The sequence below is a fragment of the Onychomys torridus genome, chromosome 16, assembly GCF_903995425.1.
Source record: "Onychomys torridus chromosome 16, mOncTor1.1, whole genome shotgun sequence".
NCBI classification, from domain to species: Eukaryota; Metazoa; Chordata; class Mammalia; order Rodentia; family Cricetidae; genus Onychomys; species Onychomys torridus.
Window position 1 is genome coordinate 64,294,287 of NC_050458.1, and position 70,996 is coordinate 64,365,282.

A 70,996-nucleotide genomic window follows, 5' to 3' on the forward strand; every position below is an offset into this window, starting at 1 on the left:
GCCTAATAAGTGATCTGGAGGTTTAAGAAAGAGCCCTTGTTTCACACTACAAGATGATGGTAGGCATGATGGTCTGTGCCTTTTTTTTTTTTTTTTTTTTTTTTTTTTTTTTTTTGAGACAGGGTTTCCTAGCTGTCCTGGAACTCGATTTGTAGACCAGGCTGGCCTCGAACTCACAGAGATCCACCTGCCTCTGCCTCCCAAGTGCTGGGATTACAGTTGTGTACCACCATGCCCGGCTCAGCCTGTGCCTTTGATCCCAGGCCTGGGGAGGCAGGTGGATCAGGAGGATCATTGTGAGTTAAAGGCTAGCCCTGTCTCCATATCCAGTTCCAGGTCAGCTAGGGTCCTGAGGAACAACACCCTAAATTGACCTCTGACCTCTACACGCATGCACCTATATACACATGAGCACATACAGATATATATATATATATATATATATAATCTTGGTTACTTGAATCAAGAAAATAAGAGTAATATGTAAAACCAAACATGATTCACAAGGTAAAAAATCAGGCCAGTGGTGGTGGTGCATGCTTTTAATCCCAGAGCGTGGGAGGCAGAGACAGGTAGATCTCTGAGTTCCAGGTCAGCCTGGTCTACGGAATGAGGCCCTGTCTAAAAAGAAAAGAAAAAATCAGTGAATGGGAATTCATCAAAATGAAGCAATTTTACTTTGAGAAAAACTCCATTAAGTGGATAAAAAGATAAAGCTTCGCCAGGCGGTGGTGGCGCATGCCTGTAATCCCAGCACTCGGGAGGCAGAGGCAGCCTCTATGAGTGGATCTCTGTGAGCCTTGACCCTGTAAACAGTTTCTCATGCTTGAGCATCAAGCGCTTTACCAGCTAAGCCGTCCCCTCATCCCCTATAACTGCTCTTTTGTGTTTTTTTTTTTTTTTCCTCTTCAAATACAACATATTTTGAGCTTTCGATAGTGGACATGTATTAGTTTATAGTGAAAAACCCAGAAGCTCACCCTAAGCTATGGCAAAGAAAATGTTAGGGACCATGTCTCTGGAATCCTCAGCCTCCCTCTCTGATTCTTAGAGAAAATGTCGGTGGATTTTTCTCAATGTTGTTTGAGCCTCCCTGGGTCTCCAGTAAGAGTTCCCTCTCCTGGCCTCCATGGCTCCTGAACACAAGTAGTACACATAACTTACACACTCAAGAAGGCAAGCACACACTTTGTACAGTGTGACAAAGGGGACAGAGGAAATGATATCCAGGAAAGGACAGTGGTCTACCAAGGAGAGAGGCCTGCTGTAAGGCCACCTCTCCTCTCTCCTCCCTCCCTTCTTTCTCTGTTTCCTGTTTTGTTGTTTTATTGATTGGTGTGTGTATGGGGGAGCTTGCTTTGTAATCCTGCTTAGCCTGGAACTTACTGTGTCACCCAGGCTGGCCTTGAACTCATGATCTTTCTGTTTCAGTTTCCAGTTATGAGAATTACATGCAGGAGCCACCACACCCAGCTGTATTTATGTAATTTTTAAACTTCCCTTTAGAATATATTGTATTATGTAAGTTATATCATCATTCAGTATAGAAACATTAATAAATCCTTTAGTAAAAATTATAAATTCCAGGGGCTGGAGAGATAACTCAACAGTGAAGAGCACTGGCTGCCCTTCCAGGGTCCTGAGTTCAATTCCCAGCATGGCTCACAACCATCTATAATAGGATCTGATGCCCTCTTCTGGCACACAGGTATACGTGCAGAACACTCATACATAAAATATAAATAAAAACTTTTTAAAAAATTATAAATTCAGTATAGAAAATTTAGTAGGTAGTATGCAGAAAAGACCTAGTCTTACCTACTTTCTGCAGATAACCATAAATATGTGTGTGTGTAGAAGTGTGTACATAGGTGTGTATGCATGCATATGGAGATTAGAAGTTGCCCTCAGCTCTTGTTTCCCAAGTGCTGCCTATGTGGAGGACCTACTCCCACTTTTACCCCAGGGTACTCTTGAGGAGGGAGAAGTGGGAAATATTTAGATAGAAGGATAGAGGGGAGAGAGACAGAAACACAGGATAGCTTGGGAGGGTCTGGATCCTTATCCACTGGCCCAGAGCTTTATTCAAAAGGGTTTTTTATAACAATGCCAAGGGGCAAGGCAAAAGACCTCTTCCTTGCTAGATACAACCAAGTGTAGACCCTTCCAAACCCGTGGTCCGTGGTCCACCCAGGCCAGTGGTCCAATCATTCTCTTATGCAGCTCTGCTGGTAAAGAAAGCTCAGATCTCACTAGGAACCTTGGTGGACTTCCACATGCCTATCTTGATAATTTTTAAAATTGTTTTATGTGTAGGGATGTTTTGCCTATATGTATGTCTATGTACCACATGCATTCCTGGTATCTGTATCTGTGGAAGTCATAGAGGGTACCAAATCCCCTGGGACTGGAGTTACAGACCAATGTGAGCTACCCTGTGGGAGCTGGAATTGCAACCAGGTCCTCTGGAAGAGCAGCCAGTGTTCTTAACCACGGATCCACCTCTCCAGCCATTGTCTTCTTTGCCTTTTAAGACAAGGTTTCTCACTAGCCTGGAACTCACTGATCACCAGTGATCTTCAGAGTCCACGTGTCTCTTCCTCCCCAGCACTGGACTCACAAGCCTGCAGCCACCGTGTCTTTTTAATGTGGGTTCAGGTCCTCTTGCCAGCACTTTACTGACAGAGCTCTCTCCAGCCCCCATGATTAACATTTTAATGTGTATCCCTCTAGGATCCCCTCTATTTGTAAGCAAATATAAAGTGTATATTCAATAAACATTAGACAAATAAAGCCTTTAGTATTATTCAAATACAACTGTGGCCATATTCTCCTTTGAAGGCAGCACCAAAGAAAGACTATTTCAAGGGTTTCATGTGGGTGTACGTGCTAGAACATCTTTGAGGACATAAACCAATCAGCTGATAGGATAGCCTTCATCTGGCTATGTTTAATGTTTCTTGCTGCTGAGACTGGGCTTTGCATGTCTTGGTGGAATTATGTTTTATTGAGTTTTGTTTTTCCAGTGCTAGAGATTGAACCCAGAGATGTGTGATGTGTGTGTGTGTGTGTGTGTGTGTGTGTGTGTGTGTTAGACAAGCACTCCCCCACTAAGCTATGCTCCCAGGCCTTGATTCTCTGAAAGAAGAGCTCATCACGTAGCTCACATGGAACTCGCGGTCCTCCTGCTGGTGTGCCAGGAATGACACACCAGTGTGCATGGCACATTCCCAGCAGTTACCTTGTAAGGAGACTTGTGTCTTTTCCAGCACATAGATCAGAAGGCACATGGCATCAACTTGTGCCATCATTTGTCATGTTAACTTAGATTCATGATTATGGAAGAATCTAGTTGCTGTCATGTTACAATTTTCTATTTTGTAATAAAAAACTAATCCGTGGAAAGAGTTTATTTGTGAACCCAAAATAAATATTAATTATTAGTGAATGCAAAGCCACAGTGAGGCACTTCACTCCACCAGGATGGCTGAGGCAGTCAGAAGCTGCCAGGATGTTGGAGAAATCAGAATACCGTGTGGGTAGGACTCTAAAGTGATCCTGCCATTTTGGAAGCATGTAATATTTTTTAGCATTTCTTCAAAAGGTTAAACACAGAAACATTTGACCCTGAGCAGAGGAAGCCCTGAGAGTGTGAAGTTCTGAGTGAATGTATGCTGTTGACATGAGCCAGCCATGCCATGAACCCTAGCCTCAGAATCATGGCAAATTAGCAACCCCACCACCACCCCACCAGGGCTGAGGTTCAGAGGGAAACAGCAAGGCAGACATTGACAGTGTGTGCAGAGAAAGTCCTCGGGAGCTTTCTCCCCAGGTCCTGGAGACTCCTACTGAGATCAACTTAACTGTCTCCTTGATCCAGCTGTGTACCGTAAACCCCACTCTTCGTTCAGCTTACACAATAACACCACCTAAACACACTGAGCTTCTAGGGTGCTGAGGTTTCCACCGGATTGCACCTTTCTGTCTGGTAAGTGTCTGTCATTCCTTCTTTCCCTTGCTGCCCCCGTCAGGCCCATCCCTGGAACCATGCAAGGATGCAATGTTTGACCCAGCAAAGTCTATTTCTAGGTTTATGTATTTGTATTGGTACTTTTTTTTTTTTTTTTTTTTTTGGTTTTCCGAGACAGGGTTTCTCTGTGTAGCTTTGCGCCTTTCATGGAACTCACTTGGTAGCCCAGGCTGGCCTCGAACTCAGAGATCCGCCTGGCTCTGCCTCCAGAGTGCTGGGATTAAAGGTGTGCATCACCACCACCCAGCTGTATTTGTATTTTTATCTTACATGTATTGGTGAAATTATTAAGGCCACTCCACGTAGTTAAAAGGGAAGTTTATTTTGTGGGGTAACTTACAAATGAAGGGATAGGTTGCAGGGTCTGGGAAAGGTATGGCGTAGTCCGGCGGTGTTCTCTGAGAACTTTGCTTGGTGAGCAACCTCCTCTTGATCCTCGGTCTTCTGCTCCCTCCTCTGCCCCGCCTTGTGGGCGTGATCATTACCGAAGCCTCAATGGGGGTTGGAACTTCCAGGCCAATGCTGGGATGGCTATCCACAACATACCTGTATGGGTATTTTGCCTGCATGTGTATATCTGTGACCACTTACATGCTTGGTACCCACCGAGGCCTGAAGATGTCGTTGATTTCCCTGGAACAGATAGATGCGAACCACCAAGTGGATATTGGGAATTGAACCATGGTCCTCTGGAAGTGCAGCCAGTGCTCTTAACCCCTGAGCCATCTCCCCAGTCCCACCCCAACATATTTCTAAAGGGAAAGAAAATATGCCCACATAAAAAAATGTACAAGAATATCCATAGCAATATTATTACATATAGAAAAAAGTAACAACAACCTAAATGTCTCTCAGTTGATTTATAAAACATGGTAGATTCATACAGAATATTTTATGAAACATTCAAACTAAGTAAATTTCTAGATGGGCACGTAGCTCACTTGGTGGAGTTTCTTCTTAGCATTCAAGATGCCCCAGGTCAGTCCTTAGTGCTGCGTAAGACTGGATGTGTCGGCAACACCTGTGACCAAACACTTAAGAGATGGGCACAGGAGGATCCACAACTCCAGGTAATCCTTAGCGATCTGGTGAGTTCACCAACAGCCTGGGCTAGTGAGACGCTGTCTAAAAAAAAAAAAAAAAAAAAAAAAAAGGAAGGAAGGAAGAAAGGGAAGGAAGGAAGAAAGAAAGAAAGGAAGTCTTTGAAGGCAGAAAATAAATTAGTGGCTGCAGTGGTTGGGGAGCATGATGGAGGGATGGGGTGCTCACTGCAATGAGCATGTTGGGGAGCATGATGGAGGGATGGGGTGCTCACTGCAATGAGCATGTTGGGGAGCATGATGGAGGGATGGGGTGCTCACTGCAATGAGCATGTTGGGGAGCATGATGGAGGGATGGGGTGCTCACTATAATGAGAATAGGAGCAAAAACTCTCAAAACTAGGTAGTGATGGTTGTGTCACTTTTTGGATACAGGGATGAACACTGACCGAGCGTGTTAAATGAGTGATATATCCATTTGTGAATTGTTTACCCACAGAGCTGTTTAAACAAAAGAAAGCAGTGCAGGTCTGTGATGGGAGCTCTCAGGAGGCAGAGGTCTGTGATGGGAGCTCTCAGGAGGCAGAGGTCTGTGATGGGAGCTCTCAGGAGGCAGAGGTCTGTGATGGGAGCTCTCAGGAGGCAGAGGTCTGTGATGGGAGCTCTCAGGAGGCAGAGGTCTGTGATGGGAGCTCTCAGGAGGCAGAGGTGGGAGGAGCATGCGTGGGAGGCCAATGGGGGAATGAGATCCTGTCTCAAAAAACAAACAAACAAACCAAGATAACAAAGACCGGAACCACAGTTCTGCAGTAGAGTGCTCTCTGGCTCCATCCCTGGCACCACAGGAAGAAAAACAAGTCTCTGTCAAAGTCTGACGGAAAAGTTTTTACATCCATTGATGATTCTTGGCCAAGTTAGTCATAACTGTGATGCTTTGATCTTTGCAATGTGATACTTTTCTAATTATTTTCTTCCTTCTAAATTATTAGTTGGAGGGAGCAAGAAGATGGCTCAGTGGTTAAGAGCACTGTCTGCTCTGCCAAAGGACCCAGGTTCAATTCCCAGCACCTACATGGCAGCTCACGACTGTAACTCCAGTTCCAGGGGATCGGATGACCTCACACAGACATACATGCAGACAAAACACCAATGCACATGAAATAAATTAAAAAAAAAACTTTAATAAAAGAATATATATTATTAGTTGGCATTTTATTATAAGGAAGAGTTACAAAAATATTTTTTCATTAAAATGGGACTATACATATTACTTTGTAATTTTTTTTTTTTTTTACTTTGTAATTTTTTAAAAAAGATTTATTTGGGCTGGAGAAGAGATGGCTCAGAGGTTAAGAGCACCAACTGCTCTTCCAGAGGTCCTGAATTCAATTCCCAGCACCCACATGGTGGCTCACAACCATCTATAATGAGATCTGGTGCCCTCTTCTGTATACATAATAAATAAATAAATCTAAAAAAAAAAAAAATCTTCCTTCAAAAAAAAAAAAAAGATTTACTTATTATGTATACAATGTTCTGTTTGCATGTATCCCTGCAGGCCAGAAGAGGGCGCCAGATCTCATTACAGATGGTTGTGAGCCACCCTGTGGGTGCTGGGAATTGAACTCAGGACCTCAGGAAGAACAGCCGGTGTTCTTAACCTCTGAGCCATCTCTCCAGCCGTGTAATTTTTTTTTTTTATTATTTTTATTTTATGTGTATGTTTTGCTTGAATGTATGCTTCTGCACCACTTCGGTGCCTGGTGCTCACAGAGGCCAGAAGAGGGTGGCAGGTCTCTTGGTTTTTGAGTTACAGACAATTGTGAGCCACCATGTAGGTGCTGGGAATTGAACCTGGGTCATCTGGAAGAGCAGCCAATGTCCTAACCACTGAACCATCTCTCCCTTGTAATTTGCTTTTCAGTTGAACATCGTTCAGCATTGTGAGTCTGCACTTGGCCCTAATCACTGACAAAATGTCTGATGTGAGCATGTGAGAGGAGAGAAGAGTTATTCTGGCGTCAGAGGTTTCGGTCCATTTCAGGAAGGGCTGGCAGAGGACAGCTCCCACCACGGGGCCGGGAAGCAGAGAGAAATTGCCTGCTCTAGCTGGATGCTTCCTCCCCACTCCTTCTTCTGTCCAGGCCCCCAGACGATGGGATGACACCACCCACACTTAGTGTGGGTTTCCTGAGATTAATCTCACCTGGAACACTTCACAGCCCTTCAGATGAGTCTTTACTAAACTCCTGGGTACTCTCTATCCAAAGCTGTCAATCAAAGTTAACCATTATGAGTCTATCCCATCAACTTGACACCAAAATGTATTTCTTTAAACAGCAACATCCCATTGTGACCTCACAAAGGCGCGAGTCTATCTCACAGTACAAAATGCATTTAGCCCATCTCCAAGAATCCTCATAGTCTTGAAAGCTGCATCACTCTCCAAGAATCCAAGGATCATGTCTCTTGAGACTTAAGGCAAACTCTCTTAGCTATAGACCACTGTAAAATCAGAAAGAAAATATATATGTAGTCAAAAGTTTTCTCCAGTCCCACCCGACCCCACAGTCCCTCAGCTGCTTATAAAATAATCACTCAGAGGCTTAATATTATTTACAAACTGTATGGCCTGTGGCAGGCTTCTTGCTAGCTAGCTCTTTAATCTTAAATTAACCCATTTCTATTAATCTGTTTTGCCATGTGTTCTGTGTCTTTACTGGTCTGCTGGCTCCTTGGGTGGCAGGTTGGCATTTCTTCAGACTCTGCCTTTCTCTTTCCTGTCTCTCTCCTTGGATTTCCCTCATGCCTCTAAGGTGCTTTGCCATAGGCAAAGCAGCTTTATTTATTAACCAATGGGACCACATATATTCACAGCGTACAGAAAGACAACTACCAGCCCTTCCCCTTTTCTATCTAATCAAAAAAGGTTTTAACTTTAATATATATAAATATTATTCTATATTATTAGTTTTATAATATAATATAAATAAATGAATATAATATATAAAATAAAATAAAAATATATGTAACAAACAGTTATCAAGCAAGAATTACAATTACAATATTTAGTCTATTTGTATTTGGCAAAATTAAAGATATTCTATCTATCCTATATTTATGAAACTAAGGTTTCATATGTACTTTCAAAATCTGTGGCACAGTGTACATATTTCTATTGGGAAAAGGATGAACAGAATGGCAAGGAAGACGTCCTGTGTTACTGATATTTTCTGCTTGCTTCCTAGGATCTCTGTTGCAGCTTAGGCTCCACCCTCTCAGCAGAAGGCTCCACCCTCTCACCAGAAAGCCCCACCCTCTCACCAGAAGGCCCCGCCCTCTCAGCATAAGGCCCCGCCCTCTCAGCTGAAGGCTCCACCCTCTCAGCAGGAAGCTCCACCCTCTAAGCAGAGCTTCTCCATTCCATCCTTGAACTGTAGTTGGTGAGGTTGGGTCAATTTCAGTGATGAGCCCAAGATGTCTTTCCTATTTTCCCAATGTAAAAATACTTAGTTTCTTTTTAAAGGCCTCAACCTCTTCAGCCATCATACATTTCTTTGGTACCAACTTTACACCTCTCTTTTCCTTTCATTGGGTTTTTGCTCAAATGGGTTGCTGCCTCCCTTTGCTCTTTATGGAACAAAGCAGGTTCAAATTGCTAATGCAGCAGGCTTCCTTCCTCCAGTGGCACATTCCTTTCCTGGTTTCTCAGAGGCTGCAGCCTTCCCCTCTCTGCTTCCTGACATGTGCAGGTACATTTCCTTTCCTGCTGCTTGCAGGCATCCTGCCTACAGGCCCCTTCCCTGCTGCCTCCTGCTCTGATCTGGCTCCTCTGCCGCCACTGCCGGCACTTCCACTTCATTCACCAGAGGTTGTGATTTCTGGCCTGGCGAAGAATGGTGTCCTGTTGTAGTCTTTGCATACAGGTCTGGCTTTAGTGTGATTCTCAGGTTTTCAGTAATTCTTCTTCAGGACTCTCTGGTGAATCTTCTTGGGCGGGACTTCGAGGCTCCTTGGACCTCTGGGCTTTTCAAGATTCTGCTAAGGTCTGTGTCTGTCATTGTGTACTCAAGAAAGTTATAGTTACACTTGAGGAAAGCAGCTTTGCACCAAATGCCAACAACTCATCTAACTTCTGGAAAGCACCTCCTGTCCAAATGCAGGATGTCCCACATGCCCACAGGCAGTAAGTTTCAGAATGTCCAGTTTGCTCACGTTAAGCAGAAGAACACCAGGGATGCTTCTGGAGGCCTTGATGATCCCACTACCTTCATTGTAGATGATGCAAAGTTGCCTGCGCTGGACATGATGTCAGCTTCTCCATCCTTGCCAGCTCTCATTGGCAGAGACATGGACCTTGATGATGTCATCCCAGGCCTCCTTGGTCTTCTTGTAACTTTCAACTTTATTTCCAACCATGGAAGGTGGTTCAGGAACTTCCTCAACACGATGATCTTTAACCATCACCAAAGCTAGGGAGGTTGAGGCAGCCAGGGTAGAGAGGGAATATCATTCTGGGGTTGTGTTCACTCTGTGGAGCCAATGATGTTAGGTTAGTGCAAACATGTGGCCTCATTTCCAAAGGCACCCTGGCCAGAACGGTGGGTCCCATCACCTCAAACTCTGGGAATTTGAACCACGGCTCTGCCAGTACTATCCTGGTCTTGATGACCTGCCAATTCATTGATGGCACAGGGCTGTCGTTTTTTGCACAAATTGGTGTGAACAAAGTTTATGCTATCTGGTGAAATGGGAGCCTTAAACACAGCTGGCAAAGTGACATTTTTGACAGGTGATTCCCCCTGGTCACATGGCATGGCAGGGAGAGGAGAAGACTATGCCCCACACTTCATTTTTTAAAAGATTTCTTCATTTATTATTTTATGTGTCTGTGTGAGTGTCTGAGTGTATGTGTGTGCACTGTGTGTGTGCGGGAGCCTGTGGAAGTCAGAAGAGGGTGTCAGATCCCCTGGAACTGGAGTCATAGGTGGCTGTGAGCAACTGCAGGTCCTCGGCAAGAGCAGCAAGTTCTCTTAACGACTGAGCCTTCTCTCCAGCCCCTATACATACTTCTTTTCTGGAAACACTGCAAGTTTTAAAAAACTCTTTCCCTTTCCTTTTTGCTCATAATTCTCAGTACTGTAAACTTGACTAAAAAGCAATGAGTAATATCAAAGCCACAGCCGAGTGTTGGGTTCCCTCGAAATTTCCCCCACCGTAACCTTTTAATTCAGCCTCTCTCAAAGTCTTAGGGAATGGACAAAATATTGACAAGTTCATTGCCAGAATGTAACAGGCATGGTCTATGGTCTAAATTCCCAACAGTTCTAATTTCTCATGTCCATAGTCTTTTCTGTCTACATTCTTGTCAGCATTCTGGTCTTTCGAGCTCCCAGGGTCACTCAGTAAGCCCCAGTAGAGCATCCTAAGCTTTTTTAGCCTGGTTAAACTTCACTAAATCCCTCCTGCAAAATAACCAGAAAGGCTTAGGATCCATATGGCTGTGCCGTCATAGACATGGTCTTGCTGCCACTATTGATTTTCAGTGTCAGACTTTTTGTGGCAAAGTCTCTGACATCACAGTTCAAGCTGAGAAGGCTGTATTTGACTTACTTATTTTTTGACTCACTTATTTGACTCACTGCTTCGGTGGCCTTGCCCCATGGTTAGCTCGTTCCATTTCTGTGAGCCCGAGTCGAGGCTGAATGTCATGGTGGGAGCACATCAGAGAGCATCCCACTTTGTGGCAGGCAGAAAGCAGAGAGAAAATGGAAGAGTTGGGGCAAGATCTAGCCCTGGGGCTCAGAATGCTGTCATGGGGCTTAAGGAGCGATCCTGGGAGCCCCAAAGACTAGAACGCTGACAGGGGTGTAGATGGCAAAGACCACGGATGTGAGAAACTCAACTCTGTTGGGAATTAGACAAGAGGCCATTCCTGTTACATTCTAGCAGTGTTCCCTTAAGTGCCTTCTTCCTGCATCCAGGCCTGGCCTCAAAGCTCCTGTGCACCTCAAAATGTAGCACCAACACAGGAACCTGTGGGAGGCATTTCATATTCAAACTATAGAGCACTGTGTAAATGTTGACCTGTTTCATAATTTTTTGTGGCTGATAAATATTTAATAGAATGCACACTACAGTTTGTTGAGCAGCCCTTTATTATTTAATATTTGCTTGTCCCAACTTTTACTCCTATGAACAATATTCCTGCGAACAACCCTGCTCCTCCTTGGAAATTATTTATTTAGGATAAACATCTATGCTGTGGGATGTCTTTTGGTATGCTGTGAATATGTGTTACTCAGATTGGTTGATAAATACAGCTGCACTGGCCTATGGTAGGGCAGGATAAAGTTAGGTGGGGCATCCAAGCTAATAACAAGAGATTGGAGTCTAGGGAGATGCCAGCAGCTGCCGAAGGAGCAACAAGATGCCAGCAGACCAGTAATGCCATGGTCACATGACAACATATAGATTAATAGGAATGGGGATTGAATTAAGTTGAAAGAGCTAGTTAATATAAGCTGACCCAGAGGCCATACAGTTTGTAAATAATATAAGCCTCTGTGTGTTTACTTGGGACCAAGCAGCTACAGGATACAGGTGGGAGAGATTCATCCTGACCGCAGGGGACCAAGGCAGGACCAGAGAAACTTCCAACTACACATCTAGAAATGTGATTTCTAGTCAGAGAATTAATTGTCTTTCAGAGGTTTTTCTCAAACACTGATCTGACTTGGTTACTCCTCTACTTACCCACTTTTCATGTGCCTCCTGCCAGCAGAGTTGAGGCAGGTTCTCCATAACATGTCTCTTCTGTGGGCCTAGGTCTTCACTCCCCACTCCCTTCCATATCCCATGTGTTCCAACTACACTAGGCAGCTAGCCATTCCCATGTGTGTGTGTGTGTGTGTGTGTGTGTGTGTGTGTGAGAGAGGGGGGGGGGGCATGCACATGAATCTGCAGATAACATGCACATATATAGGCCAAAGCAGGATATAGGACAGCATCCTCTCTATCAGTGGTTCTCAACCTTCCTAACTTTGCAACCCTTTAATACAGTTCCTCATGTGGTGACCCCCAACCACAAAAATTATTTTCTTTGCTGCTTCATAACTGTGATTTTGCTACCGTTATGAATTGTAATGTAAATAGCTGATATGCAGGATATCTGATATGTGACTCCCAAAGGGAGTCGTGACCCACAGGTTGAGAACCAGTGCTCTGTCTCTTTCTACCCTATTACCTTGAGACAAGATCTCTCACTGAACTGGAAGCTTACCGTCTCTGCTAGGGTGGCCAGCCAGTGAGCTCTCAGAGTCTACCTGTCTCCACCCCCAGTTCTGGTGTTTCAGGCCTGCACAACCATGTATGTACTGCATGGTTTGCTGGGGGCAGATATATATCTCACAACCAATCGGAGCAGTGCCGTTTACCTCAAAGCCATGGTGACTTGCTTGAGAGAAAGCTTATGAACCATGGAGGGCCGGTCAGAGTTTGCTTAGAGCTACTGCTAAAATCCATGGGCCGGAGAACTCTGGAGACTCACACATATCACTTCCAGCACATTCCATTGAGCAAAGAATTTGGAGCCATTGTTTTAAATGCCCCAGTTTAGCCTCCAGCTCAGCGAAATACACTCATCCCCCACCAAGACCTCCCCAGATCCCATTCCATTACAGCACAGCCTCAGGCCTGAGGTCTAGAACTACATCTAAATCAGCTCTCCTCCGGGTTGGTTTGAGAGAGATTGCTCTCAGTCTGAACTAGGAAGACACATTTTCGTGTCCCTCACATGCCACCCCACACAGCATATGATTTTGGGGACCTGCTGCCTGGCAAATGACTTCAGACTTAGTGGCCCCAAACCATGCTGTTGTAGGAATATAGCAGAATCACCGTATGGGGTAGATATCAGAATGAACAGCTGGTTTTTTTAGAAGTACTTTGACCTTGAAGAATCCCTGTGGAAAACAGTGATTGTTTTTCAGAAGGGGCTTTGCAGCCATTTCATGACTTTGCTCTGTAACACACCTGAGGCTCTTGTATTATTGTGTGTTGCACATGATACATAACAAAGGACGAGAGTCATGGAGGCATGTGATGCTCTCCTTCAGTAAGACATGTGAATTAAGATTAGGGACCTTGGTATGAGGAAATGCTTTGTATAACTTTCAATAAATAAACATTTGTACGGCTGTTTGGGGTTCAGTCCATCAGAAGAGGCTGGATCTTCCTGCTGCCACATAGGCCTTAAAATTTCAACTTGGAGTGTCTTCTTTCTTCAACCAACCTGCGCTACACGGTGCACCCCGACACCATGCCGTTTATCTGTGCTCATAGGGTCTGTGGGTTAGGAATTTGGACAGGACATAGATTTGTCCACGTGCCGGACATCTTGGACCTCAGCCCGGAAGACTCAAATGCCTGAGGCCAGAAGCAGCTGAAGTTAGAGTGCCCACTTCCAAACTGGCTTCTTCCTCCTGTGGCTGCCACCTTGGTGGGCATGGCAGGAAGGCTGAGCTGCCGCTCCTGGGAGAGTACCTGCCCATGGTCTCTCCAGCATGGTAGCCCAGGGCACTTGGACTACTTACATAATGGCTCGAGAGAGAAGAGGCAGCCAATAAAAGGCTCTAGAGGTGTTATGGCAAGGGGCAGCAAGGGCTGGCTGCTTTTGGAGGGTTTTCCCCCAGAAAAGAGAATGGAGAGAACTGGGGATGTGGGCTGGGAAGAAAGGGTCTTGACTATCTGTGGGGTGTGGGAGGGCAGAGTCCAGGAGTCAGCAAGCAGGGTTTCTGGGAATAGGCATATTTAAGATGGATAGTATATGTGAGCTGGGTCAGGCTGAGAGACTTGTCCAGCCTTACTGGCAATGGGAATGAAGTCTCTCTCAGCCATAGGGGCAGGAGTGGAGTCAGCAGCTGCCTCTAGAGGGAGTGGATAGTATAGCGGGCTGACAGTGGTCCACCTGGATATGTCCTAGTCCTAAGCCCCCATTTGTGTGCATGGGACTTCATGGAAACTGGATCTTTTTCTAGAAGGAGGATCTGGTACTGAGCCCATCATCCTCATGTGCAGCAGGCTACAGTATAGGTCCAGGCAGGAAAGAGTCCTTGGGATGAAGCAGGCAGAGACTGGAAGACGGTGGTAAAGATAACTTGCATTTGTCAGCGCCGCCCAAGGGCTCGAGCCTGCCTCAGGCCTCCACAACTGGGGTGGAACAGACTATTTCTGTCGTCTTAAGCTACCCAGTTCATGACCGTTTGTTATAGCAACCCCAGGAAACTAATGAAGACAGCCAGGGGATGAGATGAGGAGGCTGGAGGCTGTGGTGGCTGGGAGAAGCCCAAGAGTCCAGTGTTCCCTCTCCCCAGCTTAGACGGCTCCGTCCCTCCCTCCCCACCCATTCCTGCTCCATCAGAGGCCTGAGTCAGAGGTCTCCAGGTCCCCTATACTCTATCTCAGCACTGGTTCTTTCTAGGGTTCCATTAATGAACATGTACAGGCCAGACAGGGTGCTACATGCATATAATCTCAGCTCAGGGAAATAAGACTGTGAGTACAGGCCAGCCTGGGCTACACGGTGAGACTCTTGTCTCAAACAGAACAATCAAAAAACAGGAAGGAAGGAACAGAGGGAGGGAAGAAGATAAAGGAAGGAAGGAGAGAAGAAGGAAGAGAGGGAGGAGTTTCCTCAGGACTTGAGGCTATGTGGTCTCAAGCTGTTGTGTGTCCTCTGCTTCTTCGAGGCCATGGCATGCTTTGTACGCACGGGCTGCCTAATGCAAGCTACTAATGTTCGCTTCACCATCCCTGACTCCGCTACCACTTCTTTCCTGGCCCCAGATGGTTTTTCGAGACAGGGTTTCTTTGTGTAGTTTTGGTGCCTGTCGTGGAACTCACTCTGTAGACCAGGCTGGCCTTGAACTCACAGGGATCTGCCTGGCTCTGCCTCCCGAGTGCTGGGATTAAAAAAGCGTGCCACCGCCGTCCAGCCCCCAGATGAATTTTTATTGGATACTATTCCCCCTCCAGTGTGATCATGTCCCCTCCCACATACCTGGAAACACCATGACCAAAAGCAAGTTGTGGAGGCCAGGCTTTATTCAGCTTACACTTCCACATCACTGTACATCATCTAAGGAAGTCAGGGTAGGACTCAAATGGGGCAGGAGCTGATGCAGAGGCTGTGGAGGGGTGCTTACTGGCTTGCTCAGCCTGCTTTCCAGAACCCAGGACCACCAGTGCAGGGATGGCACCACTCACAAGGCCTGGGCCCTTCCCCATCAACCATTAATTAAGAAACTGGAAAAAAAAAAAAAGAAAAGAAAAGAAAAGAAAAATGGGGTTGGGGATTTAGCTCAGTGGTAGAACACTTGCCTAACAAGGCCCTGGGTTCGATCCTCTCAGCTCAAAAAAAAAAAAAAAAAAAAAAAAAGGAAAAAAAAGAAAGAGACTGCCCTAGAGGCTTGCCTACAGCCCGACCTTAGAGAGGCATTTTCTCCACCGAGGTTCCTCCTCTCTGGCTTTAATTTATGTCAAGTTGACATAAAACTATTTATCGCTTGGCCAGGCGGCGGCAGGGCACACCTTTAATCCCAGCACTGGGGACACAGAGCCTGGTCTACAGAGTGAGATCCAGGACAGGCACCAAAACTACACAGAGAAACCCTGTCCTCAAAAAACCAAAAACCAAAACCAAAAACCAAAACAAACAAAACAACTCCCCCCCAAAACCCAAAACCCCAAAACCAACCAAACAAAAACCCCCACAAACAAAACAAAACAAAAAACAAAAACAAACTATCCGTCACTCATGGGAACCTTTTGACAGATCATTAGCTGGTTTGTCTTCTGATGCCACTCCCAGTTGGTAATTTGTTCGTAAAGCTTGGGCTGGACCCTGAAACTTTTGCTTCTATTTCCTCTTATGTAAAATAAAAGGGTTGATGTAGATCTCCCCCCCATCCCCCTACCCCCCCTCTCAAACGGAGCTTCTGCCCATGTGCTGTAAGCTGTGTGGCTCTGGGGTACACAAAACAACGCCCCCCCCCACCAGCTCGAGTTTTATAGGTTCAAAGCTGCGGCTTTGGGGGATGCCTGGATACTCCACTTACAGGAAACACTTTTGCTCAAAACAAGGAAGGCTCCTCTACCAGAAGTGCCCGGATCTCACAGACCAGGCAAGTTTGGGTCTGTCTGCAGAAGGCTCTCAGGAAAGGGTGCACTGAGCAGGAGGACCCCTCCTCACCTTTCCCCTTGAAATTAAAGATGGGAATTATAGCGAGCTTCTGCATGAAAGCTACATTCCACTGCTGAGTGACACTTCACACACTCTACAAAAGCCGGTTGAGGCCACAAGCAAACAGTTCAGGTGTCTTAGTAAATGCTTTTATTCTCATTTCCAATCAGTCACACGTCCTGAGCAGGTGAAGTCAGAGAAGGGTACACGGAGGGGGGGCTGGGGAGCCCGTGGGGACTGAGGCCAAAAGGGCAGCAGTGTCTGGGTGTGTGGCAAACAGATCTCTGTCCTCTGACACTTGGAGGAAAAACTCGCCGCTATCACCAGGGATGGATTCTTTCTCTGAAAAGCCAGACTCTGCTTTTCCTCTAACAGCCAGAAGGGGGCAGCAAGGTTCTTGTGGAAAATTCCCAACTTGCTACCCCATCTCAACCTTTTGGAATAGGGTGCTTGAGGGACCCTGACTCCCACAGGAGAAAGGGTATGGAATGGAAGAACCAAGATTCTTAATCTTGTGGCTTCCTCGGGCTCTACCGAAAGAGCTGTACACGGACCCAGGAGTTGGTGTGGGGAGTGAGGGATTTAATGTGACTCCCTCCTGGGACCTCCTCGTCTGTCACCATACCTCAGAGGACTTTGTGCCTCTCATCACAGATAGGTTCCTGGCTCCCTCTAACCTTATGAAATTCAACCTACCCCGCCATAGGTCCGGCCCCACCCAAGCTAAAAATGTGAGGCCAGTGGGAGTCCTTCCTCCTTCCGCACCTGCCCAGCTTCGGTTTCTTATAATCCCACATTCTTCATAATCCTGCATTCTTGTTCCTGCCCTTCCTCCTGCCAAGACCCACCCAGGTGTTCCTGGGCCTCTTCACTGCTCCATCAAGGGTCGACACCAAGGCTTTCTCTGGCCCCACTGCCCGTTCAGCGGCGGGCTGGATGGCAGGCCTCCCCACCTCCACAGCCATCTTTGAGATCCCTGTGACTGGTGCTCGGGTCACATTATTTATGGTTGAGGGCTTGCCCCTCCCCCCAAATTTTTTGGAACTTCGCCTTGGAAAAATTTCTCAATCCTCAGTCTCTGCATTATCCCAGAAGAGGAGGACTTGGACAAGTGGATTCTGGGAAACTGGCCAGTGTGAGGGTGGCAGGTCAGTGTGGGAGGGGCTTTAAACCTTTCTAGAACTGAAGCCAGAGATTAGGAGAGGCACTCCAGGTGAGGAACTAGAGGAGGAAATCAGTGGAAGTGTCTTGGTGCCTCTCCCTGCCCCACATTGGCACTAGTTGGGGACAAAACATAAGTCTGTGGGCAGCCAGGCCAGATCAGAAGCCAGGAATCCTGCCTCCCAGCTGACTTCCGGGGAGTGAAAACCTCAGTTCAGCATCTTGGAGTGCCAGGCTGGGTGACATGGGGGATGGGGGATGGATAACAAACCCCTAGAGATGCCAGGGCTTGACCACCCACATCTCCGGGCTCCACAAGTCTCAAATCCAGCCCTGACTCACACTGGAGGGATCCCTGAATGAAGCAGCTGAGGGCTGACCCCCAGGTTTGCTAGATGACAATGACAATGGACTTATCACCAAGCCTTTCTGAGCCATTGCCTCTGCAACGGGGCTATGCTGATCACTGTCGCAGGACTCCATTTCTGGCCTGCAGCAGTGGGCTCCTTTGGACCAAGACTCACCCCAACTGCCCCCACAGACCACGCCCCTCCGGTTCTTGCTTATTTCCCTTCTCAGATATCCAAATGCCTCTGCACTGGTTCTTGAAGGCTGCAAGTAGGAAGGGGCAGGGCAGGAATGGATAAGCTACCTGGTCCCCTTTCCTGGGGACAGACAGAGCCCCTACAGCCACAGAGCCTCCTAGCCTCCACCCGGTAACTTTCCACGGGCCTACAGCTGGCCATGTGTATATGTGGGCTGCATGCTGCCCCAGGTGTGGCCCCCTGGTCCCCCCTCCAGCAGGCACTCAGCCAGGGCAGGGTGGCTGACGCACACACTCAGCCTGAGATCCCAGCCTCCTGGAGGCCGATAAGGAGCTCTGGCCTCAGCACATGGGACAGGCTCAAGGGACTGGCCCTGGCCATGACCATTAGCTGGGCAGCTTCCAAATTACAGAGATGTGGAGATAAGGGCCAAGGGTCCAGGGACTCTGGGCTGAGTGGCCAGGGAGGCTGGGGGAAGGGACATGGGTGCCTCAACTTCCAGGGCCCTCAGGAGGCCTGGCTGGAGATAAGACAGGATGTAGCAGAAGATGGGAAAGACTTAGGAAATAGGTGTGGAAGGCTGGAGTAGAGGCCAGCCCCTGGTAAGGGCTGGTCCAGCAACTAGAATGGCTTCCACCAGGCTCTCCCCCCTCACTTCCCCCTCAGGCCTGTGGGAACAGTACAGGGTGGGAAGAAAGATGGGTTGTCAGTCCTGCATCCCCACATGCCTCCCAGTGGATGCAGTGTGATGGATTGCCCCTCTCCAGTCCTCCTAGACAGCTCTCTTGCCATCCCCTGCCTGGGAGTTCAGGACAGGTCCACACTTAGGCACCCCCCTCATCCTATGACACAGAAGGGTAAACTGAGGCAAGTAATGGAAGCATTCCACTCCTTTCATATTGTCCAGGACCCTAGAACAAGCTCCTGGTCCTAACAGCTGAGAGAGGAACAGCCTGGGACAGCTTTGCCCCCGACAGCGCAGTGCCCTGTCCCCATGTCCCAGACATTTCCCTCAGCCTTTTTCCTTACAAATTGTGGTTGCTCAACCTGAAAGAGAAAGTGAAACCCCGAAAGACTCAGTGGGGTCACAGTCTCAGCCAGGTTTTCTGGGGTCTCCTTCCCATCTCTGAGGGGCTTCCTCCTACTCATTCCCCGGGTCTGCAAATCCAGAAGTGCCCTCTGCCTTGACTGTCCCATTTGGAAGATGTAATTGGGTGCCGGGGCACCACGGGGGGATGCTGTGGCCTCAGGTCTGTAGGGCCCCAAGGATGGCATATGTACAAGCCGCAGAGGGCAAGGTGGGGGCTGGCTGCAGCGCGTTTATGTCTGGTTTGCAGGAGCACAGAGAGGGTCACAGGACAGGGAAGGGATATTCTCCGGAGGAAGGCAGGGATAGGGAGGGCTCCTCATTCCCGACTGGTGCCAAAAAGCTGCAGGAGGAAGGTGAAGATATAGATAATGTCTAAATAAATGTTGAGGGCGCCAAAAATATACTCCTCGGGACTCAGTGAGTGGCGGCGGTTCCCCATGAGCAGCTGAGTGTCAAGAGCCAGGAACTGGAAGAGAAGAAAGAGCAAGAAGTCAGACTTCCAGTCAGGGTGGACACTAAGGGGCTGAGCTGCTGGCTTTATTTCCTGGTGGGCTAGTGACTGTCCTGCTACAGCCCAGAGGTCAGAATTTTCCCAACACCTCCCACCCTTAATGATATCCAGCACCTATTTACTGAGCATTTATTTTGTTCCAACAGGGGTACAGCGGAGAGTTAGGGTCCCTGCCCTCTGAAGCTAAAGTCTGGGAGTGTGTGTGTGTGTGTGTGTGTGTGTGTGTGTGTGTGTGTAGTGAGATGAGAGTAATACAAATCGCTTTCTGGCAGTGCTGAGGGTTAACTTGGAATCATCTGTCCTGGGTGAGCTTGGCAGCTTAGGCGGGCTTCCTGAAGCAGGGAGCTTTCTAGTCCAGACGATCTTCATGTTATCCCAGGCCCTGCTCCACATTTGAGGGTAAATGCCCACTTCAGGTAGTCCAGGAGCTTTACAGACATCAGCTCCTTCCAGGAGAATTGCTATCACTAGAGGAAACTGAGGCCAGAGATGTTAACTATTGATTTAAATTTACTCATGTGGGGAAATGGTGAACTCGGTATTTGAGCAGGCTGGCTCCAGGTAGCACCCACATACCTAACCATTCCACTCTGTTGCTCTCCACAGCATCCAGGATTATTGTATCTCCTGTCTTTCCAGCGGAACCTTCTGGGCCTAACCGATGACTGTACACAGATTGCCTTAGCCACAGCTCCCTCTGTCTGCAAGCACCCCTGCCAACCTTTCCCATTGTCCACAGAGACTCCGCCCCCCTCCCTCAGAGCTTTCCTCTGGGTTCAATCTTGGCAGCAGAAACCCCTTGCAAGCAGCCTATGACATCAGGCAGGTAGGGACATCTTTTGGAGGATAGAGGCCTCAAAGTCTCCCAGTGTCTGAAAGGGGAAGAACCGACCCCCCACAGACTGAGATTTCTTTAGATTCATGCATGTTCTGTTCTCTTTCATCAGGTGTATGTGGAAGGCCTGTGTTCCTGGGTTCCTCACACACCATCACACACACACACACACACACACACACACACACACACACACACACGCACACACACGCACGCACAGAGTAACAAATGCATGCCAGGGACGAAGAGTTAGAAACCATAGGGACACGAATCTGTGTGCTTTGGCGAGACTCACTGCTTAATGGGGTGGGGGAGAGCTTCCAGATAGTTACGGGAAAGCCGGGTCCTTGCTATAATTAGGGCTGTGGAGTAAGAGCTTTTGCTTGTTCAAGAGGAAGGTGTCCTAGGAGGGACATGTTACCTGGGGTGTGAAGAAGCTGGGCTTTGGCTAGACTGGGCAGACTTTAGAGACCTGCTGTGAACAGTGAGGAATTAGGTGCATGGGAGCATTGTGGGGAGGGAGGTGACAGAGGGGTTGTTACCTGACCTTGAAGCGGCTGCTTGCCCACAGGATGTCCCAACCCCTTTCCTGCACCCCATCCAAGAACCCCTCCACTCCCACGACCCAGACTCCTGGGAGTTGTTTTAGATGTAGGCCATAGGGAACCAACCCTGGGAGGTACATCTGGCACTGCCCTCCATGCTGATGCCACAAAACACAGGGGCCAGAGACTCCAACAGGGAACAAATCCAGCACACGGTACACAAGGTGGGTCACCCTTGAAGGTGTAGCGGAGGAGGGTGGTTCTGAGCTCAGTCTTGAGTGCTCCCTGACTTGGAAACTCTGTCCTGCCACTCACGCAGTCAGGAGAATGAGCAAGATGCCTCCTCTTGGCCTGTGAGCCCCTAGCTGTGAAGGGAGATGAGGGCGCTTGCCTCACCAGGCCGTTGTGAGACTGTGATAACCATACTGTGTGTGAGACACCGGGGCCACAGCCTGCGCCTAATGAATGGTAGCTGCTACTGGGTCTCTTCTGCTGCAACTGTGGGAGCAGCGTCCTCCCAAGAATAGGCAGACACAGCTAATGAGACTCAGGTGGCTCCCACATCACATCGGGGAGGCAGAGAGATTCTGAGGGGAATCCGCACAGCTTTAACAGAAGGAAAATGGGAGCCGTGGTAAGGGTTGGGGGGACCCTGTGTGCAAGGATCAGGCCCCCCAAGCGAGCACAGCAGCATTAAGGGCAGCCCCTCCCCACAACCCCCAGACACAGACTGAAGCTGGCAGGCTGGGGTTTGAGTCCTTTGCTCCGTGTTTCGGGAGTCAACTTAGCCGTGTGACCTCAGCGCCCTCATTGTACAAAACAGGATGGCCAGGAGGGCCACGCCGCCCCTGACTGCAGAGGCGTTGGCCACCATTATTCTTCACTATCGTTTCACTCTGTTCTACTTGGCAGAAGGAAATTTGGCTTCCCAAGTGAAATTTCCTCGGCAAAGAGAACAAGCAAGCGGGGGAGTCGGGTGAGGGAGCTCACATGCTGCAGGCAGGCTGTTTAGCAGGCTCGGCTGCCCGGCAGAAGTTAATAAATCGCTGAGTTGGCTTATCAATCAACAGCGCTTGGTTGATTTCCCAGAGCCTGGTCACCCCTGGGTGAGCTCATGAAATAGAATCTTTCAACCTAGAAGGCTTGGACCTGATCAGGTTTGGGGGTGCCCTTCCAAGGAACACCCACCCAGGGGCCTCCCGGGACAGGTGTGGGTGTGGGATGACTGACCGCTGCTCCTGCACTTGGCCCCTAGTTCTGGATGCTCACCCCAATGGTGCTAGCTGGGGTGACCTGTCCCGAAGGGGTTGCCGTCCACTGCTGCAGCCTCGTGCCAGAGAGCCAGTTGGGAGCTTTTTACTTCTTTGTGTTCACTCAGATTTACTGAGCACCTACTGTGTTCCAGGGAACTTGTCCTCAAAGAACTGGCAGTTAAATGAGGACAACAAACATCCTCAGAACTCCGTTATAAAGCCAGCAAGACCGCTCGGCACATAAGGGCCCTTGCTATTAAGCCTGGTGGCCTGAATTTGAGCTCTAGAACCCACACGGTGGAGAGAAGTGACTTCTGTAAGTTGCCCCCTAATCTCCACACACACACACACATTGTGGTATGCACTTGCTCAAGCACAGATACAAACAAATGTAAAATGATTTTTAAAATTCCATTGTAAGTCTGCATTACGAGGTGGGGAAAGCATCGCCCTGGTAACTGAGCCAACAGCAGGTTACTTTGTTTACAGTTAACACACTAGTTGCAAACTAAGGTCAACTGTTGACACCTGGAAAGGTAACGCCAGTCAAGTTAGAGGCCAGCTGAACACAGGACTCTGCGGGAAGGGGTGGCATGGGGTCAGAGGCAGTGCAGGGCTAGACTATGAATAATGTATGTCGAGTGTGTGACAGTCCTTGTACATGCTAAAATGTTAGCTCAACTCACTGTCCCATGTGCACTGGCATGTGGGCACCGTCACTCTGTAGCCTATGAGGCCAGGGGTCTTAGAGAGGAATGTAGCTTGCTGATGGCCGCTTCTCTAGTGCTGGAACCTGACCCTCACCCCTGTTCTGGTGGAGCTGGGGCAGAGTAGGCTTATGTGTGTGGATCCTGGGCTAGTCCCCCACTCAGCAGGGCCGCATCTACACCAGCGGTTCTCAACCTTCCTGACGCTGTGACCCTTTAAGACAGTTCCTCATGTTGCGATGACCCTCAACCATAAAGTTATTTTCATTGCTACTTCATAACTGTAATTTTGCTTAATGTATTTCTGTTAATGAATCATAATATAAATATCTGATCTGCAGCCCCTGTGAAAGGATTGTTCAACCTTCCCAAAGGGGTCATGACCCACAGACTGAGAAACATTGATCTACACAGACGCTAGCCTGACCCTGCTACACTGGGAATTAAGCTTACATCTGTTGTTTGTCCCTCCCTCAAACACGGCTCACGCATCATGGTGAGGCCATCAGCAGACAAGGGATGAATATAAAAAGCTGGGGCTGCAATGTGTTGAACCAGCATAAAAAGGAACTCGTGGCCCAGGTCTCCCCTACAGAAATGGCAGCGCAGGGCAGGAGTGGGGAGCCCTGGGCCCTCCTTGCAGGACGGGTTGTAACAGAGCTTTACTGGAAACCACCCAGTCTGTTGACAGGGGCCAGTTAACGAAACTGACGCAGTACTGAGGCGGAAACGTCTCTGATATCTGCTACCATGAGAAGAAAGCAAGCCACAGAAAAGTCCTTATCACATGTGTGACCCAAAAGCCTACAAACAAGCATGTCTATAGAACAGTCTAGAAAGAGAGCAACTGCCCTTCATGGTCACCTCTGGGGAAGGTAAGGAGTGTGGCCAAAATGTATGTTTCATTCATATTTAAGACTTTCAAAAGTTGAAACCCAGGAGCAGATGTATTCCTATATTGTGAAGTATGACTTATATACAGGATTAAAATAGCACAAGATGAGCTTGTGACTGTTTTTAAATATGTAAGCCTCTGTGACAAATGCCACATTACTGTCCTCATCATTGGTTGACGGGACTGAAACACAGAGTATAACCAACTTGCCCTCATCACACAGCCAAGAGGATAGCTCAAGTCTGCTGATCCCCAATGCCAGGAGAAGCAATGTGGACTGCATGCATGCTGGTGTGTGTATGTGCATGTGTGTGCAAATGTGCGCGTGCGTATGGTATAAGAATAACATAAGAAGAGATGCAGACATCACCTTTGCTCAGAGATACACAGGCTTCCTAGCTGGATGGTGCAGAAAACTGAGCCCCTCTGGTGCTCTGTCCCCTCCTTTAGAAGTAGAGGGTGGGTTGGGGAGTTAGCTCAGTGGTAGAGTGCTTGCCTAGCAAGCGCAAGGCCCTGGGTTCAATCCTCAGCTCCACATACAAAAAAAAAAAAAAAAGAAAGAAAGAAAGAAAGAAAGAAAAGAACTAGAGGGTGACTTTGGCCTTTAGGATGTTCCCCCTACCCACTTTCTCTTTAAGACAGGATCTTGATATGTAGGCCAGGCTGGCCTCCAAATCTCAATTCTCCTGCTTCTTAACTCCTGAGTGCTGGCGTTACAAGTGTGCACAGCCACCCCTGGAGTGCTTTGGATTCCCAAGAAAAGAAGCTGCCAGGGGCTGTGGGTCAGGCTCAGCTCATAAAAGTAAAGAGAAAGCTTGAGGATTGGAGTTTGGATTCCCAGCACAAACATAAAAGCTGTGCATGTCATGTATTTGGAATCCCAAGTGCTGGGAAGGAAGAGACGGGCAGATCCCCTGGAGCTAGCCAATCAGTACTGGTGAGCTAGTTCCAAGTTCAGTGAGAGACAGAGAACAATTAAGATTGTTGTCTACCCTGACTTCTGGCTCCACACTCATGGGCACACACAGGCATGCACACACTCACACAAACACACACATACACTGCACACACATAAAAAAGGAAGAGGCTGGCCTGTCAAGAACCTGGGAGGACTGGCTGCAGGTATGTGGGCCAGAAGGGAAGTGAGGACAGGCTGATGAGTGGAGGCCTGGGCCCCATTTGTTGCCTGATACCAAAGGAAGTCTCTTCTCTGACTAGGGTATCAGAAGTATCAAAGGCCACACACAACCTGGAGGAACAGGGCACAGCAGGACTTGCAGCCAGCAGGTCTGGCTCGGGAAGCATTGTCTCAATGTGTGTGAAAGTGACTGCACCAGAGAAGGCTAGACCCCTGTGCTCGAGAGCACAGGCTGGGAGACCTCAAAGCACAGCTCTGACCTTGGGCAGCCTACTGTTCCCCTCAGGTAAGGGTTTTAATAACTGGCCACATACCCTGCCCCTCCTAAGCGCTATACATCATCAACTCATTTTAAAGTCACCCTAAGGGGTGGGTTCTGTCGCCGGCCCCACTTAGAGAAGAAACTGAAGCAGAGAGAGAGATGTTCCCTAACGGGAGCAGCGCACACAGCTGGAACTCGGCATAGATGCACTCCAAACGTGGTGCCCTGGCTCCCAAGCCCTGCCCTAACGTGAGAATGATGGTCAAGGCTGCCACGTGCCAAGTGCTAAGTTTCTTTTTATTTCCATTGTACATGACCTTCACAATAGACTTGTGCATGTACAGAAAATTAGCTCCATTTTATAGACAGAGAGGTCCAAGGTCAAAGCTTGCCAAACGTCATACTGCGGTCAAGATGAGCAAGGCCTTGGATGTGGCTTGGTGGGGGTGTGTGTTCCTTCCGGTCAGGAGAAGGGCTTCCCCTCTCTACATGCCCATTGGCCCTTCCCATTATGCCTGCTTGGCTCTGCCGTGGACCCAAGAGTTGGGATTCCTCTCTCGGAGCGCTGCCCTACAGGGAGGTCTCTTGCCTAGCCACCCTGGCCCTCCCCTTGGGGACAGGGATTCCCCTCCCCTCCCCTGGCAGGCAGCTGTGACCATTCAGGTGTGATGAGGGAGGATTAGACTCTCAGGAGGGGAGACTATGGTGATGACCAGGAAGTAGACCCCAGGACAGGCAGCTTACCACACCCTCCCCCTACCTCTGAGCCAGCCGCCAGCTTTCACACGGCTTGGGGGAGATAGTATCTCCTCTACCAGAAGAAGGTAACAGGAAGGAAAGTCCTCACATATTTTTGAGGCTTATAAACCCCTCAGAACAAGAGGATATGAGTTTTGACAACCTTGGGCCCGTGGATCTGGTTTTTACTTTGCATTGTTGCCTGGATTTGGGGAAGACTGGCCTACACTATTGCCTTCACTAGAAGACCAAGTGAGATGCAGAGTAGGGAGGGGAGACTAGAGAGCTCCCTCAAACTTCCGAGAAGCTCATGGTTGGCTTAAACCGTGGTCAGAGAGCCCAGAATCTCTGTGGGGCTGGGTGGAATGAACAGTCTAAAGCTTCCTCTGGGGTGACAGGCTAAAAGGGCGTCTCTAGGACCACAGTCCCCCATTTCTGTTTTTCTACCTTGTAAAGGGCAGGGCTGAGTCAGGAGGACTGTGATACTCTCTGTGTGTACGTGTGTGTGAGTGTGTGAGCGTGTATGTGTGAGAGCATGCACAAGTGTATGAGTCTGTGTGGTATGTGAATGTGGTGTGTGTGTGCATGTGATTGTGAGTGTGCACATGTGAGTGTCCATAGTGTATGAGAGTGTGGTGTGTGAGTGTATGAGAGTGTGAGTATGTGGTGTGTATGTGTAGTATGTGTGACTGAATGTGTATGTGTGAGTATGCATGTGAGTGTGTATGTGTGAGTATGAGTATGTGTTGAGTATGTGAGAGCATGTGCAAGTATATGTGCATATGTGGTATGTATGTACAAATGTGTGAGAGTGTGTGTGAGTGTATGTACCTGTGAGAGAGAGAGAAAGAGAGAATGTGTGTACATACACAACTGTTCTCTCTGGGCCTCAGGAGTCAGCACCCCATACAGTAAACTTCACTCATTCCTCAAGGCTCATAGCATCCGGTCCTTACACAGCCTTCCCCCGATACCTGCTCCCTGATGTGGAGACACAGCACTAGTGTCCACTGGTCCCCCGACTTCCGGCCTATCCACTTGGCTATCTGCTGTTTTCCCAAAGTGTGGGGACTGTCTACAGAGACTGAGAACATCCAATGGGGCTCTCTCCCTGACCCCTCAGCTCCCACTCTGAGATTCTGTCATCATTCAGGTCCATGGCCCAGCCTCGAGAAGCAGGCCCTCCCGGGCCTCTCCGTGTCCAGCTTTGGCACACTGTCAGGAAGCCTTGAACTTAATCTCAACCCCGCCCCCGACCCTGACCCCTTTCTGGATGCCGAGGTCCCCCAACAGGCTGCACTGGGTCAGAGGCAAAGCTTTCTTCCTAGTGCACCCGAGTTCTGAAGCCCCTTGTCTAATTTCTTCCCTGGGTTTCTGGGACTTGGCTTCCTGCTTCGGGTGGCTGGGAAGACTCAGCTACCCCAGGAAGGTCCGCCAAGTTCAAGGCAGCTTTTCCAGGTGCGGGACCCTGAAGGCTCAGCTGTCGCTAGAGACAGAGCAACCAGGCCCTTGACCCACCCTGCCCAGTTTCTGCCCAGCCCCACAGCTCTGCCCCATTACCCTAGCCTGGCCCATAAGTTCACCTCTCAAGAAAGCACCCAAGGAGAGGCCACTAGCGGGAGAGGATGGCGGAGCCACTCAGAGCCAACACCTTTCAGCTGACTCATCTACTTCTACTGGCATTTTGTCTTGGCATCCAGGAAGGGGTCAGGGTCGGGGTCAGGGTCGGGGTCAGGGTCGGGGTCAGGGTCAGGGTTCGAGATGCAAGTTCAAGGCTTCCTGACAGTGTGCCAAAGCTGGACATGGGAGAGACCCAGGAGGGCCTGCTTCTCGAGGCTGGGCCAGAGGCCTATGGGGCCTTGGCTTCCAAGCCAGGTGGCCCTACCCTGAATGATGGAAGAATCTCAGAGTGGGAGCTAGGGGCTCAGGGAGAGAGACCCATTGGATGTTCTCAGTCTCTGTAAAGCCCCGGCTGGTGGGGACAGGGAGGAAAGCCCCATCGAGGGTTCAGGGCCACATCTAACACTTCTCTTTATCCCTTCCTCATAATTCCTTGACAAGGCAGTAACCAGGCCAGGAGGTGGTGGTGTGTACCCCCTGTCTTGCCTGACTGCAGAGCAGAGAAAGGGTCCCATTGTGCCACTAAGCCACAGAAGGCTAAGCGGGAGATAAGAGGCACTGGGCTCCAGCTAGTGGGGCACAGATTCCACAAACAGGTGATGGCAGAAGAGGCCAGCAGGAGGAGCCAGCACAGAGCACAAGGCAGGGGGTTAATGAGGAGACAGGGATCTTCTTCTGGGGCAGCTGCCGAAAGGCATGCATCATGGCACCCGAGGACTGGTCTTCCCTTCTCTAAGCAGAAGGACCCACCCACGTACTCTCTCAACTACTCTTTATGTAACTTTCTAGATGATCCCAACCAAGGCTTTGGGATGCGTTGATTGACTGAGACATTATGGGGGTCACTGGGCACCCAAGTTTCTTCTCCTCCCTGTGACTCACAGGAGGCAGCCGGGCCAGTGCACATCCAGCTGCACAACTGGGCCATCCCAGCACCTCAGACGTGCCCTGCCCCCACCTCACTCCTCAGGCATCCATTCACCCCACAAACATCTGTGGGTGTCTGCTGTGTACTAGGCTGTTCCAGGTGTTGGGGCTACATCAAGGAACAAACCAGCGTGGTGTGTGAACCCCACTCTCAAGGAGTTTAAATTCCCCTTGAGTCAGAGAACCAAACAGATCAGAAAAACCCCAGAAAGTGTCCAAGAAAGAGATGGGCTCTCTAGAGTTAAGAATCCAGGAACAGGGCACGAGTGTGGAGGCGCTCGCTCTGTGCTGTGAAGGAAACAAAACACAGAAGGACAGAAGAGTCTCAGGGGACAGAGGAGCAGATCAGGTGTGGAACCCTGGGTGTGGGAGGAGCCTGTTACACCTAGGCAGCAAGGGACCCGAGTGGACGCAGCAGGGTGGGGGAAGGAGGGGATCAAAGGGGACCTGTGGGAAACATGGGGCGGCTGGGTACCAAGGAGAGTGTGTGTGTTCTCACCCCTGCCTGCTAGCTGGACCAGAGATGTGGGCACAGCACGGGAAGCTGCAGGGGACATCCCAACAAGCCTGGCAGGAGGCAATTGCACCTGACACTGGGAAAGAAGGGCCAAGAAGCTTGGCAGAGCGCTTAGGCTCTAGAGAAGGGCTAGAGCCACGAGACCCGCCGCTGAGTCCGGTGTGTTAAGAAAGGAGTAGAGCGGCCAGGGAATTTGTCCTGAGTGGGAACACTGAGAGAGGTGGACTCCGGGAAAAGAAGCTGTTTGCATGTGTTATGGGCTGAAGGGTCTGTTAGATGGCAAATGGGCTTCCCGACGAGGCAACTGAACATTCTAGTCGGGAACTCAGTCACTAGGGCTGGAGGTGAAAATTCAGTCATCAGTCTAAAGCATAATACAAAGCACTCAGGCTGTCTAAGCTCCGGAGGGAAGGAGATGGAAAGAGAAGACTCGGGGACCCAGGAGGACATGGTGGGGCTGCTAAACAAAAGCCAGATGCAGGAGGCCTGAAGGATGCTTCTGGAAGAATAAACAATGAGTCAGATTCTGCTGAGCTAGGTCCAGGAGAGCTGAGGCTGCTGCTGGGTTCGGCTGCATGGAGGTTGCTGGTGAACTAGCGGATGACAGTACTCTGCAGAGTACTCAGTGGACTAGGGAAGCTCAGAGGTAGAGCTCAGGCTTTGCATGCACAAGGCCCGACTTCAGTCCCTGGCATTGAAAAGGCACACACACACACACACACACACACACACACACACACACACCACACAACACACACACACACACACACACATGAGAAGGTGGGAGCAGACAGCTGGAGGGACGGAGGCTGGGATGGGGCACTGTGGCAGATGAGCATAGCTTATTAAAGAGTTTTTGCTATATATGAGGAACAGAGAATGGGCCGGGGCTGTAGCGAGATGCGGGTTAAGAGTATTTTGTGGTTTTCACTTTTCCTTAGATGGGAGAAATTACAGCATGTTTCCATGCTGACACCAAGGTCTAGGAGAAGTCAACACATGATACACATGATGATGATGATGGTGGTGATGATGATGATGGTTGTGGTGATGATGGTGATGATGATGATGATGATGATGATGATGATGATAATGATGGAGAGGACACACCTCTCCCCGAGGTGACCACAGAGGCAATGGACACAGGTTTCAGGACACCTCAGTCCTGGGCCTGGACCTGTCTTTTACTGGCCACGAGACTCAGCCAGCCCCACCTCAACTTAACCCTCAGGGACTTCAAAGAGCAAGGAGGTTCTTAGAAGACCAGCCTTGCTTCCTTCCCTGGATTGTGGTAGAGACGCAATGAAGCAATAGGTGAGAAAGTGTTCTACAGGGCGCCGTGGGTGGGACAGATGGCTGGGATTATTTTTGTTATTCTAATAACACAAGAGATTATTAAGCAGACTTAAAGGCTTAGTACCATCTACCCAGCCCTGCCTGCATTCATAGCCTCCCTGCAGCCTTCATGCTTGCTGCCACCTGTGCCTCAGGCAGCAAAGTGCATGCCCTGGCCCTCCACAGATGCCCTCTCTCCTCCAACCCCCCCCCCTTCCCCCCCACCCCCGCCTCCCTCTACCTCTCCTGTCCCTAGCCATGACTGCTCTCTGGGGCTTCCCGATGCTGCTGCCTGGGTCTGTGGCCCTGGTTGTTTCCTCTTGCCTTCTTCCAATTCCTTCTCAGGGACTGATCTTTGCTTGAGAACATGGCCCAGAAGGAGGAACGCTCGTCCAGGAGCCAGAAGGGGGTGTCCCAGGGTAACCACTTTATCTAGGATTTAGGGGTTCCCAAGATGGGATCTCCAGTTCTGACTCTGGGGTTGGTACTATGTAGATGCAGCACCCCTGAGTCTTGGGCTCAGATCTGGCCTTTACTGCAGCGAATCTGATAACTTAACCCGCGGGTGTCTGATGCGGAAGATGCCCGGCTCCACTTGGCGGTACTTTCTACCTCAAATTTTCTGAGTAGCCAAGGATGACTTTAAACTATGATCCTCCTGCCTTTGCCTCCCGCATGCTAGGATTACAGGTGTGTGCCACCCAAGACAGGGCTTTTAGTGTGGCTTTGGAGCCTGTCCTGGAACTCGCTCTGTAGACCAGGCTGGCCTGGAACTCATAGAGATCCGCCTGGGAAGAGACAATTCTTACATCAAGGTTGTCAAGCTGCCTGGGATGTATTGGGCATTCTTGTCATCCATGAGTCTGGAATTTGTATCTAAACTGGGAACTCTGGCCACATAACAGAGCTGAGCAAACTGGAGAGGGAGAAAGTCTGTCCATTGCGTCACTGGCAATAGACGTCTATTTGGATGGCTTCCCATGAAGATGTCATGAACATCTTGTCTCTTGGGTGATCCTGGGGCACATATTTAGGTGCTTGGGGGCTACCTGACCAAAGGATATGTGGGGCTGCCTTGGGCAGATTTGTTTCGGTCATGTTATCTGGGCACCTGCTTCTAGGCACTTCCCACCTGGCCTCTGCCTTTCAATGGGCCTCTGGAGCCAGATGTCCGAGTTCTCAGCCTTACCCTACCATTCCTAAGACGTTGGGATGACCTTGACGTGTTATCCAACATCACTGAGCTTCCTCTTCATTGTGATCTCAGAAGGGTGGAACCTATCTGCTAGGTGTGGTGTGAGGATTGGGAATGAGAGAGATGGCTGGACAAAGTGAGTGCTCAGTATTAGCTAAACCCCAGGTGCAGTGGTGCATGCCCATGATCCCAGCACTCCAGGGGCCCAGGAGGGAGGATGGCAAGGTCAAGGCTCGTTTGTTTTTGTTTGCTTGTCTTTTGGTTTTTCAGACAGGGTTTCTCTGTGTAATGGTCCTGGCTGTCCTGGAACTCGCTTTGTGGACCAGGCTGGCCTAGAACTCACAGAGCTCTGCCTGCCTCTGCCTCCCGAGTGCTGGAATTAAAGGTGTGTGCTATCACTGCCTAAGCGAGGCCAATTTGTTTTAAAAAGGCAAATAAGTAAATAAATACATAAATAAATTAGCTATTACTGTTAAGTGAATTTGGTGAGAACAGCAAAGAACAAGGTCCCTCTAATGGAGCCTTTCACCAATATGTGAATCTTCCGACTGCCCTAGGACCATACTAACTCGGTCCACACAGTAGGACATCCCCGACCTCGGCCCCTCCTCTTAGTCCTGCTCTGGTAGGCAGCTTGAAGCTTGCTGCTAAACATCCCTGTACCCCACTCGGAGAGCAGGTCTTGGGCACAAGACGGAATTCTTTGAATGTGGTACTGCGCCAGCCCCACCCTCAGATGCTGCAGAAAGGTTCCAGAGAGACAGTGAGGAAGACAGCATAGAAGAGTCATAAAGTTGAGAAGGTGGCCCCAGAAGCTGGGCCAAACTCACCAACGTAAACACGCACGCTCCTAGCACGGCATAGACGGCGTGGAGCCAGGGGACCTGTGGGTGTACAGGAAGGATGGGCTTAGCATGTGGCCAGGGCGGCTGGCAGAAGGGCCAGGGGGTGGGGAGAAGGCTCAGTCTAGAGGATGGAGGAAGTGGGGTAGTTCTCCCCAGCACTCTCTAAGCAGCCCCAGGACTGGGAAGGGCTTGTGATTGATTCTCTGGGTGCTCACAGTGTAGGACAGAGAGACCCCAAGGTAATCATGGAGAGACCTACAGGGAGTTCTCACAAACCTGATATTTTTTTTTTCCTTCAAAACACAGCCCCAGGCTCAGGCTGGCCAAGGGTGACTCACCCCATCTGACTATGATCCTCCCAGCCTGAGCCTGGCTCTAGGCTCCCCCAGCTGTCCCCATCCATCCCTGCTCTATCTGGGTTCTGCCTGTCCCTCTCATGGAGAGCTCTCTGTCTCGGCCTTGGGAGCAAGGGCTCAGGAGGAAGGAGTCAGTTGAACTCGGGGGTGGGGGGGGGAGTTGGCGGGGGGGGGGGAGTTGGGGGGGGGGGGGATAGGTATGGAGGTAGAGGCACCTGGAGTCTCTGCCAGATGGCCATGAAGGGCCTGCCTGGGGAGGCCAGAACAATGCCCTTCCCAGTGTGTGCTCACCCCTGATTGTGCATGCAAACTCCACAACTATAAGGTGCTATGTTAGCACTGCCCTTTGTGGAACGCTTCTGGAAAACGTTCCAGAAGATTCCTGGAAATAAAGGCATCCCATCAGCTCAGTGTGGGTCAATAAAGGGTTCTTTGAAGTTCTGGAGCCCCTTCCTGTAGCCCCCTCCCCATCCTAGATACATAGAGGCCCCTAGGCCAGCTCCGGCCCGGCCCTTTGTCAACAGGATCCTGGGAAGAGCCAAAGAAATGCCAGAATCAATCTTGACATCCTCAACTGGGTGCCAACTACCCGGAGGCTGGGGCTGGGCGAGATGGAGGTAGGTTATAGGGGATGAGGAATGCCATCCCAGCTTGGCAGACAAGAGGCACATACAGAATGCGGCTGGAGAGACCGCCACTGAGCCCCCAAAGAGACCCAATGCTTTCTTTCCTGTGTTCTCAGGACTCAAAACACCTGTCATGTACCCAGTCTGTCCCCCAGTTTTGGTGGCTTCAGCTCCTGTACTGTAGGTAGGCACTATGCCAGGCAGGCCAGATGCCGGCGGGTGGGTGGTCTGAGAGATGGGGTGGAGAGTCTGTCTCTGCCTCACTCCCCTCCGCCTGGCCAGCCCTCTGCCTCTTTGGGCTTGGCTGGTCCCCCAGGAGGTCCCCTGAGCCTGGTGGGCCCCTGGGTCCCCAGTGTATCTTTCTCAGCTATGGCCTCCCTCCCCCTTCCCTCCGTCTGCAGGGGATGGGAAGGAAAGGGAAGCCGGATGCGGCTCATGAGCTGGGCAGGTGCCCAGGCCGCCAAGAAAAGCCTCCTTGTTTGCTTGTGTATGCTGCCAACACACCTAGGACAGGTGCCAGGAGGGCTGGCCAGGGTGGCAGGCTGTGGGGCTTTGGCCCTGGGCCTGCCCTGAAGGGGTCGGAGAACACGGCACCCTGGGCATTGGGCCGTCCCCACCCTCCTCACGGGCCTGTAGGCTGGAGACTCACGTATTGGAAGGGCAGGAGGATGGCTAGCAGGAGTCCGCTGAAGAACAGGGTCATGAGCATCACGAACAGCACACCTTGGCAGGAGGTGAAGTCAAACTGTGGGGTACAGGGGGCCCATCAGCACCAGGCCTCAGCAATGTGCTGAGACCCGCGAATTCTGTGCTCACCCCCACAGCCCAGTATATCCCTCTTCGGGGGGGGGGTATCCCCAACTCAAACTCCGGCCTCTGCTCAGCCCCACATGGATCCCTGACCCATGTGCCCTCCCTGCTCACAGGCCCCGGGGCTGACCTTGGTCTGGAAGCTGAAGATGGTCACTGAGAGGCAGACAAGGGCCGTGATGCCCAGGCACAGCAGCACAGATGTGGTGTTGTAGTAACTGAGGGTGGACACGGGGTCAGTGGGATTCCACTCTCCCCACCCCTCCTCACAGAACCATCCTTTTCTGCCAGAAGCTGACCTCATAACCCGTGGTCCCAACCTGTCCCTTCCCAGGACCTTCCACTCTCAACTTTCTCAGGCTTCTCTGTCCTTGAACACTCACTAATGGGGCAAAGGGTCTAGAACAGGCAGAGTGGGGTGCATTTGTGTTGGTGTCTGAGGGCAGTTTACACCGTCAGGGGCTTTAAATGCCACAGTGTGGGTAGCATCATCTTCCTCTCCACCATCCTTTATCCCAACCCCACCCACCTGCTCGGGTCTTGGAGACACTGGCAATGTCGTGCCTAAGGAGGCGGCGACTCTAGGCCAAAGCAGCCTGTCTGCCTGAGTCCTTCCCCCATCCAATGGCTACCCGGAAAGATGAGATTTATGGGGTAGTGTTCTTTTCAGGTATGGCCAGACCCTGGCTGCATGCCTGCCTAGGACACCCCGTCCCATTTACCTGGACAGCATCCCAGTGAGATAGGCCATGGACAGGGTCTGAAAGAAAAGCAGGGTGAAGGGATGCTGCCGCATGTGGACTTGGGGGCTCCGCCGGGCACTCTCAGGTTCCCTGGCCAGCTTGCGGGCAGCTCAGGAGAGCTCTTAGGCAGCCTAGTTCTTCCCGTGAGAACCCCCACTAATTCTGGCTGGAAGTCCCCCACATCTCCCCAGGACAAGAGACTGGGCACACAAATGGCTTCATCCCATTCAGAAAGGGAGGGTGGAATGTTCTGGTAGAAGAGGAGGAGTTCCACACTTCTGTCCCACCAGGAACCTCACATTGACACCCCCAGTCTAGACTCTCCGGCCTTCCCACTCCATGCCGTCTTTGCTCTTCCTCCGTTCCCACTCAGCATCTGTCCCCAGCTCGCCCCAGTCACTTACAAAGATAGCCAGCAGAATCAGGTTCCAAGGGAAGTGTCTCCTGCAAGGCAAGCCACAGGCCTCAGAGGCCGCTCAAGCCTGCGGGGGCCCTCTGCGCACTGTGGGACCTCTTCCTTCTAAACCCTCTGATGCCCACACGGGCCCATCTGCCTCAGAGGCACAAAGTGCAGGGCAGAGGGGCTGGCCCATCTGACTGCAGTTCAGAGACGGATGAGGCCCTTTCAGGGTTGCACAGCCCCCTGGCAGATTTTTAAGGGCTCAGAGCAGATTTTTAAGGTCCTATGAACGTTCCACAAGTAGCCCACCCAAGTCATGATCATACCTGGGTCCAGAGCAGCAAGCCAGAGTCAGGTAAGTTGCAAAGAACACGGCACTGTGAGAAAGAGAGCCAGGTGAGCAAATCGGAGGGTCTCTCCTGAGGCCCTCTACCTAGTCCAGTTGCTCCTACTCTGCCTCCCTACCCAAACTGCACCAGGCAGGGTGGCAAGAGCAGAGGGAAAGGGCATGGCCATCCTAGGACTGGGCGGTGGGTAGGATGGTAGCCTAACTCCCCAGAGACATTGGTAGTTGGGTGGGGCAAGCCTACTTCCATCATATTAGCTATGGCCTTCCGTTTCTCACCACTCAACACAAGTGGCCTCAGAGACGTTTGCTGTTTGTGTGTTTCCTGAGGCAGTCTCCCTGGGTAGTCCAGGCTAGCCTTGAACTCTCTCTGTGATCCTCCTACTTTTAGCCCTTTGTGTCCTGATACTGCAGACTTGCATCACCTCACCTGGCTAGGAAATCTTGGAAAGTTCATCCCCCAGGACCTGAGTCATACACAGGGGCTGAAGAGTTAGCTCAGTGGGAAATGTGAGTGGCCAGCAAGTGTGAACACCTGCCTTGAGTCCCTAGAACCCAGGTGAAAATAAATGCTGGGCATGGTGGCTGGCCCGCACTTGGAGAGGCAAGGAGAGGAGGTTTCCAGGGCTCAGCTCCATAGCCAGCCAGTCTAGCCTCGTGGGTGAGACAGTTTCGAAGGAGTCGGATGGCTTTCCTCAGGACGACACCCAGAAGTGCCTTTCAGCCTCCATGTGCACATGTGCACATGCACACCCACACCAATCCATGTTGGGCACACATGTGCACACCCACACCAATCCATGGGCACACATGTGCACACCCATTTGCATGCATTAAAAAAGAAAAAAGCTCATGCCAGGTATCGTCGTATGGTGATGCAATCCTGGCACAGGAGGTACAGGCGAGAGGATCAGGGATTCAGGGTTATCCTGATCTACTTATGGAGCCTGAAGCCAGCCTACTCCATGTGAGACCCTGCATCAAAAACAGTAGATAAGTCTAAAGCAAACTAAAGGCTACCGTAGAATATGTTTTGTGTGCCGGGCAGATTCTTATTTACTACTTATAGTTTTTGAGACGAGATCTCCCTATGTACCTCTGACTGGCCTGGAACTTAGGCATAGGCCAGGGAAACTGGACTTGATGTTTGTTTGTTTTGACAGTGTTTAATGAATACTGACATGATCCTTCTTCCTTTATGGACTATGTCTCCTTTACAGAAGAGGTCAGGCGACTTGTCCGAGGTCACAAAGCTGTCCTGGTGCCGAAGGACTAGATGCTCCAGTAGCCGGTAGCTAGCCCGTGCCAGCCTCGGCTACACACTGCCTCCTTTCAGCTCCCTACAGCCATCCTTCAGCTGCCTTTTTATTGTTCTGCCTTACCAGGCTGTGGGCTCGGCCCGGACAGGCCTGCCAACACCTGGCAGAGCAGGAAGTGCAATCGATTTCTGGATCAGGTAGCCATGTCCAGTGGGAAGTGGCTCGGGGGTGGTTGCTGGCTGAGAGGTTTCTGGAAAGCGAGGGGCAAAGACCGGGCGATGGTAGATGGAGAATAAGCTCCCAAGACGGCTCGCCTACCAATGCGTGGCCTCCACCCTCAGCAGGCCTTCAGCACGGCCCTGTGGCTTTCTTTCCCCATCTCTTCAGCATCTTACCCGCCCTCCGTAAGAGCAATTCCAAACAGCCTCCTCCTTCCCCAAACCTCCCAGCCTGCCTCACTCTGTTATGTTCCAGAAAGATCTGAGATAATGAGGTGTGGCCCATCATCTGAATGCCTCACGTGGCGCTACCAGATTACCTGTCCCTCATCCCTTTCCAGGCCAATCCCCCTCAACCTGGGTTTTGGGTCCCAGGCCCTCAAAAGCCCAGTGATGGCTTACTTTAACACTCCCCTCAGTTGGGGGGGGGTCACCTCTTCTCCCACGTCTACCTCCTTGGCCTTGCCTCATCTCCACTCAGCGTCCTCCCTAGCTCCAGTGACTGCCCCCTTTGTGTTCTCTGCTCACAGTACCTCTTCTCCATCGCTTCAACCCGCCCAGCAACCTGGCCTCAGCCCCACGTCACCAGAGCTGGCTTGGTCACTTCAGGGTGACCTTGTTGGGTTCAGCTGTCACTCTTCGGTCTTTACATTAGCCGACTCCTCAATGTCTGGTCACTGCTACTGGTTCCACAATGACACATGTTCGGGTCCCCTCCTCCCTTCCTGGCCACTCCACCCCAGTCTCCCTTAGGAGCCTCTAAAGGAGCTGATGTCTTCAAGGTGGACTCTTCTTCCTCGGTCCCACTCTCCCTATGGAGGCTTGCTCACCAGAAGGGTGAACCCACCCTTTACAATGGGTGTTCATTTTCCCTGCTCAGCACTAGACTGGGCAGCCAAATAGATGTTCCGGTCAACGGTAGCTTTTCAGAAAGGCATCAGACTCAAGGGCATGGGGCTGAGCTCTGCTGTCCTCTCTGCTCCCGAACCCCCACTGCTGAGAACTCCATGCAACTGTCAAGTCACCCTGCCAGAGGCCTCAGCATCATTCTTGGCGCTCACCCCACCACGCCCAGTTAATCACCTGCATCTGCTCACCTTCCCACACAGACCTCACTCTTCCCTCCATCGCCAACACCTCCCTTTGAAGTTGGGACACCTCTTTCTCTTCTCTCTCTGGCCGGGACTGTAGCCTTCCTGCCTTCAGCCTCTTTTCTACCCTCCACACCACAGGCCGATCAGATCACATATTTTCCCAGGAGAGTTGGCAGTGCCTGCACCACCCGCCACCGGCTCCTCGTCTCTGCTGTCACCATACCTCATCCTCCCTCTCCATCACAACCTGTTCTGCACCCTTAAAGCATGCCCGCCACTCCGCTGACAGGATGGAGACCCCCTCTTCTACCTGGCTTCTCTGGAGCATAGACACAGGCCTGGCTGCGATCTGCAGCCCTGCCTTGGCCAGCTCAGCTCACAGGGCCCCTGCTCCCCTGGAGCCCCTGGAGGCCAGCTTGCGACTTACTTCTTTTTCCTACCATCTAACCTGGAGCCTGACACCCAGGAGGCACTCTTCAAATATTTCTGGATGAAATGGATAAAGCCAAACGAAAACAATAACACAACAGACGGTGCAGGAATGCGAGCTTGCAGCCTGGAGGCTCCGCTGCAATTGGATGCCAGGTGCCGGAGCTGTGCCCACCCTGCTCATGTGGGACAGCAGAACCCTGCCTCCCATCCCTGGTGAAAAGTACCATCTCCTCACTGTTCGGTCACTTCAACAACTATGACAATAACAGAACTCTGGGCTGTGTGTCTCTTGTTACTGTCAGGACTGGAAGCTGCCTGAGGGCCTCTGGCCCTTTCCTCTGTGATCTCCAACCCTTAAGAGGGGCATAAAAAGGAAGGGCAGAGAGACTCAGGGTTCCAAGACCATGGCACAGCTTTGGAGTCTGGTACCGGAAGTCCTGCCTCATGCTTGCTACGAGTCTGTGGCTGCGGACAAGGATTTGATAGCCATGGTCCCAGTCCCTTGCTTGGCAGAACAGGAAGACGGCTCACCAGCTCCGGGAGACCTGGTGGGAGGGCACAGCCCAAGCACTAGGCACGAGCTTGGCACCGGGCTGGACTCGTGGATGGGAGCTGCTTACTGTTCTTAGAAGCTGGCTGACTGACAGCTTCCCAGAGCCACCCCCATCCCAGCCCTCGCCTCACACGTCTCCTCTTCTCCCCTCCTTCTACTCTGCCACGATGCCACGCTCAGTGGGAGCAATCAGACAATAAGGCAAGAACCCAGAGGAGAGAGAGAGACACCAGGGACCTTGAGAAAGCCAGAGCTGTTGAGGCAGAAGGGGGTGGGGGCTGGGTGAGCAAGAACAGTCTGGTTTCATGTCGAAGCCTCAGCCCCAGGGCCTGGGACAGTCTGTTTAGTGTCAGGATGGGAACTGAGACTAGGGTGAAGGCCAGGGACCAAACCCACTGGCCTTCCCCAGCTGACTCACACTCAGGGCTAGGGCCAGCAGACCGCAGCGGGCAAGAGTGTGGTCATCAAGCAGCTCCAGCGTTCTACCTGGCTCCGATGCTCAGGAAGCAGCTTCTCTGTCTCAGTTTCCTCATCTGTGAAATGGAGACTATAACAGCACCTGCTTAGCGGGGTCACTAAAAGGATGGTTGAAAAGTAGACTCGAAACACTCGGCGCGACGCCTCGTGCATAGAATAGATCTGTTTTTATTCTCACTGTCCTGAATGCTCTTCCGACAGGAAGCAACAAGCAGGGGAGCCCTCAGAGAGCATTCGATACACCGGAGGTGAGGGGAGACCTGACAGGGTGAAGGGGCAGGACAGGGAGGGTAGATCCTCAGGTAGGCCTCCTGCAGGAAGCGGAGACATACTGGTGGTGGAACTCTCAGGAACAGCAGCCTTTATCGTGTCCCGGGAGAGCACAGTCCACGCCACACCTCACCTCTCTCCACCTGCTCCCACCTCAGAGCACCACTGCTTTCCACTTGAACTGTACCAAGGCCAGACGCTCACTCCTTCCCCACACTGCCCCCTCAGCAGAGCGCAATGTTCCCGCCACTACACACTCAGGACGTGGAGTCACAAAGTTTGTCATAGAAGAGGGGTTCAGGACACCAATTCCAAGGTCTCAGGGGAGGGCCTGAGTCCTACCAGATGGCGCTGACGTGCTGGGAGCCATGCCAACCTGTAGTGTGGGCTGGCCAAGGTGGCAGTCCCTGGGGCCTCATTAGCTGTACACACGGTGCCTCCCAACTCCTCAGGACTCAGCCCTCCCTCTTGGGATGCTGACTGTCCCTCTGCCCTGTGCCCTAGGAAAGGCTCTGTGCATAGATGTCTTCACCTCTGGAATCCTGGGAAGTTTCCTTACTGTTAGTCTATGGTCCACCTGAGCCAATTCTAAGCCCAACTTTAAGACCACTCTAGGCTCTGGTGGCTCAGAGGGCCTTGGGCTGAGCTCAGCTCTGCCCTTGGTGCCTATGGAAGAACAGGCTGGGCCAGTCAGTGAGCACACTTCTCTGCCATGCTCTGTCTTGATGCTTGGCCCACAGGGGCCCCAGGGCTCTGAGATGGCCTTCCGTCACTCTGTCAATCTAGCCCCTCATGTGGGGATCACTCCTCAGTATTCTCACTCCCATCCTCTCTTACAGCCCGGTCCACCCTGTGATTCCCCTCCCCCCACCTCTGACAACTCCTATGCAAGCTCCTTTGCATACATCATACCAGGCACAACCTTCCCCTACAGGCAGAGGCCGCCTGCCCAGTAGCCCCAGTACAGGGCTGGCTCATACTGGATGCCAACGGGGACCAGGGAGAGAGCAATTTTCTGAGTCTAGGATGGTTCTAGTCTGGAAGTATCCAAAGTTATTCCTTAGTTACCAGGAAGGAGGGTCTGAGTCACCTAAACCTCCAGCCTCCTCTTGCAAGTTGCCCGCCATGCTCCTTAAAGAGCACAGGACTAGTAGAAGCCAGTGGCTCGAGGGGAGAAAGGGAGACTGCCAGGCAGAGGGATTAGGAGCACAAGACTTAACTTGAACCCAGCTCCATCACTGACTAGCTGTGTGACCTTGGGCAAATTACCCAACCTCTCTGAGCCTTAAGGTTTTCTGAGGTAATCATATCCAGTAGATTTGAGAATCAAATGCAATACCATACACCAAGCACACGAAACAATGCCCAGCCCTTAATGAGGCACTCTTTAAGTGGTAGCTCTTATGATTAATAATTTCATAAGCATTAATAACAATGTTAATAAGAGAAGCAACATTATCATTAGAGAAGGTCAAAGTGTTCCAGCCCCTTCCCTCACAGGGTCAAGGCACCAGCTCTCTCCAGCCAAGGCCCTTGCCAACCTGTATAGGGCTGTCACCCCACACCTCTAATTATCCTCTCAGATCTGAACAACTCAAAAGTTGCCCCTGGCCATGCTCTGGGTCTTTGAGGTCCTCCCCCTGGGGTGTGGGAAGGTTGTGGTTTGGATCCATTTCTAGGCAGGGGTCTGGGATGGGGCATACTCACTAGGATGCCCAGTACCAGCCTGGGTTGGCCTGAATGTAGTCCTTAACAACGTCACTGTAGAAAAAGGCAAGCAGAGTCAGAGGCGGCCTCAGGTCTGTTTATGTTCAATGTCTGTACCTGCCCCACGTGGACTCAGAGAAAGGAGGAAAGACTGGACTCTGGATGGCCAGGCTGGGACCTAGGGGGGCCTGGCTGGGTGAGTGGGGAGCAGAGCCACGTGACACCTCACAGATACCCATGGCCTGGAGAGCCCGCTGGACACTATTTGGGGGGATTTCTCACATGGGGTACACCAAACATTCTTCCCCAGCATGAGGGTATCCACTACCCCTCATCTATCCTGGTGGGCACCCCAAGAGAGGTTTGGTGGAGTGCCCTGCCCTGAGCCTGACCATAGTCTTCCTGGAAGGTATCAGTTCACATCACCAACTCACCAGAAGGTAAAGAGAGTAACAACAGCCAAGGTCACCAGCAACTGGACCAACAGGATGGTATAGACCTGAGGGAGGGAGGGACGGATGATCAGTTTGGGGAACCCTGAGCTCCGGCAAGGCTCTGAGAGACCCCAGTTCCCAGGAACTCATCTAGACCTACCTATTGGACACTTTTCGCCCTCCTTCATAGGGGTCACTGGGTGCATTCAGACAAGCAGGGAGACAATAAAGGTGCCAGACCCTCAGGTGGAGCAGCCCACAGAGCCCAGGGGCCGTGGAGCAAGGGCCCTGGGTGAAACCTCAGAAGCACATGCCAGGAGGAGCATGAGCTGGGTGGGATGGGAGGAGAAAGGGAAAGGTGGCCCCCTGCAGACAGAGGCTGGGTCAAGGTCCTTCCAGGAGTCCAGCACAGGGCCCCAAATCCTTCACCCGCTTCTCCCCAGTCCAGAGCGTTCAAGAGGCAGTCACCTTTCTGATGAAGAGCCGGCGAACTTTCTGGTCATCCCAGCTGAAGGTGGTGTAGAGATCATGGTTTCCTGTGGGGAATCCGGCTTCGTAGCTGGAGCTGCTACCTGCGTAGGTGGGAGAGGCTGTGGGAGAGCCTGCCAGCCCAGCTCATGGCAATCTGGCTCTCAAGGCTACTGAAGTCCTTCTCTCCAACCCCACTGTTAAATACCCCCTGCGGCCCCCACACTGCCCACCCCACAGCTGTCTTCGGATCACTCCTTGTTCTCTCTTCTCTGACCCCAGGGATGAGCTGTCTCCTGTTCTCTCCCTCCATGATGGCTGGGCTCTGGGGAACCAAGCTCTGCCATACAAATGACCCCTTCCCTCTTGTGTCCACATTCCCCTCCCTGGACACTCCAGATCCTGTGAATCAACCAGGGACAGTCGGTCCTCCTGGCCAGTGTCTGAGGGCCAAAGATCCCGACTCTGGCTGCTCTGAGGCCCACGGGTTGGAGTCAAAGGCTGGGGGAGGGGGTAGCTGGGCCTGCTGGTGCTCAACTGCACACCAGGGCCAGTGGGGGCCTCCTGGAGGGAAATGAGGCCAAGTTCAGTGAGTGGGAGCCGGGTCTGGAGTAAAGACCCCATAGCCAAACAGACCCATAGGTGGATCTGGCAATCCTCGGGACAAGCTGTGTGACCCAGGCACATCATTGACCTTCTCCGAGTCTCTTTCGGTGGGGACAAACAGGCTCACTTCACAGGGACCAAGTTAGGTGAAATGGAAAATCTGCATGTTCTGTGCCTGGTGGGGACTGCACCGTCTTTGCCCTGTGCTGCTCTTTAGGGACATTCTCCAGCCTGGGATGTAGCTACTTTTGTCCCCTCTGCTGTCCCCGTCAGGTCTGGCTATCTCCCTTTCCCCCAGCAACAGCCTCTGCCTTGGTCTCTCAAAGATGACCACGTCACTGCCGTGTTAGAGCTCTTCAGTGGCGCTTCTCTTGCTCATTGCTCAAGTTGGGTTTTTTTGTTTTTTTTTGTTTTTTGTTTTTTTTTTTTTGAGACAACGTCTCAAGTAGACCAGGTTGGTCTTGAACTCACTATGTGGCTGAGGATGACCTTGAACTTCTAATTCTCCCATTTCTGTCTCCTGAGTGCTGACATCCCACCACACCAGGCAAGTTTAAGTTCCTTTAACAATGCCAGGGTACGTGGAGTCCTCCAGCCACGTGTCACTGTGAACAATCCTCCCACTTTCTTAGCCTGACTAATAGCTGCTCACTTGCCTGCCTTCTTGCCCTGGACCCTGTCCACTCAGTGCTTTCTGAGGGACGTCCATTGCTCTGCCTCCTCACACGCTAACTCAAGACACTCTTCAGAGCTCTGCATGGATATAGGAAATCTTCCCTGACAGGCTGGCCAGACATAAGCCACCAATCTCTTCACCAACACTGACAGTTCCGGGATCCCAACAGTAGCACCTTGGCTGTCTGGTTGAGCAGCCTGCAAAAACTTCACCACTGGCTGTGAGGAAGAACCCCTAAGTCCTCAGCCCTATGCTAGTGAGATGGCTCAGCCTGGAGGACTAGCTGTCCCTTGCTGATTCTTGGTCACAGGAGCTGGAGTGTCCAGGGAGGGGACAGTGACACAAGAGGAAAGGACATTTATATGGAGGAGCTTGGTTCCCCGGAGCCCAGCTGTTGTACAGGAAGAGGACAGGAGACAGCTTATTCCTGAGATCAGGGCAGGCAGAAGAAGTGACCAGGAAGATAGGTGTGGGGTGGGCAGAGGTGGGTCAAAGCGGGTATTTGACGGTGGAACTGGAGAGAAAGACTTCAGAAGTCTCGAGAGCCCGGTAGGTAGGGCGGGGAGCTACCCAGCTCTCTTCTGTGGCAGGCATCCAGTGACAGTGAGCTCAGGGAGGCAGAGCCATGGACAGATTCTGCATCTCCTGGAATGAGCTCAGATCTGACATTTCCCGGGTGACGCTAGGAAATGTCTGTCACCTGTTGACCCACGGCCCTCTCTTTTACCAGAGCCCCTTAGAGGATTTTCCTTAAATAAAGGGACCATCCCAGCAACCAGGGCAGGAGAATGAGAGGGAAGGGGACTCCCCACCTTCATTGACCTTCCAGTATGTCACTTTGGAGTGCGGCGGCTGAGCTCTGGACCGAGGGGTGTGTTTGGAGGAGATACGGGCCATGGTGGCCACTTGCTCCTTATGAGCAGGGGCTCTGTGAGCAGAGGCTCTGCCAGGGGCACTGTCCTCAGATCCCTTCTAGAACTTTGCAGGCAGTGGGAGTGTCACAGTGGGGGGAGGGGCAGTAGAGGCAGACAAACCCTGAAAGTTCTGAAAAATGAAATTTAAAAAAATGTTACTTGGGTTGGGGATTTAGCTCAGTGGTAGAGCGTTTGCCTAGCAAGCACAAGGCCCTGGGTTTGATCCTCAGCTCAAAAAAAAAAAAAGTTACTTATTATTAGATGCAAGTACGTGTGTGACCGTGTATGCACACACGTGTGCATGTGCTTATAATTTGGGTGCACTCATGCTTTGAAGCACATGTTGGGGTCAGAGGTCAACTTTTAGGAGTCAGTTCTCTCCTCCCCCCTTTCCCCCCGGAATCCTGGGATGGAACTCAGGTGGTCAGTTTTTTGTGGCAAGGTGCATTTACCTGCTGAGTCATCTCACCAGCCTGGGGCTGAGGACTTAGGGGTCCCTCCTCACAGCCAGTGACAGAATCTTTGCAGGCTGCTCAGCCAGACAGCCAAGGTGCTACTGCTGGGAGCCCGGAACTGTCAGTGTTGGTGAAGATGTTGGTGACTTATGTCTGGTCAGCCATGTGGGCTAGCTAGTTCCCACACACCTACCCCACACTGTGCCTGCCCCCTGCAAAACCTGGAGAAAGGGCAGGGAGACAATGACAGCAGTTGGGAGGGGAGCCCCCACCCCTTAATCTCTGATAACCCTAGGCCTTACAGAGGCCCCACTGAGTTTTCAGACCAGTTGCAATATTAACGCTGTACCCACTCTGGGCACCGGCCCAGCCAAGGTCCCTGCCCAGGCATGGCCTTTCATTACCTCCCTGACCTCTCTGGTCTCTCCCAATCCTGGGTCCATGTCCTCCCTTCTACGAGGACCTTCTTAGAGGAGAACTTGGCTTCCGTCCCTTCTCCTGCTCCTCCAGTTGGCTCAGTGATTTGCAGAGCTCCCTTTCTCTAGCTGAGAGCACCCCACCTAGACATCTCTCCTCTTCCCTTCTAGAGTTCTCTTTGGCCCGACTCTGAAGAGCCCTCTGAAGCCTCCGACAACAGTGTTCTGCACAACTACACCATACAGGCGGGGGCTGGGCAACTTCCTCCTTCCTACCCAGCACCCAGCACTCCCTCCAGCCTCTGGTTGCTGAGAGACTTACTGGGGTCCACATAGGCCCAGCTTGGATGGAGAGGTACAGCCGTGGGGGCCGGGGGGAAGGGCCCTGCCTTCAGCCCATCTCCAGAGGTGGCTTCCTCGTAGGAGGGCGGCGCCGAGGGCACTGCAGGCTCCTTCTTCTCGACATTTGTCTGCTGCTGCCCCTCAGTCCCGGGGGCCTTGTTAGCCACAGAGAGCTGTGAAGGCAGAAAGAGACCACACAGGTGGTGTGCTTACTAGGGACAGCCCCTGGATTCCTGGAACCTGCCCCTGTGCCCTTACCTGTGCTAGGGAGTGGGACAGAGGAGACCCACCTCCAGGTTCAGAGCCCACAGAACCGAGCTCAGGAGGGGCGGAGCCAGCCAAGGAGAAGACAGACAAGACAGGAAGCCATGGAGGCCATAGGGCTACCTGGGAAAGGCAATTGGGCCTCTATGGTCCTACAGTTGCCCTGTGCTCCGGGGAATGTGCTGACCCATCCGAGACCTATTATTGAGCAGAATGTTCTCCCTTTCATCGTCTTCCCAACTTGCTCACTGTATCAACCAATTTTACTTTACACCATCATTATTTTGATGTTGTTTGTTTTTGAGACAGGTTCTCCCTATATAGCCCTGGCTGTCCTGGAACTCAGTCTGTAAACCAGGCTGGCCTCGAACTCACAGAGATCCACCTGCCTCCACTCCCGAAGTGCTGGGACTGAAGCTGGGTGCCACCATGTCCAGCTATTCAGCCAATTTTAAAATGAGGAAACCCAGAATCAGACAGAAAGAGACATCCAAAGTCCCACGTGCCATGGGTGGCACCTAGGGCCACAGTGCTTGGGCTCTGTCCATGGGGACAGGTTGCTTTCTGCTGCACTAGAAATACTGGAGGGTGGGATGGGGAGAGCCTGCTGGGTAGAGGGAGAGCAGATTCTGAAGAAACAGCCTTCCCCAGCCAGAACAACAGACTGTGGTCCTCGCTGGAGGGGCCGAGGAAGACATCTATCTGCTTTATAATCTTCCTTCCCATGAGACAAGGAACCCAGACCCAGGGGGATCTCGGCTCAGGGCAGACTAGGAACTTCAGTCCACTTACATTCAGATGTGCCCCCTACCCACAATGAGCATGGTAGCTTGGTGAGGTGATGATGGGTGCGAGTCAGGGAGGGAAACACTGGAACAGGGTGTAAAGACAGAGAAACCCACGAGAGGCCTGGCCTCAGAAAGCACCACTTCTATCTGGCTGCAGAGGCCCCTCGTGGACGACTGAGGTAGATAGATGGGTGGTCCCTGCAGAGAGACAACCGAGGAGGCCCCTGATTTCAGTCCCTCTATGGCCCACTGGACTCCAGGAGGCTAGTAGCACCCCAGCTCCTAAAATATCCTGAGGGGTGCTGGGAGCAAGGGGCTGAGGGACGGAGGCATCTGTGCCACCAGAGCAGAGAGAGGAGCTGGCTCCTCACTGGTAGAGTGGGGTGGGAGTGGAAAGGGAGGCTCCCTTCCTAACGCTCAACTCAGTGTCTCCTGCCTCCTGGAAATGGGATCTGGAGCCCGGGCTCCCTGACTCCCTTCATTGTATAGACTGAAGGGGGCACATCTAAGGAAGCCGCCTTAGCCTCTACCCTTCCACTCAGCCCCCAGAACCTCTGGGGCCCCACCGCCTCTCACATAAGGCATTCCCAAGTGACATCTGGCCAATGGCAGGAAGCAGTATCATCCAATAACATCATTTGAGGCCTTTGAGGAGCTTGATCACAGGAGGCTCTGAGGGTCCAGGGAGATATACCATATATCAGAGGGGAAAATGGGGTGTAGGGGAGGGCCTTCACCTGTGTTCCCTGACTAATCCTTAGCACCTCTAAACAGAAGGCTGGAGGACCCTCCCCCTTCACCCTAGGCCCTAGTGGTTGTATAATTCCACAAGCTGTTGATGTTACATAAGCCTCCTGCACTACCCCAGTCTCTGCCCAGCCCCTCCCCTGAAATTCAGACCTAAAACTGATGGATGTGTGTGTATGCATGTGTATATGTGCATTGTGTGTGTATGTGTGTGTGTGTGCACAAGTGCGTGCCTGTGTGGGGGGGAGGGGGAGGACATGTTTTTATTCCATCTAGTCCCTATGTCTGGCCAAAACAAAAACAAAAATCAAAGCATCCTGCTGCAGGGTTGCCATAGTAACTCCCAACCATAGGGGATGTATACTGATATCCAGAGTGAAATAATGAAGGGAGATGGGAGGTGGCATCAGAGGGGGCGAAAGGTGACCCTAAAGTGGATGGGTCGGTCCAGCACACACAGGCATTGCCCCTCAAGGCTCACCCTGGCCCCCAACAGAACTCTCTCTCTCTCTCTCTCTCTCTCTCTCTCTCTCTCTCTCTCTCCTCTCCCCTCTCCCCTCTCCCCTCTCTCCCCTCTCCCCTCTCTCCCCTCTCCCCTTCTCTCCTCTTTCCTTCCTTCATCCCTCCCCCAGTCTGGCTCCTAACAGGGCCTAGGGCACCTGTGAAGGGTTTGTGATGCTACAGCAAACAAGCAGTGGGAGACAAGAGTGGCCATGAAAACCTTGGGGTTGGGAAGAGTCCTAGGCCCATTCTTTGAAATGGGCTGTTTGGTCCTCTGGCATCAGCAAAGACCACAAGGACCGTTGCACTGGAGCCAGGAGAGGATGCTTAAAGTGGTCCAGAAAGCTTCCCCAGAATGGCAGGGAGGCAGGGGTCCAGAGGGCTGAGGATGGTGCAGGCGGTGGGGGACATGCCCCTACCTTTCCCTGGGTCATGGTGTCGTCTCTCAAGGAAGGGGTCCCTGAAGTAGGGGTGGCCGCTTGGGTCACCGCAGCCTGCCTGCGTCTCTTCCTTCCTCGCGTGGATTCTAGCAACATCCACTGCAGCCGGGCCAGGCTTACCGGAGCATACCATCCGCACACAGTGGGAGGGGGAGGGCCTGGGAGGAGGATGCTGAGGACGCAGAGTGCTGCGGACTTGAGAACCCTGGCAAGCCATGCGCCTTTCACCTCCTTTGCTTCCTCCCACACACTTCAGCCACCCAGGGGACCAGGGATCATTGCACGGTGGAGCAGCAGGTGGATGGATGGGTCCGCGGGGGGGGGGGGGGACGAGGGGGGGAGGAGGCAGCAGGACTCCTGACACCCGACCAGCTGATGCTGTCTGCCAGTACACAGAGCTGGTAAAGGGCCTCATCTCAGAGCCAGCAGCCACCAGCCTCAGCCTTGTTCCCCGTCCCTGCCTGGATGGCCTGGTTTTGTTTTCCCAGCACTCCTCACATCTATTTCATCGTTCCCCATAGAGTGAGAAAGTTTAGATGGCTTGTCTACTCTGCCTCCTACCAGGGCCCCCGGGCCCTGGCCAGCCCCCTGCCATCTCCCCTTGCTCCGATCTTCCTACCTGTAAACGGAAGCAATAGTGTCCTCCTCTTCCCCTCTTGTCTCACAGGCATGTCTGGGAGGACGCAGTTTGTGTATCCTGAGACAGGAACTTTTGGAGACGCGGCTAGTTCTGTCTCAAAGCCTTTCCTATCTCCTGCTCTGTGCTATCTGTGCTTTCTCTCACCCTCCCCTTTCCAGGACCCATCTACCCCCCTTCCCCAGCCTCCCCCCCCCGGGGGGGGGGCCCAGTCAACACCAATTCCTATTTTTTGCAGTTCCCCCAACACCTCCAAGAGATCCACAGTCTCAAGTCCCAACTTAGTCACCTTCTGGCTGTGCAACCTTGGCAAGGCCCTTACCCTCCCTGAGCTGCAGCAGCTCCCTACGAAAAGGAGGTGGAGAGAGCAGGACTCTATCCTCCTCCGTTGATGGCAAGCCCCAGGGTGGCAAGGACACACTGAACACGGAAAGTTCTGCCAGGGCGGGAGCTGTGAGAAACTGAGGAATCGCTGACCGTGCCATCTCCTGTCTCCCACACCCCCAAGGCTGGCAGCAGGAGCAGGGTGCTGGAAGGGTTGGAATCTCCGAGGAGGTGGGAAACAAATTCTGGAGAGGAGGAGTGGCGGATTGCTTTCTGCTCTCCCATCATCTCATCCCCTGGCTCTGCAGCCCCCCCCCCCAGCACAGCTGCTCAAGCTGACCCAGCCCCCACACACACCTGCATTCTTCCCCCAGGAAGGGTGTCTATCTTTATACCCCCTTGTTACAAAGTTTCTGAGCACCGTAATGTAGCTGCTGTCTCCTGCACTGTGGGATTCCTCATCTGTCTCAGCATTAATCCTCCTGTAGCAGGTTTTTTGTTTGTTGTTGTTGTTGTTGTTGTTTTGTTTGTTTGTTTGCTTGTTTGTTTTTGGAGTTGCAGATGTGTGAAATGCACTCCATGGATTGTTGGTATTACTATTTCTCAGATGACTGGCCTGACGCAGGGCCTGCCTTCATGCAGGTCTTGCTGTGTTGATGTCTGTGTATCCCACCTGCTCTACACACACACACACACACACACACACACACACGCACGCACGCACGCACGCACGCACGCACACACCGTGCACACTGCTTCTGTCATGTGGGCTGTGCTCTTCTTGGGTCAGACCAAACAGACTGAGCTCAGGGCCTTTGCACTTGCTGGGCCCATGGCCAAGGCACAGTGAGAGGCTCCGTTCCTCACTGGCTTCACTGCTGCTGTGAGACGGTCTTAGTGGGGAGGTCGCCCATCTTAGAGTCACAGTGCCCCACCAGGCACACTAAAGTGTCCCTTTATTTCTGGTCCAGCACTACTTTTTCCAGTGGCAATGGGAGCCTCGTAGTTTCTTTGTTCAGTTCTCTCTTCTCCATCACCATCTCCCACTAGAATATCAGTTACAGAGAGAAGTAATTTGGGGACTTTTATGTTGCCATGTACCTGCAGGTTAAAACAGACTATGGCACAGATACAGAGTGTGAACATTTGGGAGCTGAAGGCAAGTGATCCAGGAATACTGAAGTGAGCGAGCAATGTTATGTAAAATCCTTATATTCCTCTGATGTTTTGGCATCACCAGTACAAGTGGCAGCAGCACCGTGTGTGCCCTGGCATCTGATGGCCAGAGCACAGGCCAGATGTAGATCCTGCATGCCTATTTCAAAGCTGCATGACAAGCAAGGCCCCTCCCAGAGTCTTGTTTTCCTCACTATTTAAAAATAGGGGCAGAGTTAGCACTGATCTCAGGGGCCCACAGAGAGATGGAGTGGTAATTCATGAAAGGTTTAGGGGAACATCCGGTATGCAATTAGCCCTTGGAGGTAGCTGTTGGTGTGGGCTTAAGGCTCCCACCAATGGTGTGTAGTGAAATCATTAGCTTCCACTCTGGGGCAGCTTGGCTACACTGTTGTTCGCCAGACACTCATTCCTCTGTTTCTGTTCTTTTCGGTGTGAAACACTCTGGGAGGGTCCCCAATAACCTTTCTGCAAGGAGCTGAAAGACCCGCTCGGGTCCCCAGCCCTCACTTGGAAGGAAGCAGGTAATGCAGCCAAGCAAGTCAGGACAGCTCAGAGAAACTAAAGCCTGAGAAGAACAGGGACCAGCAAGGGGCTCCCCAGCAGGGGAGGTTCTTGGGGCCCCATCCTTGACCCCTAGCCTGGTTGATGGTTGTTATTCTTATGCTTGTTAGAGGTGGGAACATGGGGGGAATTCCAAGGTGTTTGAGTTAGATAATGACATGATCAAAGACAGGTCTGCCAAAGATGAAACTGGGGTCGTGGTTTTTGTTGTTAGAGTGTTGTCTTTAACAAGGAAGGGAACAGGTTTGGCCTGAAGCCCCATGTGGTAGGGGTGAGGAGAAGGGGAAAGATGGAGGTGCAGGGGTGAGCCTGCAGACATTGTGATGGATTTGGCGGCAGGCTCAGAGCCGAGGGACTAGAGCGGCCTTCTGGCTCCGGGCAAGATACGCCTGTTTGGTCTTTATTTTCCTCATCTGTGCCTGGAAGGCTGTGAGAACCAAGTGAGTCAGGATCGGTAAAGCACTTAGGATAGAACCATGTATCTGACAAGAACTGTAAATACGAGGCTCCCATTGCCACTGGAAAAAGTAGTGCTGGACCAGAAATAAAGGGACACTTTAACTGGGAGGAGGAGTTGTGCCCAGTGGACCCACAGACCACCAGCTGGAGCCTCACCGAAGTCGGAGAGTGGTCCAGGCAGGGTCTCCTCCTGTGCAGCCTGGGAGATGCCATGCATTGTGTATGTTACCCCTTTCTTGTCCTGAAGCCCAGTCCCGGACCTCAGAAGAAGCAACTGGCAGCCAGACAAGGCTGGACATAAGGTTCTAATTTGTATGTGTGAACATGTGTCCAAGTGCCTGCTGAGGTCAGAAGGTAGCATCAGATCCTCTATAGCTGGAGTGTGAGCCTGCCTCGCGGGTGCCGAGGTTGGAACCCAGGTACTTTGGAAGAACAGCGACTGCTCTTAGCCACTGAGCCATCTCTCTGGACCTAAGGTTCTAGACTCTGGCTGAATAATATGTGGATGGTAGGCAAACCTCGGAATATGTGAGGGCATCCTCGGAGAGAGAGGACAAGGAAAAAGAGAGGGTGAGCAGGCAGAGGCATCAGCTGAGGCGGGAGATGGGAGGCAGTGGCAGGCGTCTCCCTCCCCCGCTCGCTCCTCCAGCGGGTTAACTAGGTGACACAGGACAGTTGTGTTCTGGGCTCTTTTGGGGGCCCGAAGGTGTGAGCTTAGTCACTTCCTCTCGCCTCCTTTCAGCTCCACACCGTGGCAGCCCAACCCGGCTCCGATTTCTGCTCAGGTTGCCAGCCAGGTTGTTGGAGGCCAGTGCTTAGGAAGGGAGGGGGATGAAGGTGTGGACAGAAGCCACTTCTCACTTCACAGATGTGGACGTGCCAGGCCGAGAGGCCGAGTGACTAACCGGAAATAACAACATGACTGGCTGGGGGGACCAGCCAGGGTGAGGAGAGTGAGTTCTCAGCCCAGAGACCCTCAACCCAAGGTAGTAGCAGGGGTCCACACATAGCCAGAGGCAGAAAGAGAGAGGAAGGAAGGCTTCAGATTGTCTGGGGGTGGTATAGCTACCCAGCACCACATCCCTGTCAGATCCGCACACCACCTACTCCCCTCTCCGTCCCCTGTGGGTGATGAGAGAGCTTGTACCTTTCCCTTTCTCTCCTCCTCCTTCTCTTTCTTCTCCTTCTTTCTTTGTTTGGTTCTCTGAGGCAGAAAGTTCTCTACACACCCCAACCCCACCCATGCTTTTGAGGCCAGTGACAGGGAACCAGCGCAGGAGCAGAACCCCATTGGCTCACGGTAGGCAGAGCTCACAGAACAGGCCACAAGACAGGGATGGTCCAGGCAGCCCAGGCAGGATGTTGTGCTGACAGGCCCCCATGTCTGTGGCTGCTCCTCACAAATGCCAAAGCCTGCTATGCCCTGAAGCTTCTGCTCAACATAGGGACGCAGTCCCAGCATCCCTAAGGAAGAATAGACACTCCTGTGCTGTCGGCCAGCCAGGGTTCCTCTTCGGAGAGTGTAGCTCGGGGGTAGAGCATTTGACCACACAGCCCCTCTTTGCTGGAGTGTTCGTTCCTGCCTCCCCAGTCCTCATCTCAAGATGCATTCTACCTCCCTAGATACAGTCTGTAAAGCATGGGACTTTGAAAGTCCAGGCCTCAGCGAGCGGCGACACCCTCAATCCACTTCAAGAACTGCTTGCAAGGTGTGGGCCCCACACCTGTCCCTGCCGTTCTTTCTGCCCTGTGCCTAGGCTCTACTGGAAGTTTTGGCAGGGGGAGGTCAGCCAGCAGTGGAGACTGCAGGAGTGTGGTCTCCAGGCTCTGCCCACAACCTGGTGCCCCATCCATCCTGCACTGCTGCCTCTCAGCCTGGTCCAAGTCCATTGCAAAGTAGAACAATGGGACATGGGAGTTTTCCAGGCATCCATGTTCTAGTCCAGACGGAGCCACTTCACGGGTGAAAGCCTTGACAAGTCTCCTCTTTCCTCTGGGTCTTGGTATTCGCCCTGCCCAGTTCCTGGAATGGTCAGGAGTTCCCTTTCCATCACTCACGTTGCTTTGTCCACCAGACGGAATGTGCTGGAAAGGTACAGGCTGTGCATCTCGATCCTCCGGTCTCCGCTCTGTCCCTGATGCCTGATGGAATTCAATAATGAAGAATATCGGTGTTGAAATCAGATCGACATGGGTGTGAATTCTTGTTTCTCCCTCACCAAGTCAATGACCTTGGATGCCCTCTCTGAGCTTGCTTCCTCCTCTGTAAAGTAGACGATCATCAATCAACTTACTTACCCAGTGACTTAAAGAAAAAAAAAAAAAAAAAAAAGAGTCAAAATTTGGGTGACTGAGGCTAAGCTCAAACTCAAGACAATCCTCTAGCCTCAACCTCCCAAGTGTTGAGACTGAAGGTAGGCACCACCACACCCAGCTTCCAAAAGCTATGAATGGAGGCCTACTTCATTTTAAGAACTGAAATAGGCACAGGGATCCCAGCCTATAGGGCTCACTTGGTAAGGCTCTGAGTGCCCATCACAGGCACTGATTATGAAGACTTGGGGAGAGGACCTACAGATAGGGCTTAGTACACTGCCTACAGCAAGGAAAGCTTAACAAAAATTCATTCCTTGCCATCCACCAAGGACCCTCAATTCTGGCATCATGCCATGTGCTGAGGAGACAGAAGTGTGGGACACCAGTTTACCCTTCTCCCTTGAGGGACCCACAGTCAAATGTCCCCTGTTATGTGTCAGGGGACCTTCATCGGTGTTTGAAAACTTAGACCCAGCACCACCTAGCACTTCACGCTACAAATAAAATAAAACTCTAGAGTGTCAGGTCTAGCAGAGATGGCTGTCTGGGCATGATTGACACCTGCCATAGTGTGATGTCAGGTGATTCAGAAGAGAGAGACGTTATGACTGTTTGAAAGGTCAGATTAGTAGGCCATTACTAGATGATGAGACCTGATCGCTAGAGACACAGCAGACTCTGGTTGCAGAACATGGAGAAATCAAGCTGTAACTGACCTGAAAACATCCTGCTGTTGAGCTCCTGTATGGCCAGAAGGTGCTGTGCAGGCTGTTAGGGACAGAGGTCATCAATAGCATCACACAGCAGTGAATCCTGGTGCTACACTACTGGCCTGCCAGGCGAAATGTGCCCACTCGTGCAATAGTGGCAGAGAGGCGGGCTGGTGAGATGGCTCAGAGGTTAAGAGCACTGCTCTTCCAGAGGTCCTGAGTTCAATTCCCAGCACCCACATGGTGGCGCATAACCATCTGTAATGAGATCTGGCGCCCTCTTCTGTGTACATAATAAATCTAAAAATTTTTAAAAAAATAGTGGCAGAGAGGCGATTGGGGAAACCATTTCCTTCCTGAGTTGATTTGAGGCCTGCCCCGCAGGACAGAATTCACTAGTACTGTAAACAAAGTCGGGGGACCCCACCACTGGTGTTTTGCAAAGTGGGCACATTGTCAAACTGTCTTTTAAACATCTGGTTGCATCTGTTGTTTAGCACCGCTCTCAGCCTTGGCCATGGAAGCTCCTGTATGCAGTGGGCAGCAACGGACACAGAGGCTGGTTACCACAGAACTGGCTACAGTGAGTGAGTGTGGAGTGCTCAGCATTAAACAGGACAGTGTCCGTATCAGGAAACCACCAGGGCTGGAAACCGTAATGGCAGAGGGGATGAAAGAATGGGCTACCTGCAGGCTGGGGGCCCGGGAAGTGCTGTGCAAGGCTTTCCTCTGGATGACACAGCCATTGAATCCATGAATTCACTGCAGCTGTGGTCACCTACACAAAACCCAACCCACACATCAGCCAGCACTCAAGCTGGCAGCACTAATGGTATCATTGAGTTGAGAGAGAGAGAGAAGCCCTGAGGTAAAGGATAAAAAGGTCTGGCGGCAAATGGGCTGTTATTATTATTATTATTTTTAATCTGCATCTCAAAACACGGAGTGAGACTCAACAGACTGAGCCAGGTGTGGCCGTGGAAGGGAGGGAGGCCTTCCAGGTACCAGAACGGCACACAAATCAGGGTAGGGGGACGGAAAACCTGAGGTGCCAACTTTGTGCTTAATTCTAGAAGGAAGAGGGCCTCTCCCAGGGGAGACAGGAAGCTAACCAGAAGCTTTGCCCACAGCAAGGCCATTTCTCAGCCTATCTTGGCCTAGCATCTTTGTGGAACTTGCATACATTCATTCAACGAAGCGTATCCAGCCTGTGGGCCTTGTGGTGAGTTGGGACAGCACAAGTGAGCAAGAGCTGTGTGGAGGGGAGAGTGGACCACAGTCCCACACTGACGCAGGCTCATCCGAAAACCTCCACCCAGAGGGAGAGAACAGCAGCGGCTTGGGTGGGAGGGGGTGGTTTCGGGAAGCCGTCAGAGACCTGTGAAACCGATGACGGCGGGAGCCCCATGGCAGAGGCTTCAAGATGAGCAGACCCCTCCTAGGCCTTTGGCTGGAGAAGACTTTGGAAATTATGAGGAGAGCCTGAAGCGGGAGGTGGCCTCTCTGGCTGCAGGACAGAGAAGATACTGAGCAAATCACGGATGCCGGTAGGGCAGGGCTTACCTGGGCCTGTGGTGGACAATGAAGGTGCACAAGATATTTCCCAAGTAAATGGCTAGGATATGGTGAAGGCAGGAGGCACCTCAGGCCCTGAGGAAACAGGAGAAAGACTTAATATAGGTACAGTCGGTCCTGGAATGCTTCCTTGGTGCTGAGGGACCTCGGTTCCTTCCAAGGTCTTCACTACCCAGTTGTATAATGCAACCAGATCCATGGAGGTAAGAGCAGCCTGCACACACAGAGTGCTCCACATGAGCTAGGCTTACATCAAGTGTACTATAACAAATGTCCCCTGTCATCTCCCAGAGGGAAGCCTCAGTTAATCTCCATCTTAGGCTGGAAGCTCAGTCTCCCAGAGGTTTAGTAACTTGCCTGGGGCTTCTGCCTTTGGAAGAGGCTGGAGCAAGCTTTCTAGACCCAGCAGTCAGCAGCAAGGGTGCTGAGGACCACCCACTGTGCAGTCATGTCTCAGAGTCTCAGGGTTCCTGAGGTTAAGGGGAGCTAATGCTGGCTCCTTCACTGAGCGAGGCTCCTGTGTGGTGTGACAGGTCATATAGGCTCTGAGCAAGTACAGCGGCGTCTCCCCAGCTCTCCTGAGCTAAGAGCAGCAGTGAGGCTCATAAATATTGCAGTGGTGTCTCTCTAGTGTGACATTTGCTTGCCGTGTGGGGACTGTGACGTGGGGAGAGATCTCAGGGCTTGTCTCAAGTGTCTGATCAGCACATTAAAAAACAAACAAACAAACAAAAAATCCTCTGTGGAACAGCTGACAGTTACTGGCATGAGACAGATTTATAGACTTCTTCTGTTTCAAGGCCAGATGACTCAGCTCAGGGTACCATTTTTTACAAATGAGGCCACAGCTAATGCCCTCCGTTCCTGGGTTTCCCCACCTGTTAGGTCACACTCAAAACTATGCCAATGATTCTATCGCAGAGGAGACCCAAGAAGACTGTGGTGTGGTACGCTGAGAGTGGAAAGAGAGAGAGAGAGAGAGAGAGAGAGGCTCTGACAGAATTGAGAGCAAAATGAGCAGAGCGGGTCCGGAGAACAGCCTCCCCACGGTGGGCACTAACCAACCCAGGGGCAGAGGGGGACGCGCCTGAAGGAAAGGGTGACCTCTCAAGGTGTCTGTCCTTCCACTGAGGCTGTGAGGGTTTGGATATTTCCAAAGGAAGGAGAGAGTGGCTCGGCTTGGCCAGCGAGGAACATTTATACATCAGTTAAAAAATAAAATGAAGGGACCGAGGAAACAGCTCAGCGGGTGATAGTTTAAGATCAGACCCCTGGCAGCCACAGGAAAAGCCAGACATTGCTGCTGGCCGTGTCAGAGGAGCAGCAGGTGGCATCTGAAGTTCAAGGTGTCAGCCCGCCAGGAGGCAACTCCCTGATGGCAAGGTTCTGAGAACACAGACCTAGACTGTCTTTTGCTTCTGCTGCACCTTTACATGTCTGCTCTTTCTTTAGTATCTGACATGGTGTGAATGGCTGTGAGGAGATCCCTACTGCCTGTAATGTAGTGTGTTTATCTCATGGAAATATTCCTTTCTACTAGGCATTCTTACCTGTGGATTATTATGAAGATGATTTCTTCCTAAGCTGTACTGTCTAAATGATAATAATAATGTTAGTTTAAATAGAGTTTTGATGATAAAAATTATAAACAAGGAAGTTTCACACAGCTAGAACACACGAGCTTCTATTGAGGAGCTGTATAGACTGGGGCTTAGGTTAATGACTAAGAAAAACAACCGAATCTCAGTTAGCCCAGCTAGCTTAAATTTTTTTTAACCTTAGTGTTGGGACATGTGCTCACAGGTTTCAGAGTGCATCACAGCTGAAACAAAGCTTTGAAAATAATTTAAAGTTACACTAAGATGTTTTTGTCCAATAGCTTTGAGGTGAAAAACCCATGAAGATAATCTAAAAGACACATGGTTGAATGTGGAACTCTTTAAGGTCAGGGAACAAGAACAAAGCAGCCCAATTATTACTAGCTGATGCACTTTTCTTGCTAGGATTGGTTGATGACCAAAGGTGATGATTAATTCCTTGTGCCCATTTTTGCCCTCAATCTCCTGATATAAGAAACTATTGATGAGTGGGTATGTACCCTAAAGATTTAAAGTAGAGCTCATTGACTCTTTTTCATATATAAAAGTTTAGGTTTTGCAATTCCTTTAAGATTCCTTCTAAGATTACCTTTCAAGATAAGTAATAAAGTGATTGGTCCTTTCTTTGTAACTCCAAAACGCAGCCTGCCAGTAAAAGTCCTGACTGAGAAGACTATCTTGCTTGCCTACACAATTAATCTATAACAAGTTGCTTGGGTATGAATGCACGTGGGTTCTTGGGATAATTTGTTTTTCACCTGTAATATGAAAATGTTTAATCATGTAAGGGATATGGAAAATATGTTGTTATTTTTTATTGTTTGTTTTGGATTCATTGTAATCATTCACTTGAAAACCATAGTGTAACCACATTGTAATTTTTATATTGCCTGAAAGATTTTGCTCGGGTATATAGGCTGTAAGGGAAAGCATAAAGATGGAGTTTCAACAGACTAGAAGGAAAACATCAGGAATGAGAGATTTAGAAGGAACTAGAAGGGAAATATCAAGGATGGGAGAATTAGGAGAGAACATCAAGAGAATTGGAAGGAGAAGGAAAACATCTAGAGAGACAGAAGGGACTTTTCTGGGATATAAATAAGAGAAGAGAATATAGAAGACAGAATGAAGAATACAGAGGAATAAAGGAAACCATCCAGAGAGTGTGAGTGTCTTTTGCCCTAATGTCCTCAGGTAAAAAAGTCCAGTGGGCACTGACTCCATGGATTCCCTTTGAGCCCTGTGCTGCTGGTCCCAGTGACCTCAGCATTGAGGAGCAGAGAGGAGAGGATTCTGAGAGCTCACTGGCCAGTCAAAAGAGTGGGCTTCCATGAGAGCCCCATCTCAAGGTGGTGCATAGACTAAGACACTCGATATCCTGCTCTGCTCCCCTACGTGAACCCATGAATACTTACACACTCGCATGCATGCATCACATGCATACACTATCCACACAGCACACCCAAAGACAAATACATGAATTTAATTCAATAATTTATAAGGAGGAGGCAGGACTACAGAGCTCTAAGGCAGCCACCTCAGTTGGAGCCAGGGGCTGTAATGGGCCTGTCACCCAGTCCATTGTGTCCGCCCTCTTAGGTGACAGACACAGTGCCAGGTCTCATGTGAATGTCAAAATGTAAACCCACTTTCAAGATATTGGGGAGGTGCTGGCTAGATGTCTCAGTGGGTGGAAGTGCTTGGACATGACGCTGATGACCTGTCTTCAGTCCCGGAACCCACTTAGAAGAGGTGGACGGTGATTGGCATCTCAAACCCCAGCACTTCTACAGAGATGGGAGGCCGGGACAGGGGCGGGGGGGGGGGGGGGGGAATTAGCTGGGAAGCTCACCCACAAGGTGCAGCGGCACAAATAACAAGAGTCCCTGACACAAGCAAGGAACAAGTAGACTCACTCCCAGAAGCTGGCCTTTGGCCTCAGCATGCAGTGTGACACGGTATACACACACACACACACACACACACACACACACACACACACATGCACAGACAGACACTCGCACACATACACATACACAGAGACACACACACAAACACACATACACACACATACACAAGACACACACATATACAAGACACACACACACACACACACACACACACACACACACACACACATTACATTACATTCATATTCAGTTCCAGGCAGCTTGGAGTGAGCCACAGCAGGACAGAGGACAAGCTAAGTTAAGCATTAAAAGCCCTTGGGGCTGAGCACTTTGATAGCAAGGCAGAATTTAAAAACCAAATATTAATACAAACGACTTTTTCCAATTAATAAGTAATGACTACATGCTCATAATTCATGAGTTTAAAGGGGCTGGAGGTGCAGTTCTGTGCTGGAACACTCACATAGCATGTACAAGGCCCAGGCCCAAGGGGGTACATTTTTTAAAAAAAGAAAATGTAGGAAACTAAAAAGAAGAAAATAGTCGCCCAGTTCTAAAACCCAGAGCGAAGTGCCGTTAAAACCAGGGCGTGTTCTCTTCCAGTCTTTTCTCTATACACTGCCTTCCTTGTTCACTGAGTTCTGCAGTGGGAACATTTCCTAGGGAGGTTGTGGTCACGTCTCTCCCTGAGCAGACGGCATCCCAGGCTGACCAGTGACAGCCACCAGCCACATGAGATTACTGAGTACTTCGGGTGAGGTGTGCCCAGAGTGTGGTGAGCTACAGGTGTGAAATGTGACTTAAAGTCACTGAAAAATGAGCACAAATCACTTCGTGTGTAACTTCTTACATTGATGGCACGTTGGAGGGGGTAATCATTCAGGTATCTTGAGTTAAGTAAAATATATTGCTGGAATTGATTTCCTTATTTTTTTGAAGTATTTTCAATGTGGCTGTTAAAGCAGTTGAACTTGCATGCATGCACCTGTGCTTTATATTGCATTTCTCTCTCTCTGGAACAGAGCTGATCTAAATGGCACCAATTCCCTCTTTCTCATTCATTTTAGGGTACACTCGCAGGAAAATGTGGGGAGACTCATAGCCTACCATACACTAGAATAGATCTCTCCAGACCAGGCTGGGGTCAGAGGATATGGGGTGGAAGCTAGAACACAGTCAAGCCTGAGGTGGCCCCTGAGAAAATGGTAATGTGTTGGGAATGTTCTCTTCTGCCTTCACAGTGTCTGTTCCTGTGGCTGCCTCTCCAGGGCCGTGGGCAACCTGAGAACCAAGGCTATGCGTCATTCAATCTATATCTGCAGGGCCAAACATGGTTCCTGTCACATGCCTTAGAAACACTCAGTGATGAGGGAGGGGTGTGAGGGATAAGACACAGAGAAAATTCAGACAGCAAAGAGTGAAATGCTGCCAGGGTGGGTAGACTGGCTCCAGGGTCTCTTGTATTGGAGATTTGAATCCTTGAATCCTTTCAGTTACAATCACCCAGAAGCAAGGAGGCCAGACTCTGCACCTGCAAATATACTCCTGATGCCGGGCAGTGGCACACGCCTTTAATCCCAGTACTTGGGTGACAGAGGCAGGCGGACTTCTGTGAATTTGAGGCTAGCCTGGTCTACAGAGTGAGTTTCAGGACAGCCAGAGCTACATAGAGAAGCCCTGTCTTGGAAAACCAAAACCAAACAAACAAATAAATAAAATAAAAATAAGTAAACAAACAAATATACTACTGGGTAGCTGGAAGACCCTGAGGGTTGGCCCTGAGGAGACCTGAGCTCACTGCATCTAGTCCCCCCCACCCCTGCCCTCTTCTGAGAAGTGAATGTCCTATTGCTGCAGATGGCCTTAGAGCACCAACCTGGGCCTTGTGTGCCTGGCCTTCCACGAATGCACACACCCTGAGGAGAATGTGCAGCAGGCGTCCCAGGATCAGGTCAGGGTGGTGAAGGCTGTGCCAGCAGCCAGGCAGGAGGAGACCTTCAGGAACCCCAGCCCAGCACACTCAGCATCCTCTTTGAGCCTGGGCCCCACCCTCGGCCAGCTCACAGGTCAGCAGCTCTCAGGAGCAGTATCCTCCAGTACCTTGACTCTCGAGGTGGGGTCGCACGGGTAAGTTCCCATGGTCCCCACCCTCAGCAAGCCTCTTCTTGTCATCAGCAGCAGAGAGCCTGTCCAGCAGCCACCCACAGGCCGAGGGAGTCCCTTCTTAGGGACCTTCACTCAGCTAAAGCCAGATGCTTGACTATGCAGCAGAAAGAATGTCGGGAGAGTCAGACTCAACCAAAGGGGATGGGTTTGTTAAGTATCTAATGGAATAAAATTTGGGGATGGGGAAGAAGTGTTAATATAGTAAAAACTCAAGGTTTTTACAAACCGTCTATCAGCCTGAAAGAGAGGAGATTCCAGCAAGGGTCTCTCCTTTCTCACAGCACTTAATCTCCTGTCTTTTTAATGCTGTTTATTCCTGCTCAAGAAAGGGCCAGGCAGGAGGGCATGTGAGGACAGGTGGCCCACCAGAGCGGCTCCTGTGGTGGGTGTTGACCTCTACAGCCTGCTGCGGTATGGTAGCATCTGAAGATGGACAACTCCACTAGCCGAGCATGGCCTTGGGCAAATCAATTGACATCTTCAGACTTTACTTTCCTTCATTTTAAAATGGGCACACATGGCTCATGGGGGTGAAGTGCTTCCTCTCCAAGCCTGACACCTGGAACCTGTGTGAAGAAGTGGGATTTGGTGGCACACATCTGTAATCCCAACACTCCCAGAGGATGTGGGGCAGAGACAGGAAGAGACCAAGGAAGCCTGTGGGCCAGTTAGCCTAGAATGCCAAGGACAGCAGAAACAAAAGACCCTTCCTCAGGAAGGGGGAAGAGGGAACTGGCTCCCAAAAGTTGTCTTCTGGCGGGGCAGTGGTGGCACACGCCTTTAATCCCAGCACTCGGGAGGCAGAGCCAAGTAGATCTTTGTGAGTTCGAGGCCAGCCTGGTCTATAGAACAAGATCCAGGAAAGGCACCAAAGCTACACAGAGAAACCCTGTCTCGAAAAACAAAAACAAAAAGTTGTCTTCTGACCTGCTTGCTCTCTCTCTCTCTCTCTCTCTCTCTCTCTCTCTCTCTCTCTCTCCTCCTCCTCTCTCTCAAAAAATAAAATAAAAGAGGCGTGTGCCAGGAGGGCCGAGTCTTCTGCCCAGGGTGGCTGTGTAAACCAATGACTGAAAACAAGTCATGTTCTTAGAACAGACCTAGCATCTGTGAGTGCTCAGGACTGGTCATTTTCTCTCTCTTTTAAAAAATTCTTTTAAAACTTTTTGATTAAAAAATTGTATTTTGCCAGGTGTGGTGACGCATGTCTTTAATCCCAGCACTTGGGAGGCAGAGGCAGGCAGATCTCTACAACTTTGGAGCCAGCCTGGTCTACATAGAGTTTCAGGATAGCCAGGGATACATAAGAGAGACCTTATCACAAATAAATAAATAGAAAAATTCTATACACACACATATAAATAATGTTTATTTATGTGCATGTCTGTGAGTATCTATGTGAGTGAATGCCAAGTGTGCAGAAGTGCTCTCTGAAGCCAGGAGAGAGCGTCCGCTCCCCTGGAGTTTGAGTCACAGGTGGTTGTGAACCACGTGAGGGAAGTGCTGAACTGAACTCAGGTCCCCTGGAAGAGAAGCGGGTGTCCTCACCTGCTCGGCTGTCTCTCCGGCTCCCTCATTTTCAACTGTGTATGTGAGGGCAGGCACACAGTGTGGTACAGATGCACGGGGTGGGGTGGGGTGGGGGTCAGAGGACAGTCCTGGCATTGGTCCCCACCTTCCACCGGTTGAGGCAGTCTCCCTCGCTGCTTCTGTTAAAAGCTGGACTTTGCCCTTCAGGCCTAGTCCCCCACAGGAGTGCTAGGAGGACTGATGTGTGTCACCAACCCTTGCTGTTTACATAGATTCTGGGGACCAGACTTGGGGCATCAGGCTTGTGCAGCAAGTGCCTTAGCCTCCGAGTTATCTCCCGACCCCAGACCCATGATTTTCATTAGACAATTTTAATCCCTTAGCCTCTGGGGAAGAGAGGCTGAACAGGAAAAAGTCTCTGAACAGGACACACTCATAAACAACATGATCTTACATTTGTGTTTTCTTTTATGTTTTATTACTGGAATTTTCAACAGTGGAGGGAATAGTGTGATAATCTCCATATACACATGCCCCATGTCCGTGCTGATCAACCAACCACAGATGACTGAGCTTCAGCTGTAGTGTGTTCTCACCTCAGACGCCATGCTATCCACTCTTTAAAGCAGCCACACATCTCTAGTGGAAGAGGACTTTTCTTTGTGTGTGTGTGTGTGCGCGCATGTGTGTGTGCATGTGTGTGTGCTTGTGTGTGCATGTGTGTGTGCTTGTGTGTGTGCATGTGTGTGTGCATATGTGTGTGCATGTGTGTGTGCTTGTGTGTGTGCATGTGTGTGTGCTTGTGTGTGTGTGTGCATGTGTGTGTGCATGTGTGTGTGCTTGTGTGTGTGCATGTGTGTGTGCTTGTGTGTGTGTATGTGTGTGTGTGTGTGTGTGTGTGTGTGTGTGTGTGTGTGTGTGTGCTTGTATGTGTGTGCATGTGTAGGTGGAGGCCGGAAATCGATCTCAGGTGTCGGTCCTCAGGAACCATCTACCTTGTATTTTGAAACAGACTCTCTCCCTGGACCTGAGGTCACCAATTAGCCAAGGCTGGCTGGCCAATGAGTCCCAGAGGTCTGCCTGTCTCCACCTACACAATGCTGGGGTGCAGGTATATTCTGTCATGCCTGGTTTTTTATGTGGAAGCTAGAAATCCAACCAACGAGTTCACAGGACTATCTCCCAAGCCCCAAGACAGAATTTAAAAAGGGTGGGCCACATTTTCACATCCACTATTACACCCCAAAATGAACAATAATTTAACACCAAACATCAAGTCACCTTTCTAACTGATTTCTTTCTTGCTTTCTTTCTTTCTTTTTTTTAAAGATTTGTTTATTTTGTATACAGTATTATGTCTGCATGTGTCCCTGAATGCCAGAAGAGGGCACCAGATCTCATTACAGATGGTTGTGAGCCATCATGTGGTTGCTGGGAATTGAACTCAGGACTTCTGGAAGAGCAGTCAGTGCCTTTAGCCACTGAGCCATCTCTCCAGCCCCTCTAACTGATTTCTAAGGTAGTTTGTTTAAATCATCTGGATAAAGTGTACATTACTATTGTTTAGTGTCTCTCTGTCTTTTTTCAATGTTTCTCTCCTTTTCTTTTCTTTTCTTTCTTTTTTTTTTTTTTAAGATTTATTTATTTATTATGTATACAGTGAGTGTTCAGTCTATGGCCAGAAGAGGGCACCAGATCTCATTACAGATGGTTGTGAGCCACCATGTGGTTGCTGGGAACTGAACTCAGGACCTCTGGAAGAATAGCCAGTGCTCTTCACCTCTGAGCCATCTCTCCAGCCCTCTCTCCTTTTCTTTTGTTCCCCTTACAGTTTATCTGTTGAAGGAACCAGCTTGAGTTCCTAAGCCTGGAGTTTGCCTAGATCTCTGTCCTGGAGCCTGATGGGATTCTCAGCTTTGAGATGAGCTATGGTGTCCTCCGTCAGCTGACAAGAAAGTGGTCCAGGACATGGCTGGGTCAGGGGACACTCACCAGTCCTCCTGAGTTTATATAGCTGAAATACTTTCTCTAACAGAAACTGCCTCTAGTCCAGAGGTTCTCAACCTGTGGGTCACGACCCCTTTGGGATCAAATGATGACCTTTTCACAGGGGTGGCCTAAGACCATCAGAAAACACAGATATTCACATTACAATTCATCACAGTAGCAAAATCACAGTTTTTGCTACAGTTGCATACAGTAGCAATGAAAATAATTCTATAGTTGTGGTCACCACGTGAGGAGCTGTGGCATTAGGGAGGTTGAGAGCCACTGCTAGTTAGTGTGAGTTCACTTTTGTAAACAGCACACAGAAGACAGACTCTTCTCCACTTACAGTTTCAAGAAGTCAAGAGTAGGTTTTCTAGCACCTCTTGATTCATCCACAGTTTGTCTCAGGAATTCATGGGCTTTAAGTGTCTGAAGAGTTTTAACTCACTGCTGTTATACTTACAGCATTTAAAAAAGATTTTTTTTTTTCCCTCTGAGACTCAGGCATGGTCATGTATGCCTGTATTGCCAGGAAGAGGCAGAGGAGAGAAATCAGAAATTCAAGGTCATCCTTGGCTCATAAAGAGTTCAAAAGCAGACTGGACTAGCTGCGCATTGTTAAAACGACAGACAGACAGACAGACACCAGACACCTGACATTTAGTCCTATTTGTTCTTTAAGATGGGAGCTGTTGTCTCCCAGAGATGAGGAAGAAGCAGGGGATGATAAAGCAGGTGGTGGGCTTTATCCCAGGTCACACTCACCTAGGGTGGCATTAGTCCCTGTGAGTGTGATGTAAGAGGCTGGTGATGGCCACTCATGTGCCTGCTGCATGCCCAGCACCATGCCTGACTCCACAGCCCACACTCTGCCGGGGCCCTGAGGGTCCACCTCTGCCATGTTCAGTGGCTGTAGAGGGACCTCCCATGGGAACTGGGGATGGCCTCCTCAGGCAGGTGCACAGGCAGGGAGCGCAGGCAGAGGCTGACAGCACTCTTGCAGCCAGCCTCTCCCTCTTCTCCACTTGACCCAGGTCTTCTAGCTCTGCCCACCACCGTGGCCCTAGAGTGTTGTTTCTATTGGGATTCACTGCCTCCGCCATGATGGTTCCTCCCACTGCCTGGTGACTAGGACTGCTAACAAAGAAGTGGACTCCGCTTTCTCAGAGGTACCCACAAGCCCCTTGGGCAGCGGCAGCAGTGTCTGCCCTTTTGTATGTCAGCACACCTTCGTCCCCTAGGAGAGGGATGGTCTTGTTTTCCTCTCCATTTTGCTGACAGGGAGCCAGGGCAGACTGAGCCAGAGGTCTCTTGGCCAGGATGTGGCAACGAGATCTGACCTGCTGCTCAACACTGCATCAAGTACAGACAAGGAAACGGGGTGATGCTGGAGTCTCAGGGCATCAGGGAGGGGGACTCGGCTCAGGAACAATCTGTGCAAAGGTGTGAGATGTGACACGGTGTAAGGCTCAAGCTGGTGACTAATTCTGGCTACAAGGAAGGGTGTGGACAGAGGAGTGGCAGGGAGTTCAAGAAGGGACTGGGGTCAAGAGGGAGGGGCTTGGGTTTCAGGCCTAGCAGCCAGAGCTTTGTCCTTGGGTAGAGGGTGTCATGGGGATGTCTGGAAAGTAGGTTGTTGATTTGGGTCTATGGTTTACAAGGAACTTTCAGAGATACACCACCTGGGGGATCCTCTGGCTTCCTTGAGTGGCAGACTGCATCTCGCCTAGGCAACAGGCTATAATTGGCAACAACCCCAGTGTAGGTATCAGCAACCTCAGGATATAACTCCAAAACTCCAGGACAGTGGAGGGGATCCTTGATTTCTGACTCCCCTACCCTTATGTGGCTCCTCTCTGTTGGCGGCTGGGAGATGAGAATAACCGGGGTTTTCTGCTAAGCAGGGACAAGAAGCATTAGCTGAGTTCAAGCTACGCACTAGGCTGGGGTGGGTTGGCAAGGAGGTGTAAAACACTAGCCCCTGGTGCTGCCTCTGATAACTAATGCTCTGATATAAGTGTCCTCCAGGCTGGACCCAGGAGTGCCCCTACATCTGCCCCAAGTCCTAGAAAGGGCTTCACTTGCAAAGAACACTCAGAATACTGGCGCAGCCCCAAATTAGACTATGACCTTGCATAGGACAGGCTCTGAAGGGGCTTCAGCCAGTTCCCGGGTGAGGGGCCGACACCTGAGAGCCTGAGCAATGTCTCAAGTTGATTCCAAAGGTCTGGGGAAGGGAATGTGGCTGGCGTGTCTTAACAGGCTCCGGAGAAAACTCGAGAGCACACTGCCTAGAAATGAGATTAGCAAGATCCATCTACACTCAGTTCAAGGAGTTCAGTGTTTGTCAAGCACCTACTCGGCCAGGTGCAATTCTGCAGGCCTGGGGTACGATCAGCAAACAGAAAGACAAACAAACAAGTCTCTAGTGGTGCTGTGGAAGGAGGAAGGGGGTCGAAGCTTGGTGGTGAGGAGTCAGGGTAAGGGCAGTGGAGGAGACAAGGGACTCTGCAGGTCTGGCCTGAGGAGGGCACCAGGAGGACACCAGGAGGAGGACACCAGGAGGAGGACACCAGGAGGGCACCAGGAGGAGGACACCAGGAGGAGGACACCAGGAGGAGGACACCAGGAGGAGTACACCAGGAGGAGGACACCAGGAGAAGGACACCAGGAGGAGGACACCAGGAGGACACCAGGAGGAGGACACCAGGAGGACACCAGGAGGAGGACACCAGGAGGACACCAGGAGGAGGACACCAGGAGGACACCAGGAGGAGGACACCAGGAGGAGGACACCAGGAGGACACCAGGAGGAGGACACCAGGAGGAGGACACCAGGAGGAGGACACCAGGAGGACACCAGGAGGACACCAGGAGGAGGACACCAGGAGGACACCAGGAGGAGGACACCAGGAGGAGGACACCAGGAAGACACCAGGAGGAGGACACCAGGAGGAGGGCACCAGGAGGACTCCAGGAGGAGGAAAGGGGATACCTGAATGGTCAAGGGGGGGGATTAGGGGGGACTGTCTGGTAATAACAAACGTCCTGAGGGCGTGTGCCCGCATGGTAGCTGCTATGGCTCATGCCAAGTAGCCAAAGCTGCGGGGGGGGGGGGGGGGGGGAATGATAAGACAGGTCAGCCTCGGATGGAAAGCCTCCTACTGCTGCTATTCCCAGACTGCCCTGAGGAACTTGACCCCGATCTTGACCCCCCACCTCCTTTTTAACCCCTTGTCAGTCACCCTGATTTTATTTCTTTTCTTTTCTTTCTTTCTTTCTTTTCTTTTTTTTTTTTTTTTTTTTTTTTTTTTTTTTTTTTTTTGAGACAGGGTTTCTCTGTGTAGTTTTGGTGCCTGTCCTGGATCTCGCTCTGTAGACCAGGCTGGCCTCAGACTCTCAGAGAATTTCCCCAGTGCTGGGATTAAAGGTGTGCATCACCAAAGCCCTCACTCTTAATTTTAAAGACCCACCCATCACAGCAAATGTCAGCGTGGCCCATGTCAAAACAAAGTTATTTGTATAGGTTCACATCTCAGCTCCTTAATCCTCGGTGTCTTCGACCTTTCTTGGGCTGCGGTCCCACCCGCGTATCTGTCCGCCCTTCCTGATTCCTTCCTTGGGCCCCAGGTATTTGCAACTTACAGGAACGGGAACAAACAGCTAAAGAGCACGTGGCCGGTGCCTGCCACAGTGTCCCAGGGGAACAGCAGTTCAGAGTGTGATATCCAGGGAAGAGTGGACAGCCGGGAGTGACCGTCACTGGACGAGGTTTCTGACTGTCTTCCTGGGAAGTCAAGGTGAACAAGACCATCCGAGGCCTCGAGCTCCAGGCTGGGGAGGCAGCTGGGAGGAGTGGAGCTCAGTAAGGGGCAGATCATTTGAAATCCAGACAGTTCTACCCCTACTACATGGTCTTGTCTGGGATCTTCAGGCGCTGGCATTGTGAAGAGAGAGCTGTGCCCCTCCTCCCACCAAGGTTGCCCAGCCCAGCTGGCTGCTGTGGATCAGCTGTGGGGACTCTGCAAATCAGTTCAGCCACCCCCCGGGGCCTTGGAGAGTGAGCACTGGCTTGATTCTACCTGCTAAGTGGCTGCATGTGGTAATTGGGGGTCATAGTAATGACATTGTTGACTGGTGGGTCTCCAGAGACAGACCCCCCACTAGCTTCCTACAAGCCTGCCCCTACTCTCCCCCCGCAAGGATGTCCCTCCACATCAGCAGCACCCACACAGCCCCTTCTGCTGTGCCAAACATGCCACCAGGGCATACCTGTCAAAAGGTACATCACAGCTTGATGCTTCTAGTGTGACGTCATCAGCACAGGGTACACACAGCTGGTGTAATGGTGACTTAAACTGTTGCACACACACACACTAGTGCTTGGACTGTGATGGCAATCCAACCTCAGCAAACAGACCTCCAGGATACAATAAAACTTTAATTTCAGACAAACAGCAGATTAAAAATAAATGATGTCCTGGGCAATATTTGGGATATACACACACTACAAATGTACTCATCTGAAATTCAAATTTAGCTGTCTGAAATTTTATCTGGTACCTTATTGATGGCAGTTATGGATTGGCTGGGCATGGCAGGGCTGTGGGGCTGGAAACTGCTCCTTCAAGGCTGCTGTGCCAATTCTAATTGAATGAACAGAGAGTGAGCTGTGTCAAGATCCCCGCTGGGGCCGAGGGATCATTACCACACGTGTTAAGCTGATGTCTCCAGCAGATGTAAACCCTTTTCTCCCCCGGGGCTCCCCCGCCATCACCAGGCTCTGCTGCACACTGCTGCTGGGAGTCAGTCAGCTCTCAGGAGCACCCCAGCTGTTTGGGGGCTAATGATTCTACGGCTTCTGTGTGCTGACTGGGCAAGCACCATGCCAGGTGCTCTGAGTGTATGAATGGTTATATGGTTGGGACGCCAACACGGGTTGGTTTGACCCCCAAACCAAGATCTCTTTCCATCAAAGCATGCCGTAGCTTGTGCAAATCCTAACATCCAGGACAGTGAGGGTGAACATGGGTGTCTTAGTTAGGGTTTCTATTGCCATGAAGAGACACCATGACCACAGCAGCTCTTCTAAAGGAAAACATTTAGTTGAGGTGGCAGCGTACAGTTTTGGAGGTTTCGTCCATTGTCATCGTGGTGGGGAGCAGGCGGTGTGCAGGCAGATAATGGTGCTGGCTGCATCTTGATCAGAAGGCAACAGGAAGTGGACCCACACGGAGGGAAGCTTGAGCAAAAGAGACCTCAAAGCCTACCC

The 70,996-nt window shown here is 51.0% G+C and overlaps 1 protein-coding gene and 1 pseudogene across 1 annotated transcript; both read right to left on the minus strand.

The window, feature by feature from the left end:
• Positions 1 to 8,932: 8,932 nt before the first annotated feature.
• LOC118596749 lies at positions 8,933 to 17,277 on the minus strand (annotated as a pseudogene).
• On the minus strand, positions 16,440 to 48,996 carry Faim2 (Fas apoptotic inhibitory molecule 2). Its single transcript, XM_036207905.1, has 12 exons — positions 48,753 to 48,996; positions 46,014 to 46,206; positions 42,625 to 42,728; positions 42,157 to 42,221; positions 41,723 to 41,776; positions 35,693 to 35,743; positions 35,371 to 35,410; positions 34,946 to 34,983; positions 34,354 to 34,441; positions 34,063 to 34,158; positions 32,417 to 32,470; positions 16,440 to 19,574 (listed from the first exon to the last, which is right to left on the minus strand). The coding sequence occupies exons 1-12, from the start codon at positions 48,867 to 48,869 to the stop codon at positions 19,425 to 19,427; spliced, it is 1,050 nt and encodes a 349-aa protein (XP_036063798.1). The 5' UTR covers positions 48,870 to 48,996; the 3' UTR covers positions 16,440 to 19,424.
• Between the last annotated feature and the right edge of the window lie 22,000 nt (positions 48,997 to 70,996).

Bases quoted from the DNA above. Each gene is read 5' to 3' on its own strand.
- Faim2 (XM_036207905.1), bottom strand. From the start codon at position 48,869: ATGTTGCTAGAATCCACGCGAGGAAGGAAGAGACGCAGGCAGGCTGCG. The intron at 35,411-35,692 runs GTATGATCATGA...CTTGCCTTGCAG, and splicing joins GCTTGCTGCTCTGGACCCAG to GAGACACTTCCCTTGGAACC. The intron at 19,575-32,416 runs GTGAGTTTGGCC...CTTCTCTTCCAG, and splicing joins GAGCGTGCGTGTTTACGTTG to TTCCTGGCTCTTGACACTCA.